Source organism: Mauremys mutica, chromosome 20 (assembly GCF_020497125.1).
Source record: "Mauremys mutica isolate MM-2020 ecotype Southern chromosome 20, ASM2049712v1, whole genome shotgun sequence".
Taxonomy (NCBI): domain Eukaryota; kingdom Metazoa; phylum Chordata; order Testudines; family Geoemydidae; genus Mauremys; species Mauremys mutica.
The window spans coordinates 18,029,584-18,101,672 of NC_059091.1; the positions used below are offsets into that span (position 1 = coordinate 18,029,584).

At 48.6% G+C, this 72,089-nt stretch overlaps 1 pseudogene; it reads right to left on the reverse strand.

Annotated features, from left to right (window-relative positions):
* Window positions 1-26,305: 26,305 nt before the first annotated feature.
* On the reverse strand, window positions 26,306-49,490 carry LOC123353723 (annotated as a pseudogene).
* Between the last annotated feature and the right edge of the window lie 22,599 nt (window positions 49,491-72,089).

Consider the following 72,089-nt stretch of genomic DNA (forward strand, 5'->3'; position numbering starts at 1 on the left):
ATAAAAGGCGGCTCAGAAAGCTCAGTAGTGAGGCAGCCACCGGAGAGACCAGATGCCTCCTGGGGCCTCCTGTGGCCTCAGCTGGGAAGCGGCGGAGGGTGCCGAGGAACCAGAGGACTGGCCTGGGACACCGGGGCCACTAGCTGATTCAGATCTGGAGGAAGCAGACGACTGGCCCGGATGACCCATACTGTTGTCAGACCTGACCCCGGAGGGAGAGGATGACTGGCCCGGACCACCGATGGACCAGATCCCCAAGGACTTGCTCGTTGACCTGGAAGCTGCCGTCATCCTCGACCATCCTCACTGCAACAGGTACACCAAGAAGGGGAGAGTTCAAGTGGCCCAGGGGTAGCAGACCCCTGTTTGGTCACAACTCTGACAGAGGGTGAGTCAGTGTGTTGCAGCGTGGATCCCCACTGACCCAGTGACAAAGCTCTGGACCGGGGTGCAGTGGTGTGGGTGGGCCGGCATCCCCCCTGCTGCCCCAACCCGGGGGTGGCAGTCTCCCCTTCCTCAGGCCGGAAGCCTTAGCCTCAGACTCTTTGCTGCCCTGCCTTGATCCAGGGCCTGGGCTAATTGACTGCGTATTTGCCGCTCAGCCTGCACACTGGCCCGAGCCTCAGCTGCGAGTGGAGACTGCTTTGTTCCCCATAGTGGTCGGCGTATCAGTGACGTAGTGAGGCAGGGTGGCCTCCTGAAGATCCAAAGTGGGAACCAGCCCCTCCCCCACTCCGCACTGAGCAACTACGCTTGGTGGAGAATGCAGGCACGACCCAACCCCTGTGATAAGGGGTCTCATGGCCGCCCGTGACGAGTTCTTTGGGGGAAAAAAGAGAGAGAGTGAAAGATGGAGCTGGACAAGCTCCTCAAGTAGCTGGCTGAAAGCCAACAGCAGCAACTGATGCAGCAGCTGGGGGCCCAACAACAGCAAGTCCTCCGGGAGTTGGGGGCGCAGCTTCGGGAGCTGCAGCAGGAGTGCCTCCAACAGCTACCCCAACCCAGTGTGCCCCATCAGCCCCCACCACGGCTCTGGTGCCAATCAGGGTCTCCAAGGTGGAACCCGAGGATGATCTGGAAGCATCCTTGGAGGCCTTTGAGCGGGTCACTGTGGTAGCAGGGTGGCCCCAGGAGTAGTGAGTAACCCTCTTCACCCCATAATTGAGTGGAATTGAGTGGGGGCTGCCAGTTGAGAATGCGCTAGAGTATAGGTGGGTGAAGATGACCATCCTGGATGCCCTGGATATTACACCCAAGACCTTTCATCGGCAGCTCCGAAAGGCAACCTACCTTCCAGGGGCCTGACCTCGCACCATCGCTCATGAGATAAAGGACCTCAGATGGCAATGGTTGCTCCTGGAGTGGCATTCGGTGGGAGAAGTCACCGATCAAGTGGCCCTGGAGCAATTCACCCAGATTCTCCCGCTCCACGGTAGGGCATGGGTACTCCGACATCACCCAAAAACTTTAAGCACGGCTGTTACCTTGATGGAGGACTTCTTGGCTCCTGAAGATCCCATCGGGCAGAGGGCCCAGACTCTGGGCACCACAACTAGGGTGATGACCCCAGCATTGACCCAGAGACCCAAACCCAGACCTGAGCAGCACCCAGGTGCCCGCAACTCAGAGAACCGCGCCTGTAAACCCTCCTCCCCACCCCCATCCACAGGGCATGCTTCTAGAGGAGCCTTGAGCCTGGCGGGCCTGGACTATCATCAGAGCCAACCTCTAGAAGTGGTGCCCCAGCCAGCGCATTTGGACGTGGGGCCCTGCTTCATGGGTGGCCATTTTGGACACTTACAGCATGAATGTCCTGAGATGGATTGTAGCTTTGGCCAGGTCTGCACCAGGGAATCCCAGGCCTGCAAGCCATCCTCCCCGAAGCTGACAACGCTGGTTGAAGTAGGCCCCAAGCCAGTCATGGCCCTCCTGGATTCAGGATGTGGGCAGAGCCTCATACGGCAGGGAGTCATCCTGAACCCAAAAAGGACCAAGGGAGAGATTCGACTCCAGTGTGTTCACGGAGACATAAAAATGTACCCCCAGGTCTGGGTACTTTTAACAATAAATGGGGTGACCGAGGAGATAATGGTAGAGTTGGTCCCCCACCCTTGCCTATCCCATCATTCTAGGCCGGGACTGGCCGGGCTTTAATGACCTTCTCCGGGAGGCCAGCCTTTGGGGGACTCTTCCCCTGACAGCTCTAGGGAAAGACAGGGTGGCAGACCAGGGCCCTGAGGCCAACAAAGAGGGACACCGTGAACCAGAGGAAGAGGAACAGGGAGAAGAAAACCCGATGAGTCCCGGACACAAACCAGGGGATCCTGCCATCAGTTCTCTCAGGGAGTCAAAGTCTGTGACCTAAGGCAAAGTGACCTAAGCATTATATTTGTACTATTTTAGGATGAATAGTTACCAGATTAATTGAAGACACCAAGACACTGAAATCGCAGTCCATTCTGATAGTAAGCAATGCTCAGTATGGGCATTACATACTTTCCATTGGGGCCAGGACTGAATTGGTGCTGGGCCCTCTGCATTGTGGTAAATTTCACCCATGAGGAATACGTTACTTGGGGAAGCAAATGATTATGAGGCACCAAGGCTAGAAGGTGTGGTGGGGCAGCAGCAAGTGTCAGCAAGGCATGGTGGGAAGATAGCTCTTTCCTGTCTGCAAAACTTTTGGCTGATATGATGTTATGTAACAAGATATGCATCAGGTTGGCTTCCTGTGTTATTTTTCTGAGATAAGGGATCTGCAAAGCTCAGAATCCTCAGAGCTCGTCTTTTCCTGACAGCCTCTGAGTCCCCATGGGAAGCCGAGGTGATGGGAATCTGTCCAGTGAGTGGAATGAAGTCAGTGGGATGAATTCAGGGGTGGATTAGAAAAGTCCAGAAGGGTCTAAGTTGATGTAACTTGCAATTACTTCTGGTTCCACCAACTGAGTTGCTGTCCTGACAGTGAAACACCCGTAGATTCATAGAATCATAGAATCTCAGGGTTGGAAGGGACCTCAGGAAATCATCTAGTCCAACCCCCTGCTCAAAGCAGGACCAAACCCAACTAAATCATCCCAGCCAGGGCTTTGTCAAGCCTGACCTTAAAAACCTCTAAGGAAGGAGATTCCACCACCTCCCTAGGGAACCCATTCCAGTTCTTCACCACCCTACTAGTGAAAAAGTTTTTCCTAATGTCCAACCCAAACCTCCCCCTCTGCAACTTGAGACCATTACGCCTTGTTCTGTCATCTTCTACCACTGAGAACAGTCTAGATCCATCCTCTTTGGAACCCCCTTTCAGGTAGTTGAAAGCAGCTATCAAATCCCCCCTCATTCTTCTCTTCTGCAGACTAAACAATCCCAGTTCCCTCAGCCTCTCCTCATAAGTCATGTGCTCCAGCCCCCTAATCATTTTTGTTGCCCTCCGCTGGACTCTCTCCAATTTATCCACATCCTTCTTGTAGTGTGGGGCCCAAAACTGGACACAGTACTCCAAATGAGGCCTCACCAGTGCTGAATAGAGGGGAATGATCACATCCCTCGATCTGCTGGAAGTGCCCCTACTTATACAACCCAAAATGCCATTAGCCTTCTTGGCAACAAGGGCACACTGTTGACTCATATTCAGATTTTCGTTCACCGTAACCCCTAGGTCCTTTTCTGCAGAACTGCTGCCCAGCCATTCGGTCCCTAGTCTGTAGCAGTGCATGGGATTCTTCCGTCCTAAGTGCAGGACTCTGCACTTGTCCTTGTTGAACCTCATCATATTTCTTTTGGCCCAATCCTCTAATTTGTCTAGGTCCCTCTGTATCCTATCCCTACCCTCCAGCGTATCAACCACTCCTCCCAGTTTAGTGTCATCTGCAAACTTTCTAAGGGTGCAGTCCACACCATCCTCCAGATCGTTAATGAAGATATTGAACAAAACCGGCCCCAGCACCGACCCTTGGGGCACTCCACTTGATACCGGCTGCCATCTAGACATGGAACCATTGATCACTACCCGTTGAGCCTGACCATCTAGCCAGTTTTCTATCCACCTTACTGTCCATTCATCCAGCCCATACTTCTTTAACTTGCTGGCAAGAATACTGTGGGAGACTGTATCAAAAGCTTTGCTAAAGTCCAGAAATAGCATATCCACTGCTTTCCCCTCATCCACAGAGCCGGTTATCTCATCATAGAAGGCAATTAGGTTAGTCAGGCATGACTTGCCCTTGGTGAATCCATGCTGACTGTTCCTGATCACTTTCCCCACCTTTAAGTGGTTCAGAATTGATTCCTTGAGGACCTGTTCCATGATTTTTCCAGGGACTGAGGTGAGACTGACTGGCCTGTAGTTCCCTGGATCTTCCTTCTTCCCTTTTTTAAAGATGGGCACTGCATTAGCTTTTTTCCAGTCATCCGGGACCTCCCCCGATCGCCATGATTTTTCAAAGATAATGGCCAATGGCTCTGCAATCTCATCAGCCAACTCCTTTAGCACCCTCGGATGAAGCGCATCCAGCCCCATGGACTTGTGCTCGTCCAGCTTTTCTAAATAGTCCCGAACTACTTCTTTCTCCACAGAGAGCTGGTCACCTCCTCCCCATACCGTGCTGCACAGTGCAGCTGTCTGGGAGCTGACCTTGTCTGTGAAGACAGAGGCAAAAAAAGCATTGAATACACTAGCTTTCTCCACATCCTCTGTCACTAGGTTCCCTCCCTCATTCAGCAAGGGGCCCACACTTTCCTTGACTTTCTTCTTGTTGCTAACATACCTGAAGAAACCCTTCTTGTTACTCCTAATATCTCCGGCTAGCTGCAACTCCAAGCGTGATTTGGCCTTCCTAATTTCACTCCTGCATGCCTGAGCAATACTTTTATACTCCTCCCTGGTTATTTGTCCAATCTTCCACTTCTTGTAAGCTGTTTTTTTTTGTGTTTAAGACGAGCAAGGATTTCACTGTTAAGCCAAGCTGGTCGCCTGCCATATTTACTTTTCTTCCTACACATCGGGATGGTTTGTTCCTGCAACCTCAATAAGGATTCTTTAAAATACAGCCAGCTTTCCTTGACTCCTTTCCCCGTCATGTTATTCTCCCAGGGAACCTTGCCCATCAGTTCCCTGAGGGAGTCGAAGTCTGCTTTTCTGAGATAAGCAGATAAGATTCCCCAGGTTAGATCCTCTGGTGTGTCTGTGCCAAGAGGAATTGTTCATAGAGTCACAGATTTTAAGCCAAAAAGGATCCTTAGATCATCAAGTCTCCTCTCCTGTGTAACACAGACCACAGAATTTCATCCAGTTACCCTGTATTGAGCCCAGTAAGGGGTGCTTGACTAAAGCATCTTCCAGAAAGGCAGCCAGCCTGGATTTGAAGACTCAGGAGCTGGCAAATTCCCCTATTGATCTTCATTTTGATATGCTAAACAGATGGAGCTCTTCAAGTCTTTCACTGTCAGGCATTTCTTCAGCTCTTGAATCATTTTTGTAGCTCTTTTCTGCACCCTTTCCAATTGCTCAACATCCTTTTCCAAATGGGGACCCCAGAACTGGAGGCAGTATTCCAGTTTGGGTCTCATCAATGCCATATGCAAAGGTGAAATCACCTCCCTGCTCCTACTCACTACTGGGATCACTGCTCAGTCCCTCACCTGTTGGTTGGGAGTGAACTCCTGTGGTACTTACTCCTTGTGACGTGGCCAGCCCTGGAGCAGGAATTGTTTTACTGGCTGTTTGCTCCGGTTCTAGGTGCTGCTTTGTTTTTTCTGTTAAACACACTCCCGTCCGAGCGGCGGGTCTCACTAGGCAGACCACAGCCACCCGTTGTCATGTACTGCATGTTGGGTAATAACAGGAGAGGACTCTATGCTTGTAAAACTAAACTGCTTTTTCATCAAGACAACTATTTCAGATGTGTGAGCACCGTAGCTAGAATCCAGGCCATGTGCACACAGACCGACTTCCAGGGGCCTCCTCCAAACTCCTTCCCTCTGCAACCCATGTTCCTCCCTCCAAGTGCCATGTGTTTGCTAGAGAGTTTACGAGTTCCCTTCACTCAGAAGGAATTGAGGTTGCTCACCAGTGTCTCCTGGAGGTGATCAGCCCCTCTCAGGAGTAGGGCTAGCCCTGGGCAAGTAGAGCAAAAAACAGATGTGACTCTTCTTGCATCACTTCACAACCCTTTCGATTCGGGAGCTTTCGGGAGAGTGAGGCCATGATCTCAGCAAAGTCAATGAAAAGCAGAAGTGTCAACAGTGACAGGAGAATGGGGCCCAGTGTGATGCTGTGTCCATTAGTACCTGATGATAGCAGACACCATCCCAGGTGATGGGGCAAAGGAAGCACCCCTCAGGTTCCCATCCCTGTTCTCCAGCCCGACAGAGACTCCTGACCTGTAGGGTTAGTTCATGATAGACTGGAGGGATCTCTGCTCCAACCGGGGTCACTCATCAACATGGATTTCATCCCATCACACCCTGCAATCCTCCTCCCTCCAACTGCAGCAGCAGAAAGAGGCTGACAACTGTCCAGGAGCCAAGGATTCTGAATCCCAAAGCCGTGTCCCCCCAGACATCCTGCCTCCTGTGCAAACCCTCTGCACTGGCTCCACCTCCCCTGGGTTCCCAGCTGGTTTCACTGTCTCCAGCTCAGAGGAAAGCCCCTCTGGATCCCTTCTAACAGACTTCTCAGGGCCCCGGACACCTGGGTTCCATGTCCCAAGTCAGTGCAGCTGGGTTATAAAGAGGAATGTCTTTGTGCTTGGAAATGACCGGAGTCCCCGCATGTGTGCAGACCCTTTGCAAAGTGCCATAATGTCACTGGAAGTTTCCACTGTGCCTGTGTAGATGGATAAAAGCCTGATCTCGCAAAAGAGAATTTCACGGATGCGAATGAGAACACCTGCCAGGGTGAGAACCTCCCATCCCTCCCTGCTGCCTGGCTGCCCTTGGTTAACTCTTTTGTTTGTTTGATTGTGTTGAAAAATTCTGTGGGAATAATCCCATTTTTGGACCAGCTCTGCTCTGCTCCTGCCTTTCCCTTGTCACTGAATCGGGCCCAAGGTCTCACTGACAGTTTTATCCCTTTTCTCATTGCAGATATTGTCAACAAAATACCACCCTCTGTGAAACACATGAGAGATGCATCAACACTCCTGGGAATGACACTTGTAAATGTCACTCGTGATTTGGGAGGAATCACAAGGATATTTTCAAACTATGCATAGGTAGGACGGGTAAGACCATTTAACAATGATCCCACCACTCGTGTCCTCAAGGTGAGAAGAGATACCATAGAATCATAGACTATCAGGGTCGGAAGAGATCTCAGGAGGTCATCTAGTCCAACCCCCTGCTCAAAGCAGGACCAAGTCCCAACTAAATCATCCCAGACAGGGCTTTGTCAAGACTGACCTTAAAAACCTCTAAGGAAGGAGATTCCACCACCTCCCTAGGGAACCCATTCCAGTGCTTCACCACTCTCTGAGTGAAATTTTTTTTCCTAATATCCAAGCTAAACTTCCTCCACTGCAACTTGAGACCATTACTCCTTGTTCTGTCATCAGGTACCACTGAGAACAGGGTCCACTAGGCAGTTTCTAGGCAGCCTGATAGCAAAATCCTGGGATGGAGAATAACCAGGCAGAGAGCTCATCTTGGGTAATTGGCTGATGTGTCCCTCTTGTGTCTGTCCACCAGGAGGATAACAACCTACTGCTGCTGCCAGCTAATGAAACTACTCCTTTAACTTACATGGTCGAGGCCTGTGCTGTGGTGCTGAAAGTCTGGGATCAAAACACTGCTGATGACAACTCCATGGTCAGTGATTCAAAACAGCTTCTCAATGAGGTGTCTCTCATTTCCCTTCCCAGATTTTAATGAATGCAGCAGATCCCCAGCCATCTGTGGGCCGGGAGCCCGATGCATCAGCACCATTGCGGGGGCCACTAGTGTGAGTGCCCAACTGGTCACATCCCCTCCACTAGGGTCAGGACCTGGGTACAGAAGAAACCCACATGTAAAGGTGAGTTCTCCCCCAGCGGGCAGAGGTGTCTGTATCCAGCAGGTCTGTCTGTGGGGTAGATGGAAGCACATCAAGAGGTCTATGAAGCTGGATTGCAGGTGAGGATGGGGTAAGAATTAGTTTCTTCCACTCTCCCAGACAGGGGGCTCAGGCTCAAGGCCTGCAGCTCCCCTGTGTTTTTAGGGGCTATGCCTTAAATTCCTTCAGTCACCTTGTGAAACACTCTGAGCAGCTGAAAGGAGGCAGAAGCCCAGGGTCATGTGAGGGACCAAAGGAACAGGAGCAGGGAAAGGGAGCCAGGGGAGTGTCAATGGAGGGAGAGAAAGGCAGGGTGAGAGGGGGAGGAAGGGAGAGGAGTTTTGCAGCAGGCACTTACTAGGCTATTGGCAGCACAGGACTGGCATGCAGACAGGGGGCAGCCTTCACGGTTGGGAAGATGAGGGGATTTCCCCCCCAGTGTGATCTGATGTAAAAGCTCTAATGTCTGTGCCGCTCTTTCCATTGCTCCAAGTGCCCATCTTTAACTGCAGCCCTGAGTTTGCGGGACTCAGAGAGAGGTGCAGGAACTTCTCTCTGCAGGCACCTGTGAACTGATCATTCATTTGTTGGGTGTTTTGCTCCATGTTTCTACCAACACTATGGAAACATCTAGACTAAAAGCTTTGGTATTTGTATTACAGCAGTGCCTAGAAACACCAGCCAAGATCAGCTCCCCATTGTGTCAGGCCCTCCCAAAGACTGAGTCACAGACACTTCTTCTCTTTGAGCATTTGCAAACCAAATAGAGGAAGGATGATTACCCATGTTTTGCTTAAGCGGAAACTAAGGTGCAGAGAATTACGAGATCTGCCTAAGGCACCCAGAGTCAACAGCAGAGCCAGGAGCTGAACCCAGGTCTCCTGAATCCCAGTCCTGTGCCTTACCCAGGAATGAGAGGAAGGGTTGGATGACGCAGCAGGGGGCAGGGAAGGGGGGTGGATGGGGCAAGGGTCCCGGGAGGGGTGTCAAGGAATGTGGGGGGTTGGATGGAGCAGGAGTCCCGAGGGGAGCATGACCCCTTCGTGGGATGAGGAGGAGGGAACCTGTTGTTAATATTTAGGCAGCTCATCACTGGCTGGGCTCACTAGTGATTCTCCCTTTGCTGTGTTACAGAGGAGTGACCCACTGACCATCGTCACCTACATGGGACTGACCCTCTTGCTGCTGTGCCTCCTCCTCGCCATCCTCACCTTCCTCCTGTGCCGCTCCATCCACAACAGCAGCACCTCCCTCCACCTGCAGCTCTGCCTCTTCCTGGCCGACCTGCTCTTCCTCACCACGGTAACCTGTACACGCAGTCGAGTACAGCCTGATTCTCCTCTGCTTTGTTCCTCAACTCGCAGCAGGGCTGGGGTGTGTGGCTTTGAACCCCTTGTGCTCCCTGGATTCTGGGCTGTGCAGGACACAGGGGAGGTTCCCAGGGGGATGTTTTCACCCCCTGTTAGGCCCCTTCACACTGGGCACAGTGGCCTCAGTCTCCCCATCCCCAGGAGTTTGGCCAGTTCTATCCCTGTGTCACAGGAGAGGAATTGAGGCATAGGGAGACTAAGTGACTTGCCCACTATCACCCAGGGACTCTGTGGCAGGGCTGGGAACAGAACCTGGATCCCCTGAGCCCTGCTCCCCTGCTCTAACCACTAATCTCTGCTCCCTTCCTGCATCAGCAATGTGCACCTGCAGGACCCTCCATAGACCGAGGAACCTGCCGTCTCTGGGTCACGGAGCGCTATACCTGGAGAGCTGTGCTAGCAGGAATCCCGGTGTGACCCCCCTGGCAGGTCTCCCCCATAGTCAGCATTTCTCTTCCCCACTGCAGTGCCCCTGGGCTCTCTGTCTCCCCCAGGTGGCGTGTGCTGTCATTGCTGGTCTCCTACACTACCTCTTCCCGGCCTGCTTCAGCTGGATGTTCCTGGAGGGGCTGCACCTCTTCCTCACCGTCAGGACCCCGAATGTTGGCTACGGATTCCCAGGTCTAGTGGTGGCTATTTCTGCAGCATTCAACCCAGGTGGCTACAGAACTCTCTGACAGTAAGTGCAGACCCATCACCCTCCCTAGTGATACTAAGCTGCCCTGAGCACTGTAGTTGAGTTGCCCACCTGCCATATATCTACAGACCTCACCCCACTAATGATCCCAGCTTGACTCCCAGGTCCCAGGCCAGGTTTGTGGTGCTGGTGGAAAGGAAACAACCAACCTTTTTCCTGTGTACAAAGCCCTGAGGATTCCCTCTCCCTTCTCCCTCCTCTAAAATGAGGAATTTCCACTAAGAAGGGTGTGGCTTCTTCTAGACACTCCAGGCAAGATCCTCGGATGGTGTAAATCAGTGTAGTTCCACTGTTTTCAATGCAGCTAAGCCAATTTACATCAGCTGAGTCTGTGGCTCTCCATCAATACTGCACGAATCTGCCAGAGAGAGAGTAATCTGCACACTCTGTTGGCACCAGCAGGCCAGACTTGTTCACATCTCTCTCTCTAATCTCTCTCTATTCCCCCCAGGTTCTTATTCCACACCCATCACCATGGTATCTGAGCTCTGAGTGTTTACACCTGTGTAAATCAGGATTAACTCCATGGATTCTTATGGAGTGTTTCTGGATTCACATTGGTATAACTGGGGTCCACACCTGGCTCTGGGACTGTGTTCAAGGTTTTCAGTCTAATCCATTTTTTGTTTCAGGACAAAATCCCCATCTCTGCTCCAGTGGCTGAAAAGAGGTAATACATTCATATTAATAAAAAGAACAGGAGTACTTGTGGCACCTTAAAGACTAACAAATTTATTTTAGCATGAGCTTTTGTGGGCTAAAATTCACTTCTTCGGATGCATAGAATGGAACACACAGACAGGAGATATTTATACATACAGAGAACATGAAAAGGTGGAAGTATGCATAACAACAGGAAAAGTCTAATCAATTGAGATGAGCTATCATCAGCAGGATGAAAAAAAACTTTTTGAAGTGATAATTAAAATGGCCCATAGAAGGTGTGAGGAGAACTTAACATAGGGAAATAGATTCAATTAGTGTAATGACCCAACCATTCCCAGTCTCTGTTTAGGCCAGAGTTAATTGTATCTAATTTGCATATTAATTCGATTTCAGCAGTTTCTCTTTTTGGAGTTTTGAACCTTTTCATGTTCTCTGCATGAACCTTTTCATGTTCTATGCATCCGAAGAAGTGAGCTGTAGCTCACAAAAGCTCATGCTAAAATAAATTTGTTAGTCTTTAAGGTGCCACAAGTAGTCCTGTTCTTTTTGCGGATACAGACTAACACGGCTGCTACTCTGATTCATATTAATGTCACTGCACTGAGATAATGTGCTTTTTCTTCCTCCCTGCCTGTAGCTGCTGGCTCAGCCTGGAGAGAGGCTTTCGTTGGAGCTTCCTGGGTCCAGTCTCTGCCATAATCCTGGTGGGGGGACCCACAGAACCCCCTTATCCTCTCACTTCTGTGACCCCACTGATTTCAGAGCAGCCAGGAGGAGAACATGGCCCATAAAACACAGTAAAAGACTGTTAGGTCCCACATGGCTCATTTGCTTTGGCTAGTCCTGGGATTAGTCCCTGTGCTGTATCCCCAGGCCAACAGCCTTTACTCGGGCACAGCTGCCACAGAAACCAGTGGGAGCTCACCTTGGGAACAGCAAGAGTTTGGTCTAGTCCAGTTGTTAACCCAAGGAATGAGGAAGGGAAGGGATGCACCATGCTGTGTTTGGTGGGGGGAAGCCCCTACATTGGGCGGAGCAAAGATGAAAAAGTCCATGCAGTTTCTTCCCCAAGTCCTGGGGATGGAGAGATTAGTTACAGCCTGAAAGTGGCAGGGAAGAGCCTAGAGACAGGGTGCTGGAAACTCTGGGCTGGTCTACACTGGGGGTGGGTGGGGGGGATCGAGCTAAGATACGCAACTTCAACTATGCTATTCATGTAGCTGAAGTCGAAGTATCTTAGTTCGACTTACCTGGCTGTCCTCATGGCGGTGAGTCAACTGCCACGGCTCCCCCATCGACGCTGCTTACCACACTCTGCCCAGATCCTCCTGACCCAATCGCTCTCCATAGGGTTATTGTAACAGGATCTCTCCATCTGCCTTTATCCAGGTTACTGACCTTTAAAGCCACCGCCCAGCTCTTCATTCTGGGCTGCACATGGAGCCTTGGTCTCCTCCAAGTCGGCCCAGCAGTCACAGTCATGGAGTATTTATTCACCATCGTCAACAGCCCTCAGGGAGTTTTCATATTCCTGATGCACTGTCTCCTCAATCATCAGGTAACACCCATGCCTTTCAGCGCCCACCCTGCACCTTCACCAGCCTCGCAGTGGCCACGTCTGATTTTCTCAGAGTTAGTAACATAGTGCAGTGACTGTGTCCCTCACTCTCCAGGTGAGAGAGGAGTACAGGAGATGGATCAAGGGATTCCGAACATCCAGCATGAAATCTCAGACATCCAATCTATCCATGTCTCCTGTCCCCACCACTAGCACCTAGACGGCTAGAGGTCCTCTGCTCTGTTCCAGTACCAGCCTGTGAAACAGTCATCTCTAGCTGGGTCTCATCACTGCTCTAACGGTGCTTTGTCCCCTGAGCGAGCCAAGATTTGTTATAAGCCAGCTGGGAATGTCATTAGTCAATCGCACCCCAATTGAGGGGTATCCTACATGTCTTAGGCACCAGCACCAAATGCTCCTTTCCTAGCAGCTCCACATTCCCTCCCATTGGCTCCACTGAGAACTCCGGTGGTCACTGGTTGTCGACTGTGTTGGTGTTGTTGGCACTTGCAATGTAATGATCTGGACGTATTGGATCAGGATTGTTTCCTGGGACTGAAACCTTGTCGGTCCAGATGTGTATGGGGAGATTTTGGCAAACCAGTAAAGTGCCTGAAACTACTATGGCTTATTGCTAAAAGCAACCTAGTCAGCAGGCTGTAAAGTGGCCATGCAGCTTGACCAAGGCGGGGGGGTGGGTTGGGGTGCTACAGAAAGGGCAGCTTGACCCCACATTCTTCCTGACGAGAATTGTGTTGAAGTTGCTGATACATGCATTTTAGAAGAGCAGGATGTGCCCCAGGAATGTCTATTGGGGCCTCAAGGCTTCAAACTCTGGGAAAACCCACACCTGGTTAAAGAGCTGGTTAATCAATAATCAGAAGGAACCTCTTGCCTGACCATTGAAACTGCTTACTTAACAACTTTTCTTTAAAAGACATGTCATTGTATTACTAATGTACAAATAAGGGGGGGAAAGTTTGAGGTAGTTGGACGCTTTTGGGACTCTCTTTCTGGATACATCTTGCGGTCCCCACCAGCAGATGGAAGATTTGGCCACCGGAAGCCTGCCGCTGTGTCACTCAAGAGTCACACTCAGCATTGGTAATTATCAAGGGTTTGGAGTGTTTTACTAACCTGTTGCAGATGTATGTAAGTGCTTGAGACTAAAGTTTAGCTTTAAGTGAAAGCACTCTTGTGTTGTCCTGTTGGTGCCAGCCATCTATCGGTCGAACGGCCGTGTCTCCCCTGATTTATTTCCTGACACCACCTCGCACAGTGTAAAAGTTACCAATAACTTTGGGTTGAAAGAACCCCGGGTAACAGATGGACCAGGCCCTGTGAGCAGTCAGCACTTTGAGGAATATCCTTTAGGTCCTTTATCCTTATTGAGTAAGGATCCAGGAGCTTCGGTTTTTGCCACCAATTTGTACATGACACTCTCAGGGGCTTCAGAACCCATCATCGTGTTGCTGCTTTTCTTTCCAGGAATAAAGAACATGGAGGAAAAGAGCAGATTCTTGTGTCTGACAAACCTCCCTGCTCCAGCCCAGCACCAGACACTGAAGCCTTTGCATGGAAGATGAAACTGCTGCTTTATTAACCCTTCTGCCCCTCTGAGTTGGCAGCAACAAGGGCCGGGTTCAGTATCCAGGGGTTCCGTTTCAATAACACAATGCAAAACCAGCTCGAGCCCCCACCCAGTGACCTGGGACAATTACATACCTGCCCCCCGGTGCCTGTAGGAGGCAATACTTCCCCTCTCGCAAGCACAGAGTCTGAGTGTAGCAAAATCCTTTTAATAAAGGATGAAAACAATGTGGCATTATGTTGTGGAAACACCACAAACAGGATTCATAACATAAACCATGAGCAAAAGACCCACCGCCAAGTAAGTTTGGTAGTGTCCTTTTCCCCTCAGGGTCTTAAGTCCAACCACCCAAAAGATCACCCCAAAGTCCCAAAAGTCTCTTGAGTCCAGCAACCCAAAAATCATCCAAAAGTCCAACAACCCAAAAGTCTCTGTCCCTGGTCAGTGCAGCCCCAAAGTTCAAAAGTTTATCTGCAGAGGTTTACCCCCTCCCCCTAGCCTGGGTGGAGATTGGGGGGGAAGGGGTGTTAAGGGGCACCTTACGTGGTCCAAGGCCAACTGCCCCACCTCTCCGTGGGGTTCTGCTGCAGCCTTCACCATGAACTGCTCTGCTTTACCAGCTGCTCCGCTCCTCCAGCGGTCCCGTGAGCTGCTCCAGCCGCCCCCACAAACTGCTCAGCTCAGCTCCGCTCCGCTCGCTGTTCAGTGGGCCGCTCCAACCGTCCCACAAAACTGCTCCGCTCTGCCAGCTGCTCCGCTCCACCAGCCATCCCAGGAGCCACTCCAGCTGTCCCCACAAACTGCTCCGTTCTGCCAGCCACTTAGCAACATATCTTCAGGCTCCCCCACTAGTTAACACAGCACTCAGTGATCTCAGCTCAGTAATTTTAGCTCTTTAGTGATTTCTGCTTGTAGTAGGGGAGCCCCCGTGCTGGTGCACCATTGGCTCAAAGTGAATTCAGCACAGCAGCCTGTAACTAGACTCTTAAGAGAATCAAAATTAGCTCTGCTATTCAACAGTGGAGAGAGGAGGAGGAGGAGGAGCAGCAATTGGTGTTCCAGGCCCTCAAAACCCATCCCATCCCATCCCATCCCATCAGGTACACATACCTGTCCCCAACCTCTCTCAATTCACTGGGTTTTGGGACCCATGTCCCTTGTCTAGCGAGTGCTACTTAGTTGATGGTGAGTCCCTCTGTCATAAAACAGTTCCACTGGCCTTGATTCACATAATCAGGGTAAGAGAAAGTTACTCACCTTGCAGTAACTGAGGTTCTTCGAGATGTGTGTCCCTGTGGGTGCTCCACTCTAGGTGACGGTGCATCCCGGCGCCGTTGATCGGAGATTTTCGGTAGCAGTGCCTGGTTGGGGCGCACGCACCCAGATGGTATCTTCCATCTAGTTGGAATCTTCCTGAGTGCGTGCACCCCACACCCTCCTCAGTTCCTTCTCTACCATGGAGAGTCATCACAGTGCTCCAAAGTAGAGGGGAGGAGAGTGGGGAGTGGAGCACCCACAGGGACACACATCTCGAAGAACCTCAGTTACTGCAAGGTGAGTAACTTTCTCTTCTTCTTCGAGTGCTGTCCCTGTGGGTGCTCCACTATAGGTGAATGTGTAGCAGTACCCACTATGGCCGGTGGGACTCTGGAGATACGTCAGGGAGTACTGAAGATAGTACTGTATGACCTACTATTGTGTCTGCCATGGCGTCTTGCGTTAGAGCATAGTGTTTTGCAAACGTGTGTTCAGATGACCGTGTAGCCGCTTTGCAGATATCAGGAATGGGAATGTTGTGTAAGAAGGCAATGGATGCCGACATGGCTCTAGTGGAATGAGTTCTAATGTCGTCGGGCGGTTGAAGGTTCTTTGCACGGTAATAGGATCTGATGCAGTCAGAGATCCACTTGGATAGACATTGTTTATAGATAGCCGTCCATTTCAATCTTTCGGTAATGGAAACAAAGAGTCATGGCGACTTATGAAATGGTTTAGTCCTGTCTAAATAAAAGGCGATTGCTCGCCTGAGGTTGAGAGTATGCAGGGTTGCCTCTTGCGGAGTCTTGTGAGGTTTGGGATAGAAAGTAGGTAAGTATGTAGGTTGGTTGAGGTGGAAGGTCGATACCACGTTAGGAAGAAATTTAGGATGTGGTCTCAAAGTGACTTTGTCTTTGGAGAAGATTGTGTAGGGAAGGTGGGCCATCAGGGCGCTCATTTAACCAACTCTCCCTGCTGATGTTATGGCAACTAAGAAATGCACCTTCATGGATGTATGGAGATGAGAGGTAGCCAAGGCCTCAAATAGAGGTTTCATGACAGCATGAAGAACGAGGTTAAGATTCCATGCAGCCGCTGTTGGGTAAATTTCAGGGTAGAGATTTTTCAGGCCCGTTAGAAAGCGTTTTATGGTGGTGTGGGTAAAGAATGAATAACTGTCTAATAGGTCATGGAAGGTGGTAAGCGCCGTCAGGTGCACTTTGATGGAGCTGAGCAAAAGTCTGTCCTGTTTTAGATTCAGGAGGTAGTCTAGAATGTTAGGGAGGGTCACGTTATTGGGTGCTAAGTGATTACGTGAGCACCAGAAGGCGAAACGCTTCTCCTTCTGCAGGTAGGTTTTACGAGTGGAGTCTCTCCTACTGTGTAGGAGGACATATTGGACTTGCTCGGAACAGGCTAGTTCATGGGTTTGGAACCATGAAGGAACCAGGCTGTGAGGTGGAGCTTTTGGAGCTGGGGGCAAAGGACCCGTCCATTGTCCTGGGAAATGTGTTCTGGCCTGTTGGGGAGAGCCCGTGGGTGACGGGAGGACATGCAGAGTAGGTAGGGATACCACATCTGTCTTGGTCAAGCTGGGGCAATAAGGATGACCTGGGTCTTGTTGTCCGCAATATTCCGAAGAACCCTGTGTAACAGAGGGATTGGTGGAAGGTGTACAGGAGGGAGCTGTTCCATGGTATGATTATTGCATCTCCTAGGGATGCAGTCCCGAGTCTCACTCTGGAGCAAAAGGGAACATTTTCAATTCTGGGTTGTGGCAAAGAGATCTATTGACGGGGTGCCCCAGAGGGAGAAGAGTTGTTGGAGTACTGCGGGGTACAGTTCCCATTCGCGTTGTGTCAAGAAGTGCCTGCTGAGTGCGTCAGCAGTAGTGTTGTGGCAGTCTGGTAGGTAGGAAGGGATGATCTGTATTCGATGTCGTATGCACCAGTTCCATAGTTTAATGGCTCCCCTGCAAAGGGAATGTGATCAGGCTCCCCCTTGTCTATTTATGTAGTACATGCATGTTGTGTTGTCTCTTAATGCCTGAAGAGATTTGTTCTTTATGAGAGGAAGAAAAATGCTCGCCTCACTGCTCTGAGCTCTAAGAGATTTATGTGTAGGTGCATCTCTGATGCGGACTACCGGGCTTGTGCCCTGTGTTCCCCTAGATGCGCTCCCCAATCAATCAGGGAAGCGTCCGTGGTGAGCATGAGCGTTGGGGAACATTGCCGGAGGAAACCCCTGTGCAGAGGTTTTCTGGAGTTGTTTATCAATATTGGGAAGCTATAACATTGGGAGGAGAAGTTAGCAGCATTCGTAAGGTGTGTCTTGGGTTTGGAATTGGAATTGAGCCAGCCCTGGAGACATCTCATGTGTAGCCTGGCGTGGTGAACCACGAAGGTGGTGGCTGTCTTGTGACTAAGAAGCTGTAGGCAGAGTTTTGCCTGTGCCCTGGGACGAATAAAAAGCGTACGTTTGAGCTGCGTGATAGCGAGGAATCTGTAATATGGGAGCGAGGCCCTGCTCTGGATTGAGTCGAGATGAGCTCCGATGAACTCGGTCTGTTGTTTAGGTGTCAGGGTGGATTTTTGCATGTTTATTTGGAGGCCTAGGCTGCGAAAGAGGGAGATGGCAAAACGGGTAGCTTGAAGTGTCTCGCCATAGGAGTTGCCCTTGATGAGGCAATGGTCCAGATAGGGGAACAGCGTGACCCCGTGTTTGCGGAGATGAGCCACGTCTACGGCTAGAGTCTTGGAAAAACTCTCGGTGCTGTGGCGGGTCCAAAAGGAAGAACTCTGTATTGAAAATGGTCATGACCGATTGTGAATCGTAGAAAGCGTCTGTGAACTGGATGGACTGATATATGAGAGTAAGCATCCTGTAGGTCGAGAGCTGTGAACCAGTCCCCTTGATCCAGTGTAGGTATTATTGTGCCCAGTGTGACCATCTTGAATCTTTGTATCCTCATGAATTTGTTCAGTCGGTGTAGATCTAGTATAGGCCTCCATCCTCCAGTCTTTTTCTGAGTTAGAAAGTAACAGGAGTAGAAACCTGTCCCTTGATTTTGCAGTGGCACAGGTTCCTCTGCACCTAGTTGTACATAAGAACATAAGAACATAAGAAAGGCCGTACCGGGTCAGACCAAAGGTCCATCTAGCCCAGTATCAGTCTACCGACAGTGGCCAATGCCAGGTGCCCCAGAGGGAGTGAACCTAACAGGCAATGATCAAGTGATCTCTCTCCTGCCATCCATCTCCATCCTCTGACGAACAGAGGCTAGGGACACCATTCTTACCCATCCTGGCTAATAGCCATTTATGGACTTAGCCTCCATGAATTTATCCAGTCCCCTTTTAAACATTGTTATAGTCCTAGCCTTCACAACCTCCTCAGGTAAGGAGTTCCACAAGTTGACTGTGCGCTGCGTGAAGAAGAACTTCCTTTTATTTGTTTTAAACCTGCTGCCTATTAATTTCATTTGGTGACCCCTAGTTCTTGTATTATGGGAATAAGTAAATAACTTTTCCTTATCCACTTTCTCAACATCACTCATGATTTTATATACCTCTATCATGTCCCCTCTTAGTCTTCTCTTTTCCAAGCTGAAGAGTCCTAGCCTCTTTAATCTTCCCTCGTATGGGACCCTCTCTAAACCCCTAATCATTTTAGTTGCCCTTTTCTGAACCTTTTCTAGTGCTAGAATATCTTTTTTGAGGTGAGGAGACCACATCTGTACACAGTATTCGAGATGTGGGCGTACCATGGATTTATATAAGGGCAATAATATATTCTCAGTCTTATTCTCTATCCCCTTTTTAATGATTCCTAACATCCTGTTTGCTTTTTTGACCGCCTCTGCACACTGCGTGGACATCTTTAGAGAACTATCCACGATGACGCCAAGATCTTTTTCCTGACTCGTTGTAGCTAAATTAGCCCCCATCATGTTGTATGTATAGTTGGGGTTATTTTTTCCAATGTGCATTACTTTACATTTATCCACATTAAATTTCATTTGCCATTTTGTTGCCCAATCACTTAGTTTTGTGAGATCTTTTTGAAGTTCTTCACAATCTGCTTTGGTCTTAACTATCTTGAGTAGTTTAGTATCATCTGCAAACTTTGCCACCTCACTGTTTACCCCTTTCTCCAGATCATTTATGAATAAATTGAATAGGATTGGTCCTAGGACTGACCCTTGGGGAACACCACTAGTTACCCCTCTCCATTCTGAGAATTTACCATTAATTCCTACCCTTTGTTCCCTGTCCTTTAACCAGTTCTCGATCCATGAAAGGACTTTCCCTTTTATCCCATGACAGCTTAATTTACGTAAGAGCCTTTGGTGAGGGACCTTGTCAAAGGCTTTCTGGAAATCTAAGTACACTATGTCCACCGGATCCCCCTTGTCTACATGTTTGTTGACCCCTTCAAAGAACTCTAATAGATTAGTAAGACACGATTTCCCTTTACAGAAACCATGTTGACTATTGCTCAAGAGTTTATGTTTTTCTATGTGTCTGACAATTTTATTTTTTACTATTGTTTCAACTAATTTGCCCGGTACCAACGTTAGACTTACTGGTCTGTAATTGCCAGGATCACCCCTAGAGCCCTTTTTAAATATTGGCGTTACATTAGCTAACTTCCAGTCATTGGGTACCGAAGCCGATTTAAAGGACAGGTTACAAACCTTAGTTAATAGTTCCGCAACTTCACATTTGAGTTCTTTCAGAACTCTTGGGTGAATGCCATCTGGTCCCGGTGACTTGTTAATGTTGAGTTTATCAATTAATTCTAAAATCTCCTCTAGTGACACTTCAATCTGTGACAGTTCCTCAGATTTGTCACCTACAAAAGCCAGCTCAGGTTTGGGAATCTCCCTAACATCCTCAGCCGTGAAGACTGAAGCAAAGAATCCATTTAGTTTCTCCGCAATGACTTTATCAACTTTAAGCGCTCTTTTTGTATTTTGATCATCAAGGGGCCCCACTGGTTGTTTAGCAGGCTTCCTGCTTCTGATGTACTTAAAAAACATTTTGTTATTACCTTTGGAGTTTTTGGCTAGCCGTTCTTCAAACTCCTCTTTGGCTTTTCTTATTACACTCTTGCACTTAAGTTGGCAGTGTTTGTGCTCCTTTCTATTTGCCTCACTAGGATTTGACTTCCACTTTTTAAAGGAAGTCTTTTTATCTCTCACTGCTTCTTTTACATGGTTGTTAAGCCACGGTGGCTCTTTTTTAGTTCTTTTACTGTTTTTCTTAATTTGGGGTATACATTGAAGTTGGGCCTCTATTATGGTGTCTTTAAAAAGGGCCCATGCAACTTGCAGGGATTTCACTTTAGTCACTGTACCTTTTAACTTTTGTCTAACTAACCCCCTCATTTTTGTATAGTTCCCCCTTTTGAAATTAAACGCCACAGTGTTGGGCAGTTGAGGTGTTTTTCCCACCACAGGGATGTTGAATGCTATTGTATTATGGTCACTATTTCCAAGTGGTCCTGCTATAGTTACCTCTTGGACCAGCTCCTGCGCTCCACTCAGGATTAAATCTAGAGTTGCCTCTCCCCTTGTGGGTTCCCGTACCAGCTGCTCCATGAAGCAGTTATTTAAAGTATCGAGAAATTTTATCTCTGCATTTCGTCCTGAAGTGAAATGTTCCCAGTCAATATGGGGATAATTGAAATCCCCCACTATTATTGGGTTCTTAATTTTGATAGCCTCTCTAATTTCCCTTAGCATTTCATCATCACTATTACTGTCCTGGTCAGGTGGTCGATAATAGATCCCTAATGTTATATTTTTACTAGAGCATGAAATTTCTATCCATAGAGACTCTATGGAATATGTGGATTCGCTTAAGATTTTTACTTCATTTGAATCTACACTTTCTTTCACATATAGTGCCACCCCTCCCCCTGCACGGCCTGTTCTGTCCTTCCGATATATTTTGTACCCCGGAATGATTGTGTCCCATTGATTGCTCTCAGTCCACCAGGTTTCTGTGATGCCTATTATATCTATATCCTCCTTTATCACAAGGCACTCTAGTTCACCCATCTTATTATTTAGACTTCTAGCATTTGTGTGCAAGCACTTTAAAAACTTGTCCCTGTTTATTAGCCTGCCTTTTTCTGATGTGCCAGATTCTTTTATATGTGACTGTTTATCATCTGATCCGGCCCTTACATTATACTTTTCAGTCCTCTGCTCCTGACTATAACCTGGAGATTCTCTATCATCAGACTGTCCCCTAAGAGAAGTCTGTGTCCGATCCACACGCTCCTCTGCAGAAGATGCGCCACTTCTGTGCGAAATAAGTGGTTGTGAGGAGGGTCCCTGAGGAGGGACGGGGAAGGGTAGGAGGGTAGGAGAAAGTTTGTCCTTATCAAAAGGGAGATCCTCCACTTTGGTTTGCAGTTCTTTGGGGATGCCAGATGCAGAGAGCCATGAGGATCTGCGCATAACCACAGCAGTTGCAGTTGTACGGACTGCTGTGTCTGCCATGTCTAGAGATGCCTGTAGGGCCGTTCTAGAAATCAGTTGGTTCTCAGTCAGGATTGATTTGAAATCTTCTCTCCTATCCTCTGGAATGTAGGAGGCAAATTCAAAAGTTTAATGTAAATATCAAAGTCGTAACTGAAGAGGGGTGCAGAATAGTTTGCAATTCTGAATTGTAGTGTGGAGGATGTATAAACCTTGCAGCCCAAGACATCAAGGCATCTAAGGTCCTTGTCTTGCGGGGTGGGTTGATATTATGACTGTTTCGTCCTCTGTGCAACTGCATCCATGACCAGGGAGTTGGGTGGTGGATGAGGAATAGGAAGTCAGCGTCTTTAGCAGGGACATAGTATTTACGTTCGACCTTTTTGCAAGTTGGTACTAAAGACGGTGGGGTTTGCCAGCAGTGTCAGCCGGCTCCAGGAGTGCTTCGTTTATAGGGAGCGCAATTTTTGAGGGTGCAGACTGTTGAAGGATTCTGAGGAGTCTGTGTTGCATCTCCTGAACCTCTTGAAAGGGGATATCTTGATTGATTGCCACCCTCCTGAAAAGTTCTTGAAATTGTTTACAGTTGTCCACGGCCCGTGGAGACGGAGGGAGGAGGGCTCTGTCCAGGGCTAATGGATAGTTAGGAGTCACGTAACTTGCATACTCAGGAGGGGGCTCAGGCACCTTAGAAGTGGATGGAGCAGGAGATTGAGGCACAGAAGGAGGATGATTGGTAGGAGGATGTTGCCAAGGGTACCACTGAGGCCAAGGCATAACGTAGGAGAACCCAAGTGTCGCCCTGGGGGCACGAAATGGGGAAACTGAGGCTGGTGACCTTGAACCGTGACCTGAGGTGGCAGAGGTGCCTGTGGAGGAGAAGCAGGAGTGGAGAACTCCACTTGCTGTTGTAAATCAAGTTCATGGTCAGTGAAAACCAGTTCAGTTGGAGAGAACGGCAGTTCAAAAAAAATATTAGCCCTATGTATCTAGGAGTGGAGAGTGAGGCTCAGGTGGCACCGAAAGCTCACATTAAGTGAGAAACTGTTGCTCCTGCTCCCTGGGCTGAGTTGAGCCTGCTCTCTGCTCCAGCTCCTTAGCAGGAGAGTGAAAGTGACAATAGTGCTGCAGACTGCTTGGAGGTGTCCTGCAGGGGGTCTGCTACTGGAGTCTGGGTGGAAGATAGGCTCCATGCCAACAGTTTTCTCCCTGCAGGGGAGGATTGCGCTGCTGGCACCGCGGCTGTGCGTGGTGCCCAGGAGACACATGCAGCCGGCGCCGCGGCTGCGCGTGGTGCCCAGGAGAGGAGAGGTGCGCAACCGGTGCCGCAGCCATTTGCGGCGCCGAGGAGCGGCGCGCTGCTGGTGCCATGGCCGTTTGTAGTGCCCGGGAGCAGTGCGCTGCTGGCACCATGGCCATTTGCGGTGCCCGGGAGCAGCGCGCCGCTGGTGCCGCGACCGTTTGCGGTGCCTGGGAGCAGCGTGCTGCCGGCACCGCGGCCGTTTGCGGTGCCCAGGAGGCGGGCGCTGCTGGCACCGCAGCCGTTTGCGGTGCCGAGGGGACCGGAGCCACAAGGACCTTCCTGACACAGGAGGTCAGGTCCCTGCCTCTGCGCTCTGTCCGAGCCGCAGCTGAGGCATTAGAAAAGCTGAGGCACCTGCCTTTGGTGCTGTCAGCACAGAGGGTAGGGATCTCGTGGGAGACCCCCTACCCTTGTTAAAGTCTCTCCTGTGAGACTGTTCTGCTTCTTGCCTCCGCTCCAGGGAGGGTGAAGCAACGCTGCCCACAGGTTCCGATCTGGCTGGGGAGCGTGTCGGAGCGGGTTTAAGCTTTCCCGTCTCCGAAAGCGGCTGTAAGGATTTTTCCATCATCAGTATTTTGAGCCGCAATTCCCTGTCGCGACGAGCTCTTAACGAGGCTTGCGCAATGGAGGCACTTAACAGGGACGTGGGTGTCCCCGAGGCACCTCACACAGTATGAGTGCCCGTCTGTCCATGGCATGGAGTCCTGGCAGGAGATGCATCTTTTGAATCCTGAAGCTCCTGGCATTATGAATTAGAGATGGCTGAGAAGAATGTCTCAACGGGAGACAAGCCTGAAGGATTTTTTTTTAAACTAAGTAACTAACTATGTAACTACACTAAAGGAAGGGAAACAACTGGGATGTAACTAATAATTATTTCTATGTTCTTTGTTACTGTTTCCTATAGATACCAGGGAAGCGAAGGCAGCACTGCCCCGGGATCCGTCTTCGGCCGAGGACGGTTGAGAAGGAACTGAGGAGGGTGTGGGGCACACGCACTCAGGAAGATTCCAACTAGACGGGAGATACCATCTGGGTGCGTGCGCCCCAACCAGGCACTGCTACCGAAAATCTCCGATCAACGGCGCCGGGACGCACCATCACCTAGAGTGGAGCACCCACAGGGACAGCACTCGAAGAAGAACAACACTTTATTCTTCCTGCCCCAATAACAGAGAAACTGGGGATCCCACAGCAGCCAAAGTGACCACTTGGGCAGCTGTGGGCTCATGCTAGGCGGGGTGGGTGTGCCTGTGCAAACGAGATCAACCCCTGATGTTCTTTTCCACACTTGCCACAATTCACCACCAGATGTCAGGGTAGAGCTCATCCTGACTCTGCTTACATTGAAAACAGCTGATAGCTGCTACTTGTTGGCTTATCTGTGTGTGAGGTGGGAGCCGGGGAAGATCGAGGACTCTGTCTCTGCTGAGCATGATGAGCCCTCTTAGAACCCCACCAGGAGCTGGACCAGTCCACATTTCTAACAGGAGGTACATGTGAGGGAACAGACAATTCCCTGGAGTGTTAGTAGCAGGCACAGATGGAGCATGTTCACCACCATCTCTGGCTAATATGTCAGACGTGTTAGTCATGTAAAAGGGGAGATGTTTTGTTGGAGGCAGGAGAACACTTTTATCCAGAGGTCGGTTAAAGCAGGATGCACAGCTCCTGAGCCTGGAGGAAATCCATGAACCCATTAAGTTTGAATCTGATGAGGACGTCTGTTGAGGAGGCAGAACCTGGATCCACCATGGGGATGAGGCATGGCGCCAGGAGCATGTTTGCAATTGGGAAACCTTTTGCCCTTCACACGGATTGGCTTGGAGTCTTGGTTAGTCTTAACGCACATGCTCCACACCCAGAATTCATGGGGTGTCTGTGTATATTTTAATGTCATGCACTGCATACCTCTTCCACATATGGGGCAGCTGTGGCAGAGCCAAGAACAGATGCACATCTGCCATCGCGCCGCACGGTCATAGCCATGTGACTATCCTGCAGCTCAAGCAGAGAGCTGAGACCTACATTAACCAACTGTTCATTGTGCAGCTACATCTCAACCCAGGCCCTATTCTGCCAAGGGCCAATGTGCAGTGAAAGAGGTGAAACTTAAATCTATTTTTAGAAAAACTTGTACTGAATTAGGCCCTGAGCACACCTCCTTTTTGGAAGTTCACAACCACTTTTTCTGCAGCTCTTCCAAAGTGAGCAAGATGGCTGCGTTGCCTGACACCCTTCCACATACCTGAATCTACAGGGACCATTAGGCAACATCTCCTTAGAACGACAAAGCTGATTTTCACCAGCTGAATATCTGAATGGTGCTGAGGAGATAGGAGAGAGATGGTGAAAGTCCAACATCTTAACCAAAAAACTATCCTAAGGCAGAAGAGCTGAATTTAGTTCCTGTTCTGCTACAGGTTCCCTATGTGACTTTAGCCAGGTTACCTCATCCTCTGTTCCCCCTCTGTCTAACAGGGGTAATAATCCTTCTGTTCTCCCATCTTGTGTCCATCTTGTCTACTTATCTTGTAAGTTCTTTGGGACAGGGATTGTCTGACTATGTATGTACAGCACCAAGCATTGTGGAACTGTACATGCCAAGATAATATAAATAAATACTGGTGAACAGAAATGGGATGACACAGTCACTGCTCTCAGGTTGGAGAAGTTTCTTATGGAAAGATGACATCAGCGAATTTCATAGTGTTGTGGGGACAGCATGTTTTGAAAACAAATTTTCTTTAAAAAAAAGTAGAAGAGCATTTAGTGGTGCAATGACAGTGCTGGAGCTGAAAATCTATTACAGGCCAGGTCCTCAGCTGGTGTAAACTAGTGCATTTTCAAGGATCCTTTTGGGCCTTGGGCAGCAGACAATAGCCATGAAGCAGTGTGCTTCAGCCATGCCCTCAGCAGCACCTCCACCCCACCATTCACAACCCCCCTGCCAGGGCTGGAAGCAGGGCTAATGTAGAGATTTGATGCCAGTTCTACAGCAGCCAGGAAGGACTCCTGCACTGGAGGGCTAATCAAAGGGCCATTTCTGCCCACTTTAAGACCCCTTTACATTGCCAGATTGGCATAAAGAGGCTTTAGAATTGGCCCTAGGTTTCCAGGACAGGCAGAATGTGATAGCAAACCCTCAAACCAAAGAAGCAACCAAGGTCCATAAGCAGGTTATTTTATTCTTTGCACATTACAGTGAAACAGAGAAGCTAGCTCATACACATAGCAAGCGAGCCCTTCCCCCCCACCCCGCAATGTGTGCTTTCCCTAAGAAATAACTGCTCTCTGACCTGGGATCTGGCCCTTTAAATCTGGGAGAGACTCCCAGATACAACCCTAGGGTGGCCTTTGAATTGAGGAGTTGTGGATTTGGATCAGAGAGAGGATTTGGTCCAATCCCGCTTCCCCTTCCAGGTTTTGTATGTAGTTGCGATGAAGAATGGCAGCTGAAGCACCTGCAACACTGGCACAGCAAAGCCGGCTGTATGATAAACATCATTGGTTGGAGAGGTGATTTGTTTCACGGAGATGAAGTGGAGGGCTCTCCCCAACTCACCTGCCAGCAAAAAAATATATACATAAAGTGCCAACCCCATGGGAAAACTCCAGTCAACTTCAATGGGATCAGGACTATTAAGGACTAGTGCCGAGTCTGAAAAATTCAGCCAGCCTCCACTGAAGTGACATCAGGTGCAGGAAAATAACTTTTAAAATGTAGACAAAGCCCGCTCCCTTCCCCCACCCATGCACAGGTAAGCCATAAAGTAGCAGTTTATAGAATCATAGACTATTTGGGTTGGAAGAGACCTCAGGAGGTCATCTAGTCCAACCACCTGCTCAAAGCAGGACCAACACCAATTAAATCATCCCAGCCAGGGCTTTGTTAAGCCGGGCCTTAAAAACCTCTAAGGGTGGAGGTTCCACCACCTCCCTAGGTAACCCATTCCAATGCTTCACCACCCACCTAGTGAAATAGTGTTTCCTAATATCCAACCTAGACCTCCCCCACTGCAACTTGAGACCATTACTCCTTGTTCTGCCATCTGCCACCACTGAGAACAGTCAAGTTCCATCCTCTTTGGAACCCCCCTTCAGGTAGTGGAAGGCTGCTATCAAATCCCCCCTCACTCCTCTCTTCTGCAGACTAAATAACCCCAGTTCCCTCAGCCTCTCCTCTTAAGTCATGTGCCTCAGCCCCCTAATCATTTTCGTCACCCTCCACTGGACTCTCTCCAATTTGTCCACAACCCTTCTCTGGGGGGGGACCTAAAATGGACACAATACTCCAAGTGTGGCCTCACCAGTGCCGAAGAGAGGGGAATAATCACTTCCCTCTATCTGCTGGCAATACTCCTACTAAAACAGCCCAATGTGCCGTTGGCCTTCTTGACAACAAGGGAACACTGCTGACTCATATCCAACTTCTCGTCTACTGTAATCGCCAGGTCCTTTTCTGCAGAACTGCTACTTAGCCAGTCGGTCCCCAGCCTGTAGCAGTGAATGGGATTCTTCCATCCTAAGTGCAGAACTCTGCACTTGTCCTTGCTGAACCTCAGATTTTTTTTGGCCCAATCCTCCAATTTGTCTAGGTCACTCTCGACCTTATCCCTACCCTCCAGCATATCTACCTCTCTCCCCAGCTTAGTGTCATTTGCTGACTTGCTGAGGGTGCAATTCATCCCATCATCCAGATCATTAATAAAGATGTTGAACAAAACCGGAGCTAGGACCAACCCCTGGGGCACTCTGCTTGATACCGGCTGGCAACTAGACATGGAGCCACTGATCACTACCCATCTAACCAGCTTTCTATCCACCTTATTGTCCATTCATCCAATCCATATTTCTTTAACTTGCTGGCAAGAATACTGTGGGAGACTGTATCAAAAGCTTTGCTAAAGTCAAGATATATCACAGCCACCACTTTCCCCATATCCACAGAGCCAGTTAACTCATCATAGAAGGCAATCAGGTTGGTCAGGCATAACTTGACCTTGGTGAATCCATGTTGACTGCTCCTGATCACCTTCCTCTCCATCCAAGTTCTTCAAAATGGATTCCTTGAGGACCTGCTCCATGATTTTGCTGGGGACTGAAGTGAGGCTGACAGGTCTGTAGTTTCCTGGGTTCTCTTTCTTCCCTTTTTAAAATATGGGCACCATATTTGCCTTTTTCCAATTGTCCAGGACCTCCCCCAATTGCCACGAAGTTTCAAAGATAATGGCTAATGGCTCTGCAATTGCATCAGCCAACTCCCTCAGCACCCTTGGATGCACTAGATCTGGACCCATGGACTTGTGCATGTCCAGCTTTTCTCAATAGTCCTTAACCTGTTCTTTCACCACTGAAGGCTGTTCATCTCCTCCCCATACTGTGTTGCCCAGTGCAGCAGTCTGGGAGCTGACCTTGTCTGTGAAGACCGAGGCAAAAAAAGCATTGAGTACTTCAGCTTTTTCCACATCTTCTGTCACTAGGTTGCCTCCCCCATTCAGTAAGGGGCCCACACTTTCCCTGACCTTCTTGTTGTTGCTAACATACCTGTAGAAACCCTTCTTGCTGCCCTTCACATCCCTTGCTAGCTGCAACTCCGATTGTGCCTTGGCCTTCCTGATTACACCCCTGCATGCTCGAGCAATATTTTTATACTCCTCCCTAGTCATCTGTCCAAATTTCCACTTCTTGTAAGCTTCCTTTTTGAGTTTAAGCTCACCAAAGATTTCACTGTTAAGCCAAGCTAGTCTCCTGCCATATTTGCTATTCTTTTTGCACATTGGGATGGTTTGTTCCTGCACCCTCAATAGGCTTCTTTAAAATACAGCCAGCAATCCTGGACTCCTTTCCCCCTCATATTAGCCTCCCAGGGGATCCTGCCCATCAGTTTCCTAGGGGAGTCTAAGTCTGCTTTTCTGAAGTGCAGAGTCTGTATTTTGCTACTCTGCTTTCTTCCTTTTGTCAGGATCCTGAACTCAACCATCCCATGGTCACTGCTGCCTAGGTTGCCACCCACTTCTACTTCCCCTACCAATTCTTCCCTGTTTGTAAGCAGCAGGTCAAGAGGAGCACGGCCCCTGTTAATAGAGGCTGCTCTAAATAAACCAGAAATGTCCACTTCCAGTCAAAGGTTGTGGTGTCTCGTGCTGGGACTGGAGCAGGGTTTTTTTTTACCAGATATAAGGCTCCACTTTTCCTTCCAGACAAAGCTTCTGGATCCTTTCCCAGTAGAGGTAACGGAGCCAGAGGAAATTCCATACAGTTCTAACTCTCCGGTGGGGATGGCCCATCTGCACTGACAAGATTTCCACACAGGTTTTGGTTTGCAAGCTTCCCCAATTGGATAATTACCCAGCACATTCCACAGTGAGTGATGCATGGAGCTTGCAAAGAAGCAAAGGAAAGGGAACGTGAAGGTGCGCAAGTTCTAGGAGACCTGAGATTCTCCCTTGATTTGGATGCAATTGAATCTCACTAAGACTCCCAATGCCGTTCTCAGATGAATTAAAACAAGCATGTGTCACTGAGGGGACAAAGCACCTCAGGAGCTACAACAGACCCAGGTGGATGCAACTTTTGGATGCTGGTATTGGAACAGAATAGAGGATCTCTTACCATCTTGGTTCTAGTAGTGACAGTGGACCTGGACAGACTAAAATTTTGAGTTGTGGGGCTGGGTTTTCTTGTGCCTTTAATCCATCTCCTGTACTCCTGTCTCACCTGGAGAATAAGGGACATGGTCACTACATTATGTAACTAACACCCTCAGGACAGGCCACTGCTAGGCCCGTGAAGTCACTGGGTGGCTGATGAGGGGCCGTGGGCATTACCTGGCGATTGAGGAGACAGTGCACCAGGAAGATGAAGGCTCCCTGCAGGCTGTTGACAATGGTGAATAAATACGCCATGACCATTTTTGCTGAGCCAATTTGAAAGAGACCAAGACTCCATGTGCAGCCCAGAATGAATAGTTGGGTGATAGCTTTAAAAGTCAGTAGCCTGGATAAAGGCAGATGGAGAGATCCCGTTATAACGACCCTATGGTGAGTGACTGAGTCAGGGGGCTCAGAGCAGTGGGGGGGGGGAAACAGCTGGCACCCACTTTACTGTGTCCTAGGGTTACTGTCAAGACAAACACAATGGCAACTTACGCCAATGAATCCGAAATAAAATTTTGTGCCCAACCATCTCCCCCGCAACATACCTTCCCCTCCCACAGGTGGCTCTTCCAAAGCAAATGGTTCATCCTCTCATTACGTGCATGCCACACTCTGAATGTGCCCTAGAACTTACTGCAAAAGCCTCACTGATCTAGCAGTATCTTCCATACGATTACTTCCACTGACTTCAGCGGGCTTTGGAACAGACTGCAACTGTCATCTCAATATCCATCCAGGGACCAACATGATGCACATGGCAGAAAAGTATGTCCCTCAATGATCTTTTACTGCTATAGACCTCTCCTCTCTCCTAACCTGACCTTTCAATTGCCATCCTGGTTGTGCTGTGTCTAATATAAGGTCCGATACAGCATACCCTTATTCATGAAAATTGTCCTTATTTTGGTAGATGGTCCCATGATGTGACTTGGGGTTTATCAGCTCCTTGGGCCATGAGACTGTTACTCAAACAGAAGGTTGCCAAGATAACCTGGAAACCCTACAGTGGCATGTGCTCAGCTGTATGGTAACTGCAATCTGTTCTGAATCCCACAGGAATTCCCATACAGGAGGCTCACTGGACCCTTCTTGTAGATGTAGTGCTGTCCTACCTGGTGTCTTTGAGAGTGGACACATCTTCATTAAGGGAGGAGAGTTTGTCTTTCAGGATCCAGAGGGTTACAAGAAAAAATGATAAATTTATCTGTGGAAATAGCATGAAAGATTCCTTGTAAAACATGCCAGCCAAGGCCAGTCTCTCTGGGAAGAGATGGCTGCAGAGCAGTGACTGCTCATCAAGTGGGTCATAGACCATTCCCTGCCAGATCCTGGTCCCAGGCCCTGCAGGGATCTGTTGGCATAGGCAGGGCTGCAATGCATCACATGTGATCATACAGCCAGAGGGCCACATTCTGCTCTTATCTGAATCTGGAGGGACTCCACTGATTCCAGTGGGGTCTGCAGTTATTCCTGATTTCGAGCCGTGTGATTTGGCCAAAAGCTTCTAGATCCTGTCTCTAGAGTGTTCCCTTCAATTCTGAGGCTGAAATTAATTCTTAACCTGCTGCCTGAGATGGGCAGGAATCTGCAAGGATATTTGCTACTTTTATCTCTTGAAACACATGTACCCTTCCATCCTCAAACTCCCCACACTGCAGCCACCTTCCCTTCCCCCATCGCTTGGGTTCCGTACCAGCCAGGGCAGACAAGGCAAGGGACAAAACTATCCTCATTCTGGCAGAGGTCCCATTTGCTTCCATGGCAGCATTGCATGAGTAATGACATATTACAATTATTATTAATCATATTACGGAGAGAAAGATTAAATGGGATCTTATAGGACTCTCAACTTAAATTCTCTGGGAGATATTCTTCTCTTGGCTCCACTGGAGTCCACAGGGTTGCAGAGGTGAGAGGAGAATGGGGCCCTGTGGTTCTGTGAGGTACCCACCAGGATTATGGCACAGACTGGTCCCAGGAAGCTCCAAATAAAGCCTCTCTTCAGGTTGAGCCAGCAGCTACAGGGAGGATAGATGTAGAGGTACAGTGACATTAACACAAATTCTTACTAATTTTGGCTGCTGGGGTAGAGAAGCAGATTGTTCCAGGGTAAATATAGATTCAAAGGGAATCGCTCAAAAGTTCTGGAGTGTCTCAAAACCACATTCTGATTTTAGAGGGCCTGAAACCAGCGGAGTTACTCCAGATTTACACTAGTGTAAGTGCTCTAGTGCTCAGATACTACAGTGACTGGCACTGAACAGATGTCTTCATGGAGAGAGAGAAACAGGAGCAGAGTCTGGACAGCTATGTCCCATGGTGCTCTGAGATGATGCATCCCATTGTAGAGAAGTTCAGGACCCCTGGATGATGCAGGACACACAGAGGTTTGGTGGATTTGAGGGGAATCGTCAGGACTTTGTACAAAGCACTGAGGACATTTTCCTGCCCACCCAGTAGCACAAAAAACAGCCAGGGATCTAGAGTCAAGCTGGCTTATGCCTCCATCTTCATCATCACTAGTGACTCTGAGCCATGGGAGGCATATTATTGGGGTGCACTTTAACTACACTCCTTGGGGGCTCAGTGTTATTGGTGAGGGGGGAAAGGTCCCAACTTTGGCAGTCACATTGCAGGTGGATTTACTAGAGAAAGACCTCAGCCAAAGTCAGATTTGGTGTACCCCGGTGCAACCACATGGAAGTCACATCCTGACTCCCCTTTGGGATGGACTTGGCACTTACTATTGGGGAGTTCCATAGCCATCTGAGTTGAGTGCTGCAGAAATAGCCACCACCAGGGCTGGGAATCCATAGCCGAACAGGTATATGAATCTCTTCCTGAACCGGCTGGCGCTGGTGTAATTCACGACCTTCAGGTTCCTGACAGTGAGGAAGAGGTGCAGCCCCTCCAGGAACATCCAGCTGAAGCAGGCCAGGAAGAGGTAGTGTAGGAAGCCAGCAATGACAGCACAGACCACCTGAGGACAGGACGAGAGAGAGCTCTGGGACACTGCTTCCGGGAAGGGAAATACTGAATTTGGAGGTGGGAGGACTTTTGAGAGGGTCACATAGGGCTTTTTATTAACACATCTCTCCAGTTACAGAGCTCTCCCAGAGACAATATGTTCTTCAGTCTATGGGGGGCTTGTCTAAGGGCAAGCTGGCTGGCCCTTTCAATCATTCAGAATCCAGCCCGGTCCTGATCTCCACTCAGAAAAGATGGTTTCTGGGGGCTGTAATTCCCAAATGAATCATGGAAATTGTTGGATACTGTGAGGAATCCTAGGAAAGGGAGCAGGGACATAAACACGTTCCCGGTCCTCATAACAGGGAGAGACCTGGAGGGTGTAGGTTCTCTTCTCTATATCTGCTTCAGGGTATGGGTGTCTTGCATCTGCCCATCAGTCTGGGGACAGAGAGGACAGGCAGGGGACTGTGACTCTGCAACTTGGGGTTCCTTTGTCTGAATGATGGAGCCAACAAAGAAAAGGGAAGGACTAGTTTCACCCATAGAGATTTCTTTTGGAGGGGAGTAGATAATTATTTCTGTGGGACTAAAGAGCATGGAATAAATGTTACCGTCCAGCTGAGGGTATAAAAAGGTGCTGGGGTGAGGGGAGCTTTAGAAATGCTGACAGAGGATCTGGACACGGCTCAATTTTCAACCAAGAATAAAAGTGGATAACAGACCCGAATGCCGGTGCGGGTCACTGAGGTGAGGAAGAGCAGGTGGGCCAGGAAGAGGCAGAGGCAGAGCTGCAGGTGGAGGGAGGTGCTGACGTTGCGGATGGAGCGACACAGGAGGAAGGTGAGGATGGCGAGGAAGAGGCACAGCAGAGAGATGGTTAGTCCCACGTAGGTGATGATGGTCAGTGGGTCACTCTCCTGTAACACAGCAAAGGGAGAATCACCAGTGAGCCCTGTGATGCTATATGGAATATGGGTGACCATTTATATTATGGATACTAATATTACAAAATTGCAATGACTCTTACAAGATATGGCATGTAAGGTATCAGTAGAAAAGTTATGATTTGCTAAGTATGATAATCTTGTTTATATGTATGTATCATCTTTGCATCGTGAGTTATAAATGTGAGAGATATACCTGTGCTGTGTTTCTGGGTGACACCCCTAGACGGATTGGCATCAGCACTATCCAGTCTGTTTGATGGCTCATCAAGAGTAATCAGCTATACCACCATTTCTCAAACTGGGGTCCATGGGCCCCTGTGGGTCCACGAGCCCTGCTGACCAAGTCCTCCACCTCCCTCCCAGTGCCTTCTGCACACCAGGGAACAGCTGTTCAGCCACATGCAAGAGGCGCTGGGAAGGAGGGGGAAGGGCGGGGATAGGGATGCTTGGGGGAGGCAGAGGAAAGAAGCAGGGAAGAGGAGGAGCAGGGGTGGAGCTGGGGCTGGAAGAGGTGGGATGGGGTCTTGGGGGAATGGATGGAAAGGGGGTGGGGCCTTGAGCTGAGCAGTGGTTTGTGGGTCTGCAAAAAATTTTAAATCAAAATGGGGATCCTCGGGTTGCTAAAGTTTGAGAACTGCTGAGCTCTACAACGAAGCCATTGAGAGAAGCCAGGGGCTATGCCCATGAGTCAGCAGGACATGTAGGGACTCCAAGTACCTTTCCATGCCCATGTGCTGTGAGCTTGTGTTTGGGACAGAGGAAGTACAAGTCACATGGAAAAGGATAGAAAAAGGCAGCTGCATCACCTCCATTTTGTCTTCAGTCCTGCTTCTCACCTCTGCAGTAACTTTTCTTCAAACGGAAGCTTTGAACAAAGGTCTGATAGACCCATCTAAGCTTTGGGTGTGTTCCAGAGGGACTTTACAAGCCAGCAAACTCACCAACGCTGCTAAGAACCTGATATATGGACCTTGAAGCCATATGTATCGGATTGCTTTGATCATTTAACAGCTCTCTTCTCTTTTTTTTTCTTTTCATTTATAATAAAACCTAAGTTTTAGATACTAAAGGATTGGCTGGTCATGTGGTATTTTGGGTTAGATCCAAATGAATATAGACCTGGCAATGTGACTGCCCCTTTGGGGATCAGAAGAACATTTTGTTAAGTGAATAGAGTTTTAAGTAACTTCTCACTTTACTGGACCTCTCTGCTGATTGGGAGCCAGAGACTGGAATGCAATCAAGGGGGCTGTGTGAGTTCTCTTTTACAGCTTCTTGATAACCAGTGTGGGGGATCCAGAGCACAGACTGACTGGTTGGTGATTCTAACTACAGTGTCAACTACCAGTTCAGGGGGAATCTGCTCTCCTTTTGCAGCCTGCCATGACCTTGGCATTGTCAGTGTGGGCTACTCTAGGGACCTCGGATCACAACCCCAGCCCAGCCCCCTTGACCCTGACCCATCCTGTATGGCCACAGATTATACCCTGACGTTCCGACTCAGTGTTCATTCAGCAAAATTCCCACTGATTTTGCTCAGATCAGGAGCTCAGAGTCCAGCCCTTTGATCTGAGTCTGACAGTGAGATACCTCAACTCCGGTGTGACCCATAAGGAGTGCGAAGCTGGAGAGATGGTCACAGCTGCAGATGGTGTGAGTGCTGTTCGTGTGGAGAACAGTGCAGCCATCCTCAGCCCAGGTGCCTTTCCCAGCGATGAATTTCCAGTGAACGCAGCGAGTCTCTTCCTCCTCTTTTATTGTCTGGAAAGAAAAACACCCCATCATCATCCTCACTGGATCCTGGGGATAACACTGTTTCTTTTATCACACATCTCTAGTAGACCATCATAAACCTGAAATCACCAACGGCTTCATGGCTCTCATTGTGCTGCACGTAACAGCCATTTGGGACTTCCCATTGGCAGTGGAAATACAAGCGAGATCTTCCAGCTCCAATAGCACAAGCCCCCAATCCCAGAGCTAAAGTGGTAATTTCCTTAACTGTGAGCACTGTGGGGTCTATGACACACAATTGTGCAGTTCCAATTTGAGCCATTAAAAGGCATTCACACACCCGCCCACAAATACCCACATGCACTCTAGCGAGTTCATCACTTTATCAAAGAAGGCATCATCTCATGCTGTTTCCCTGAACTATAGGGCAGAGTCTCCCAAACTGTGGGGTGCACCCACCTAGGGGGACAAAGAGGAACCTTCAGAGGGACATGACAGGTCCTGGGTCAGCCCCCATGGGGGGCAGAGAAGGAGCACCAGCCAGCCGCTCCCCACCCTGAGCTCTGCTCTGGTCCCACCAGTAGCCACATCCCTGACTTCCAACCCCATGTCTGGCACCATCCCCAGCTTCAGCATGGCTCCACTCCCAGCCCCAGCCCCTTGCAGCTCCATTCCTGGCATGGCCAGGGGCGGGGCTGGGAGTGGAGCTGCACCTGGCCATGGGCTTGGCTGTTGGCCCACACCACAGCCTGACTGATGCTCTACTCCCAACCCCAGCCTCGTTCCCCGGCCATGGCTCTGGCCCTGCTCCTGGCCCCAGACCCACCCACAGCTGCATCCCCAGCCTCAGCCTCCTTCCACCTGTCTGTGTCCTGCCCCACCTCCCTCAAGCCGCGGCCCCGCTCCTGGCCCTGGCTCAGGGGAGGGGCGCGAAAGGGTGGGGGGGAGACCCTCAAAAGTTTGGGGACCATTGCTATAGGGAGTTGCTTTCCAATTATTCCTGCTCTAAGGGGTGAGCCAGGCACAGTTGTTACTCCAGAGCGTTTTACATGGTGAATCATAACCCAATCAGGCTGGTGAGAACCCTATGTAACATCCTCCACCAAAACAGCCCCCGTGTCAGGGCTGAAGAAGCTCCCTCTCTTTCTCAGATAACTGTTTCTCAGTCCAGAAAGGCAACAGAACTCAAATGCCCTGCAGGAGACGCACCTTTTAAGTGACCAGCTGGAGCCCCGGGCACAGAGCAAAGTAAAAGGCTCGACACTCACCTGTCTATGGCGCAGGGTGAAGTTCACAGGTTTGAGGAGGTCCATGGGCCTCCCATTGCCAACAGCCCCACTCACCACCCTGGAATTCAGGTGAAAATTTCTCAATTTCTCATCAGTCGTTAGATCTCCCTCGTTGAGAAATCTCTTGTCAATGATGGAGCCCAGGGTGGAGTAAGAAATAAAAGCAACAGCCCAGGAATCTGAAAACATGTGTCATAAGTAGTTAGTTAAGGGTTAAGGTCTACCTGTAAAGGGTTAACACAGACCTGGTGAAACACCTGACCAAAGGACCAATCAGGGAAGAGAATTTGAAAATCCCAGAGAGCGGGAACTTGGGTCTCTGTGTTCTTTGTTCTGAGTTCTTAGCCGTCTGGACCTACACCAGACCAGACGCTTAACCAAGTCTGCTCATCTCTCTGAACTAATTTCTGCTATTCAAGCTAGTGAGTATTAGAAGTACTGGGTAATTGCATATAAGAATCCTGTGTCTGCAATTCTGTGTGTTTGCATTGATTATTCGTAATTTTGCCTGTATTGTTTGTACTGAGGAAAAGGGAGAAATTTCTCCAGGGATTAATAAGATTAGACCCTATGAATGTCTATCTTGGATTCATAGAGATTGTGTATTTTTTCTCTTCTTTCTTTTATTCTTTTAATAAACTCTTTTAAGTTCAGGACTTGGTTAAGTTCCTTACCTGTGGATTCAGGGGAAGGAAGCTAGGCACCACTCGGTGGAGACAAGGGTTGTCTCCAAGCAGAGAGAGAGCAGGAGAGGGAGGGGGGAAGTGGGCTGCTTCCCTGTGTGTAGAGATTCAAGGGGTTTGAATCTGGGTTCCCCAGGGGAAGCTTGGGGGACAGGCAGTGCGTCAGACACGTTAACCTGACTGGTGGCAGCGAGAAGGAATCCTACCCTAAGGGTTAGGGTGGGGGGAGAATACCTGCGGGTCCCCATCTTTGAACCCACAAGCTCAAAGTGGGGGTGAGATCCCAGGACATGGTGGCAGCGGAGTTTCGAACCCATTGTTAGAAGGAGTTTTTTCAGCTGGGCTACGCTGAAGGAAGCTATTCTCTTCTTCTAGAGCAGGAAAGCAACCTGAGAGAAGAGGTAGTTTACTAGTCTTCTGTTTCTAAGTGGTATTGTTAGAAGCAGTTCCAGCAGTTTGGCTGGAGGGAATTAAGTTTCCAGCAGGCTTTGTTGAAAGCAGTTTCTTTCGGGTGGCATAGAAAAGCACCTTGGAGGAAAAGAAAGTGTGTGCATTCCTTAGGTGGGGGGAAGTGCCCTCACAGGTTGCAAGGAGGTGTGTCCCTCCTTTGTGTGATCAGGATTCCTTGGGTGGGGGGAGTGCTCCTCCGAGCTCATCCCGTCCAACAGGGAAAACAGGTTTGGTGAGGAGAGAGAGCTCCTGAAGCCAGTTTTTTTGTCCTGTGACTTTTGAAATGCAGAAGCCAGGAAGCCGAGATTTTCACTAGTCTTTTCTCACAGAGAGACAGAGAGTTTTTTAGATTTTCCCTGTTGCTCAGTACAGAACAATAGAGAGTTGCAACACACAATTTGCTATACACAGGATTAATTACCCTTTCTCTACTCAAGTTATCATAAACAGGGAGGGGGTGTCCAGCACCCCAAGGCACAGATATGACGGAAACAAGTGACCAACTAGAGCTTGCTCGATTGCAAATAAAAATCCTGGAAGCCAAAGAGAGAGAACACCAGATGGCCATGGCGGCCATGGAGGCAGACCAGAAAGCCAGAGAGGCAGACCACATCAGACAAATGGAATTAAGAGAGAAAGATCTGGAAATCCAGAGGCAGGCTCTGGAAGTAGAACAGGCTAAGCAGCATAATCCACCACTCCATCCACCTACTTATCACACTTTTCGGAAAAAATTTCCCGCCTACAAGGCAGGGGATGATGTTGAGGCCTTTTTAGAAAACTTTGAGAGGGCCTGTATTGGATACCATCTTCCTAAAGACCAATACATGATGGAGCTGAGGTCACAGCTCAGCGGACAATTATCCCTTGTGGCAGCTGAAATGCCTAAAGACCAGATGGACGACTTTCCACTGTTCCTAACCAAGGCCAGACTCAGAATGGGCATCACCCCTGATCACGCCCGTCAGCGTTTCAGAGCCCAGAAATGGAAACCAGAGATGTCATTTCCAGAGCACGCTGCTTACCTGGAAAGACACTATTTCTCCTGGATATCAGGATCCAAGGTTGAGGAGCTAGATGACCTACACCTCCTGATATTGATGGAGCAGTTCCTAGATGGTGTTCCTGAGAACATTAGACGCTACATCCAAGATGGTAAACCTAAAACTCTCACTGAGGCAGGAGAGATTGGAGCCAGATGGATGGCATCGGTAGACAACACGAAAGCTACTGCCAAAGGGAGCGATTCACACAAGGTACCCACCGAGACTAAACCTTACCATCGAGGGCCAATCAAGCCCACACCTACAACCCAAGCACAGTCACACCCTACCTCTTCTTCTACCTCACCAGTTTCCAGTAAACCAACACAACCCCGTGACCCATCAAGTGGGCGATGTTTTGGATGCAATGAACTGGGGCATATCAGAGCCAAATGCCCAAAGAACCTGAACCGGGTCCAACTCCTTGCACCTGCACACCAAGGAAACCCGGAAGTAGATATCTCTCAAATACCCATATGCTTTAGGGAAACTTTGAGAGTGGACGGAAAGGAAGTTATCGCATGGAGAGACACTGCAGCACATGTGTCAGCTATCCACCGAACCTTCGTGGACCCCAAATTCATCAACCCGAAAACCAAAGTGACAGTTCGCCCCTTCATGTCAAAACCTGTAACATTACCTACAGTGCGTTTACCTGTCCAGTACAAGGGCTGGTCAGGGACGTGGACTTTTGCTGTCTATGACAATTATTCTGTCCCCATGATACTGGGCAACCACTTGGCCCATCACGTTGAGCCGCCAGAAACAATGGGAGTGGTTACACGCAGCCAAGCCAGACGAGCTGCTGCACCCATACCTGTTCCTGAGCCATCCACCAAGACCCCGTCTGTGTTACCAGAGACCCAGACAAAGGTGGTGGAACCGGATCCCATGCCAACACCTACAGCAGCCATACTACATCCAGTCCCAGAACCGGAACTGGAAGAGCAACCAGCGCCAGCACCGGCGCCAGCGATTACAACTCCACCGCCAGAGGGCGACAACGGGCCTGAACTGGAAAAACCAGCACACAAGCCTACCCTAGAGGCTCAGCCGGAGCCTGAAATAACATCTCGTGGACCAGCGGAGAGCGGTTCACAGTCAACAGAAACAATCTCATCACCTACATCACTTCCAGAGGAACTGGTGTCTCCCGCCTCAAGGGAACAGTTCCAGACAGAGCAGGAAGCTGATGACAGCCTCAAGAAAGCATGGGCGGCGGCACGCAGCAACCCACCGCCTCTCAGCTCCACTAACCGATCCCGGTTCGTTGTGGACCAAGGACTTTTATACAAGGAAAGTCTTTCTGGTGGACACCAGGAGGGCTGGCATCCTCAAAAACGGTTGCTAGTTCCGACGAAGTACCGGGAAAAGCTCTTAAGCTTAGCCCATGATCATCCCAGTGGCCATGCTGGGGTGAACCGAAGCAAAGACAGGTTGGGAAGGTCCTTCGACTGGGAGGGGATGGGCAAGGACGTTGCCAAGTATGTCCGGTCTTGTGAGGTATGCCAAAAGGTAGGAAAACCTCAAGACCAGGTCAAGGCTCCTCTCCAGCCACTTCCCATAATTGAGGTCCCATTTCAGCGAGTAGCTGTGGATATTATGGGTCCTTTCCCAAAAAAGACCCCCAGAGGAAAGCAGTACATACTGACTTTTGTGGACTTTGCTACCAGATGGCCGGAAGCAGTAGCTCTAGGCAACACCAGGGCTCAAACTGTGTGCCAGGCCTTAACTGACATTTTTACCAGGGTGGGTTGGCCCTTCGAGATTCTAACAGATTCGGGAACAAATTTCCTATCAGGGACCATGAAAGACCTGTGGGAAACTCATGGGGTGCATCATTTGGTTGCCACCCCGTACCACCACCAAACTAATGGCCTAGTGGAAAGGTTTAATGGAACATTGGGGGCCATGATCCGCAAATTCGTCAATGAACACTCCAATAATTGGGATCTAGTGTTACAACAGTTGCTGTTTGCCTACAGGGCTGTTCCACATCCCAGTTTAGGATTCTCACCATTCGAGCTGGTATATGGCCATGAGGTTAAGGGGCCATTACAGCTGGTAAAGCAGCAATGGGAGGGGTTTACACCTCCTCCAGGGACTAACATTCTGGACTTTGTAAGCAACCTTCAAAACACCCTCCGAGACTCTTGGGCCCTTGCTCGAGAGAACTTAAGAGATGCTCAAGCGGAGCAAAAGGTCTGGTATGATCGACATGCCAAGGAGCGGTCCTTCAAGGTAGGAGACCAGGTCATGGTCTTGAAGGCGCAACAGGCCCATAAGATGGAAGCGTCCTGGGAAGGACCATACATGGTCCAGGAGCGCCTGGGAGCTGTTAGCTACCTCATAACATTCCCTGATTCCTCTTTAAAGCCTAAAGTGTTTCATGTTAACTCTCTAAAGCCCTTTTATCCCAGAGAATTACAGGTCTGTCACTTTACAGTTCAGGAAGGAGATGACACCGAGTGGCCTGAAGGTGTCTACTACGAAGGTAAAAGAAATGGTGGTGTGGAAGAGGTGACCCTCACCACAACCCTGCAACGTCTGCAGCGTCAACAGATCAAGGAGCTGTGCACTCACTTCGCGCCCTTGTTCTCAGCCAACCCAGGACGGACTGAGCAAACCTGCCACTCCATTGACACAGGTAATGCTCACCCGATTAGGACCCCACCCTACAGGGTGTCACCTCATGCCAAAGTTGCTATTAAACAGGAGATTGACAACATGTTGGAGATGGGTATCATCCGCCCTTCTACCAGTGCATGGGCATCTCCAGTGGTTCTGGTTCCCAAACCAGATGGGGAAATACGCTTTTGTGTGGACTACCGTAAGCTCAATGCTGTAACTCGTCCAGACAACTATCCAATGCCACGCACTGATGAGCTATTGGAAAAGTTGGGACGTGCCCAGTTCATCTCTACCATTGATTTAACCAAGGGATACTGGCAGGTACCACTAGATGAACCCGCCAGGGAAAAATCTGCCTTCATCACCCATGCAGGGGTGTATGAGTTTACTGTGCTTCCATTCGGACTGCGGAATGCACCTGCCACCTTCCAAAGGCTGGTGGATGGTCTACTAGCAGGATTGGAAGACTGTGCAGTTGCATACCTCGATGATGTGGCCATTTTCTCTGATTCATGGCCTGAACACCTAGAACATTTAAAAATGGTTTTTGAGCGCATCAGGCAGGCAGGACTAACTGTTAAGGCCAAAAAGTGTCAAATAGGCCAAAACAGAGTGACTTACCTAGGACACCAGGTGGGTCAAGGAACCATCAACCCCCTACAGGCCAAGGTGGAGGCTATCCAACAGTGGCCTGTCCCAAGGTCAAAGAAACAGGTCCAATCCTTCTTAGGTTTGGCCGGATATTACAGGCGATTTGTACCACACTACAGCCAAATCGCTGCTCCACTAACTGATCTGACCAGAAAAACCCAGCCAAATGCAGTTAAGTGGACTGATGAGTGTCAGGAAGCCTTTATCCAGCTTAAGGCGATGCTCATGTCTGACCCTGTATTAAGGGCCCCGGACTTTGACAAACCCTTCCTAGTTACCACCGATGCATCTGAACGTGGGGTAGGAGCGGTACTAATGCAGGAAGGACCGGATCACAACTTCCATCCTGTCGTGTTTCTCAGCAAGAAGCTGTCTGAGAGGGAAAGCCACTGGTCCGTCAGTGAAAAAGAGTGTTACGCCATTGTGTATGCCTTGGAAAAGCTACGCCCATACCTTTGGGGACGGCAGTTCCAGCTACAAACCGATCATGCTGCACTAAAGTGGCTTCATACTAACAAGGGAAACAACAAAAAACTTATCAGATGGAGTTTAGCACCCACCTAGGGGGACAAAGAGGAACCTTCAGAGGGACATGACAGGTCCCAGATCAGCCCCCATGGGGGGCAGAGAAGGAGCACCAGCCAGCCGCTCCCCACCCTGAGCTCTGCTCTGGTCCCACCAGTAGCCACATCCCTGACTTCCAACCCCATGTCTGGCACCATCCCCAGCTTCAGCATGGCTCCACTCCCAGCCCCAGCCCCTTGCAGCTCCATTCCTGGCATGGCCAGGGGCGGGGCTGGGAGTGGAGCTGCACCTGGCCATGGGCTTGGCTGTTGGCCCACACCACAGCCTGACTGATGCTCTACTCCCAACCCCAGCCTCGTTCCCCGGCCATGGCTCTGGCCCTGCTCCTGGCCCCAGACCCACCCACAGCTGCATCCCCAGCCTCAGCCTCCTTCCACCTGTCTGTGTCCTGCCCCACCTCCCTCAAGCCGCGGCCCCGCTCCTGGCCCTGGCTCAGGGGAGGGGCGTGAAAGGGTGGGGGGGAGACCCTCAAAAGTTTGGGGACCATTGCTATAGGGAGTTGCGTTCCAATTATTCCTGCTCTAAGGGGTGAGCCAGGCACAGTTGTTACTCCTGAGCATTTTACAGGATGAATCGTAACCCAGTTAGGCGTGGTGAGAACCCTATGTAACGTCCTCCACCAAAACAGCCCCCGTGTCAGGGCTGAAGAAGCTCCCTCTCTTTCTCAGATAACTGTTTCTCAGTCCAGAAAGGCAACAGAACTCAAATGCCCTGCAGGAGACGCACCTTTTAAGTGACCAGCTGGAGCCCCGGGCACAGAGCAAAGTAAAAGGCTCGACACTCACCTGTCTATGGCGCAGGGTGAAGTTCACAGGTTTGAGGAGGTCCATGGGCCTCCCATTGCCAACAGCCCCACTCACCACCCTGGAATTCAGGTGAAAATTTCTCAATTTCTCATCAGTCGTTAGATCTCCCTCGTTGAGAAATCTCTTGTCAATGATGGAGCCCAGGGTGGAGTAAGAAATAAAAGCAACAGCCCAGGAATCTGAAAACATGTGTCATAAGTAGTTAGTTAAGGGTTAAGGTCTACCTGTAAAGGGTTAACACAGACCTGGTGAAACACCTGACCAAAGGACCAATCAGGGAAGAGAATTTGAAAATCCCAGAGAGCGGGAACTTGGGTCTCTGTGTTCTTTGTTCTGAGTTCTTAGCCGTCTGGACCTACACCAGACCAGACGCTTAACCAAGTCTGCTCATCTCTCTGAACTAATTTCTGCTATTCAAGCTAGTGAGTATTAGAAGTACTGGGTAATTTCATATAAGAATCCTGTGTCTGCAATTCTGTGTGTTTGCATTGATTATTCGTAATTTTGCCTGTATTGTTTGTACTGAGGAAAAGGGAGAAATTTCTCCAGGGATTAATAAGATTAGACCCTATGAATGTCTATCTTGGATTCATAGAGATTGTGTATTTTTTCTCTTCTTTCTTTTATTCTTTTAATAAACTCTTTTAAGTTCAGGACTTGGTTAAGTTCCTTACCTGTGGATTCAGGGGAAGGAAGCTAGGCACCACTCGGTGGAGACAAGGGTTGTCTCCAAGCAGAGAGAGAGCAGGAGAGGGAGGGGGGAAGTGGGCTGCTTCCCTGTGTGTAGAGATTCAAGGGGTTTGAATCTGGGTTCCCCAGGGGAAGCTTGGGGGACAGGCAGTGCGTCAGACACGTTAACCTGACTGGTGGCAGCGAGAAGGAATCCTACCCTAAGGGTTAGGGTGGGGGGAGAATACCTGCGGGTCCCCATCTTTGAACCCACAAGCTCAAAGTGGGGGTGAGATCCCAGGACAACATGAAATGAGGCCTCATCATAGAGACAGGGACACTGAGACAAAGAAAGAGCAAGCCAGGTGCCAAAGGTCACAGCGAGTCTGGGGCAGAGCTGGGAACAGAACCCAGGAGTCCTGGCTAGCAGTTTGAGCTTTAACCACTAGAATATGTTGCCTCCTCCCTCTTCTTCCACAGAAGTGCTTCTGTGCTGGAAACATCCAGAGTGCTCTATGTGAGTGTGATTCCTGAAGTGCACTAACGTACATTAAAGCACACTAGGGAACCTTTAGTGCACACTAGTAGGGTCTATGCAGACCAATTAATGAACAGTATGTTAGTGCCCCCACACTGCACATTATCCAGCTAGGCAGACAGCCCTAGGTGAAAGGCACTGAGGTGAAGCCATAGTTTTTCTTGGTTAGGAGAGGCAGAGGGTTTGGTTAGTGAGGAGCTTTCCCTGGTGCTAAAGAATTAAGAACCAGTCCCAGTCAGGTCACACTGCCCTGCAAATTGCAGTAAAACTGGTAAATATCATCCTGGTTCCATTCCAGGAAGTCAAACACGTCAACCTGGGGCCCAGCTGGGCTCATCATCAGGACGTCCTGTGTTGGGCCAATGGCTCTCTGATCTTTCCATTCTCTGGACCAATTCACATGCCCATCAAAGCTTCTCTCTCCTCCCTGCCCCTCCCATTGCTTGGTTTTCATGCTGAGGGACAACCAGGAATGAAGGGCTCTGAGAGCTCAACGGCCTGAGAAACACTGGCTCAGCCAACAAGGTCCACACTAGTGTCAGGATAACAGAGGTGAGCGAACCAGCCTGGGGCACGGGGAAGGGGAGAACTAGGGATGGGGTTTGGTGTCTAGCTACAGGGGCGAGTGCCTGCAGGGCCGGCTCTAGGTATTTTGGTGCCCCAAGCACGGCAGGCAGGCTGCCTTCATTGACTTGACTGCGGGAGGTGCCCGGTCCCGTGGATTCAGCGACATGCCTGTGGGAGGTCTGCCAAAGCCACGGGACCAGCGGACCCTCCACAGGCAAGCCGCCGAAGGCAACCTGCCTGCTGCCCTCGCGGCGACCAGCAGAGCGCCCCCCGTGGCTTGCCGCCCCAGGCACGCACTTGGCATGCTGGTGCCTGGAGCCGCCCCTGAGTGCCTGGGAAGCATCGGGATGGTACCTTCTGTGGGTGCTTGGGTGACCGTATCGCAATGAATGTCCATTTTCTCCTCTTGAGCTCTCAGCCTGAAGACCTCATCACAGGGACCTACAGTCGGGACAACGAGGCGTGTCTCGATAGCTGGGGAGGGAAATGGCAAAGCCTCTTGCTGCAAGCGCAAGGCAGGTTTGGAGCTCCACTCTCTCTGAATCCCACCACCCCTCCCCCTTTCTCCTCACCTCCATTTCTCTGTGTTTCCCTGAGCCCCTCTGGCTGACCTCCTATGATCCATCGTCCCTGTGTCCCCATGAAGATGTCACTGTGCCAAGAGGCAGAAGGCAACTTCTCCCTGCTGCCTCACCTCTGCGCTTTAGCAGGGGAAGCAGCAAGAAGGGGTATTGCTGGGGCAGGGAGTGAAAGGAGGACGCAATGGCAGCTGCCTGTGGTGACAGGAGATTGGCATCGCTTTTAACACCCTCTCAGGCAGCTGCCATTGCTGCAAAGCCCCAGGGCTGGGCTTATGGGTGGCGGGGAGCATAGGCTGGGGAAGGCTGTGCCTCCCCAAACAGCCTGGCGTGGACCTGCCCATGCTCTGCCTCCAGGTCCCCTCCTACCTGCTTCCAGTTCCCTTCCCGCTCTTCTGTGGCTGAGGGGCTGGGGCAGGCAGGCTGGGGCCGGTGCTCACAAGGCCCAGGGCTCGGAACCCTGGGGCCAAGGCCATGCCCTGTCACGCCGCCCATCTGCCCGACGCTGCAGTTGGGGGCGCTCCGGCTGGAGCAGCGCGGGTGGGGAGGGGCTTGCTCTGGGCTGCAGAGGAAGAGAGGGAGTGGAAGGGGAGGGGTTGGGCCCTGGGCAGAAAGGGAGGTGCCGGGGGCTATCCTCTCTCAATGGCTCATTCACCTGCCACCCATGGCTGTGTTATAAACCCTGAAAGAGCGGCAGCGAGGCTCCAGTGGTGTTCTGCATTGGAAAGAGTATAACACCCTATCTCACAGCCACCACCAGGCGATGCGGGAGCCTCCCGTATTCCTCACCCATAGACTCTGTTGTCACAGTCTGAGTCCTATTCTCCGGCGACTTCAAAGCAGCCATCAGTGCAGCTAGTTCCACACTCTGCAGGAGGAACGTCACGGCAGAGACCACTTCCCCCTTGCTCTCGTTGCCACCAGCACTGAGGGTGGAGCTATTCAGGAAGGAACCAAAGGGGCGAGCAACTTCCTGGGATTGGGAAAGGAAACACCCTGAGAAGGAGGGAGGATTTCAGTGGTTCATGAGCCACATTCTTCAGACTCCCAGGGGAACAATGACCCTCTTAGGGACATACGGGTTCATAGTGACCTTCCCCACTCGGAGGGACTGCAGCATTCTCAAGGAGGGAGCCCTTTACTGAGCGAGTGAGGCTACTGAGGTTTGCTCATGACTCCATTGTAAGCTGAAACCAGGATCGGGCTAACACCCTGTGTCATTCACTCCTCATCCCTGGTCCCTTCAGTGTACATGCCATAGAACTTTGCAGCAAATCAGCAGGCATCTAGGTTCTCCCTGTGTTGCCCCCGGAAGGAATTTCGATCTTCCTAGGACCAGCTGGGACAGAACACAGATCACCTGCTAGAGAGCATGCACATGTGCATACACACCCCTGAAGAGCAGCCACAATTCCCCCCAAAGTTAGAGTGCTACTCCTGTGCTCAGGGCATTTGCCCATAGAGCGCCCACACGTGAGTGGGCAGAACCTCTGACCTTCAGTGATACTGCTCTGTCCTCTGCATACATGGTCTCCAAATTCACTAAGGTTGAATTCATGAAGGAGCAAAATTCACTGTTGCTGCCCTGCAGAGCAATCAGAGGAAATGGGTTATTTCTGCAAGCATGGAAACGCTACCCAAAATTAAGGTCAATGGTTCCACAGAGTGATCTTGCTTTGACCTATGGCTGGCTGGCCGTCCCACTGGAATGCCCACAGATTAAGACATGTGAAGGCTCAGTGTGGTGAAGCCCACAGACACGCTGACATTTCACATAGTATTGAAGCTTTGATGCATATTAATGAATTTCTCCTTCCCTTCCTCACGGGGGTTTGTAAGGATTATTTTGCTCCTTCTATAAGTGGGGAACCGATGCACAGAGTGACTGAGCAAATTGCCCAAAGTCACACAGTGAGTCTGGGGCAGGGATGGGAACCAAACTCTGACTTCCTGTATCCCTGGCTGGTGCCTTAACTGCAGAACTCTGATGTACAGTGAGGGTGTCACACACCTAAGCATGATACGGTCGCGTTTTCAAAAGCACTTTCTGTTGCACTGATTCTGCTCCCACTGAAGTCAGTGGTAAACCCTGCATAAGCTGAGAATCCTCAGGCTCAAAGTTTTCTGTGTGCTGCGTGAAAACCCTCAAAGCCCAAATAAACCCCTTCGACATACCTGCAGAAATACATCTTTGCACATCTCCAATGGCTCTTTCATCTGTAGAGTCTCAGTCTGGGATTTAAAGGTAACATCTAGCAACAGAAAGGGAGGCAGGACAATTACATCAGGTCAACATCTGCGGGGCTCAGGTTTTCCAAACTGTCTTGTGACTTGAGACATCTTAAAAGGGCCCTGACTTTCAGAAGTGCTGAGCAGTCACCCTCTGACAATCAGGCCCCTTCAAGGTCTCAGGTTAGGCAACCAAAATCACAAGGGAATTTTGAAAATCTTGGCCTAAGTGACACACCTAAGGCCACACACACGGACTCTAGGACAGAGCTGGGAATGGAAGCTTGATCACTTGAGTCCTAGCCTAGCATTTTAGCCACAAGGGGCGTCCTTTCTTCCTACAACAATACAAAGCTGATGATCTACTGAAACCCAGCAGGTGTTTTCTCCCTTTAACTCCATTGATCCCTTAAGCCCTGTCTATCTGACAACTTTCAGCTGAGTCTGTAATCAGTTAGCAATACATTCGGCCCTGAAAGCCTGGTGTGTGTCCACACATCACCTGGTTAATACTCGCTTAAGCTTTGCCTGTGTATCTCGTTGATCAGTGTGTGTTATGTGTCCTCTAGGGGCTGGTCCACCTAGGGTCTGGTTCTGCTACAGCTCCTAGCTATGGGAGCTTGTTCCATAGTGGGTCATGCAGTTACAAGGTCAGATACCATCTCTTGGTGGGGTGGATCAGGGCCAGCTCTACAGTTTTCGCTGCCCCAAGGAACGCGCTGAATTGCCGCCCTGGGCGGAGGGGGGGGGAGGGGCAGTCCGTGTGCCCTTAGGGCGGCAGGCGCGTTTCCGCGGCGGCGCAATTCAGCGGCAGCTTCTATGTTTAGCTGAAGCCGCCCCGGACAGCTGAACATAGAAGCTGCCGCCGAATTGCCGCTGCCGCGGAAACGCGCCTGCCGCCCTAAGGGCACAGAGACTGTGTCTCCCCCTCCCCCGCCGCCCGCGGTGGCAATTCGGCGGGCTGCTTGGGGGCAAAATAAGGGGGACTGACGCCCCTTGCAGAATGCCGCCCCAAGCACCAGCTTGGAATGCTGGTGCCCGGAGTCGGCCCTGGGGTGGATTAACTATAGTGACAGAAAAAGCCCTTCCATCACTGTACCAAGTGTCTACACTACAGTGCTACAGAGACACAGCTGTAGCGCCGTAGCTGTGCTGCTGTAGCTTCTGTAGTATGGACATAGCCTGACTAACTGTGGCTAGGGGTGGCCTAGGATGGCATGTTGGGCCAAATTCTCAGCTGGTGTAACTCAATGGAGCCCTGTCAGAATCAAACAGTCTTTACACCAGGCCCATGGTTGCCTTCCTAGTTGTGACACTGTTTTCTTTGCAGCGTGGACACAAACTGTGGCCAAAATCAATTTAAAACCCATGCTACTCACTCTTCCTGCAGGAACCCGGAATCCCATAGCTGTCCATGGTGGCAGTGCCAACACTCAGGAGCGCAAATGGAGAGCTGGGATGTTCCACAGCATGGGAGCTCGTGCCAGGTCCAAGCGGATGCATGCCCCAAACGAACTCAGTGCCAGGGACTTGGTTCCATGCCACATCACTTAGAGGCTGATTGTCTAGGATGATGGCACCAATCTCTGATGTATTGGCCACCATCAAGGCAAAGTTCTCGAAGCCCTTCTGGGAATTTATAGAATACATCCGGCAGTAACTGGCAACATCTGGAACATTCATCAGGAAGGCGTGGGAGGAATTAGGGACAGCTGCGCCCACGCTGTAGAACACCACCTGGATGCCCACATTAGCAGAGATGGAGACTGGGATCGAGGGCTTGACAGGACGCTGGAGTACACTGCCTCCGGCTAGAGTAACAGTCTCTGGCTTTTCCCCTCGTTGATACAACACAGTTGTGCTCTGGGAAGCAGTGATGTAGACCATTTCATCTACTTTCTGCCAGGGTAAGGGAGGAATGATGTATGTTGTACCCCAGCTGCAAACTGGTAGGAGCTGCTCAAAGACATGGTTGCATTTTGTGTTATTACAAAAACACACCTGGCCAACCAAAACAGCCACTGGCTTTTCTGAGACAATCCTGGTGCCAGACAGATCTGCTATGCCTTGAAACTGGATGCCTTGAAAAGCGCGGAGCTTAATTTCCAGTTTGGTGCCAGTGGAGTAGAACTGTGTTAGGTAATGTAACTTGCCTTTCACATGGACCTCCACAGAGTTGGGCTCTTGGTACGTCATAACAGAGAACTCTGGATAACTATCTAAGGATTGTGCAGAGGGAGTCACTATGTAGTGTTCATTTCCCAAGCTGGAGACAGGATACAGCACAGTGGTCTCAGGGCTCACATGTTTGTTGCTGACAGACACTACTGAGATATCTTTGTCAGCCTTGACTAGGACCACCTTGGAAAACTTGGTAGAGCCCTTAATTCCCACTGACTCTGGTAGCCTGACCGGCACCATCTCTCCCTGATTTACCATAATCTTCTCCTCAAACCTTCCCCTGTCACCCGTGTAATTGGAGATGGAAACAGACACTGAAGTGAAGGCAAAGTAGCCAGTGATTTGCACTTCAAATTGACTAGAGTTCCCAAAGTCTGCCATGTAGGAGGTGATGAATTCTCTTCCCAGAGTCTCCGTCTGACATGTGCCTGCAAGGAAAAATAGCAATAAAACATTGAAGGTGAAGAGAGGTACTGGCAAAAGGTGGATAGAGTAAAAGGGACTGGATCAGCTTTGTTTAGGCCAAAAAATAAGGCCCGGTAAAAAAGAAAAGGAGCTTGAAAATCTCAATGCAGCTAGAAATTTTCCACATTATATTTTTTAATCTAAATGAAAATAATTTTTATTAATAGAAAACATTATTTTAAATAATGACAAAGCACAACTTAGACAGCTTAGAACCCAGAGACCTTGGAACCAAACACCACTTCGGGGAATGTTCCAATCTGGATCAGAACTTCATGATTGTCCCTGATCTCTATAATGGTTCAGAACCAGAATCCTGGATCCAAACACTCATGGAAACACAGAAAAACTTCAGATCCAGATGCTCACTTAATGATTTGGGCTCAGCTGTAAGAATAATTGTTTGCCCATCCCTAGCACCTCCTGTTTAAGCTCAAAACACTTTACAGACAGACATTAAATAATTCTCAGTCCCACCAGGAGATGGGTCAATATTACTGTCCCCATTGCACTGAGGGGGAAACTAAGGCACAGAGAGGGTTAGGAGCTTGCTCAAAGTAACCCCACAAATCAGCAGTAGAACTAAGAATAGAACCCTGGTTTCCTGACTCTCAGTCTCTTGTGCTCTAACCATTAAAACCTACAACCCTTCCCAGCTCTGGGAATAGAACTTTAGTCTGGTGTGTTGATAAGAGTAGGCACCTTGGGCCTATTGGTCTGCAGTGATAATAAAACCCTTTTGTATTATTACAACATTAAACACATAAGTGTTGTTTGGGGTTTTGTGTCAAGTTATCACTGGCACCTTCTCCTGTTGCAACCACCCCTGTTAAATATATATATACAGAGAAAGAGAGAGAGAGAACCTTTTCTTAAACACACATAAGAAACAGATCAATAAAATTACAATTTATAAAGTTAAATAAAACTTTTATTTAATAAGTTTCCTTTATTTCCCTTTTAGTTATATAGGGCCAGATCCTCAGCTAGTGTAAATCAGGGTAGCACCACTGACTACAACAGACCTTTGCTGATTTACAACAGATGAGGATTCTGCCCATTACCCCCAGCTGACATCCCACTTGGCTCTTTATAGAGAGATCCAGAAACATCGTATCTCCCAATAAACATTTTATCTTCACTCCCAGAGCTCTCTCTCTGCCCTGAGTGGAAAGAAAATTAAGGCCAAATGTAATACAGCTTCTCAAATTTCCACTAGCTGAGAATCTGGCTGTCCAGCTTCAGGCCCTTTAATACGATTAGTGAGGGGAGATATTGTGAGATGCTGGGCCTCCTTCTCCTGTCCCTTACACCATATGGCCACCATTGATTTCACTGCATTTCTCCTGATTTACACTGATGTATGTGAGAAGAGAATCAGGCCCATCATTCTTAGCCTCAATGGGAGCTGGCGGCAGGGCTGGATTTAGGGGCAAGTGACCCTGGTAACCACCTGGGGTGCCAGGCTTGTGGGCAGCAGGCTTGGGGTGCTGTATTTGTTGTTAGCAACAAAAGGGAAACCCAAATGTCTGAAGTAAAATGTTTCAGGTATTCCGCATGTGGATTAATTTTTCCTCAGCCTCCTAGAATGTTCTGAACGTTTATAGGAACTCATGGAACCTTCCAGATTTTCTGGGAACTACATTTTTCTCCAGCCTCTAAGAATGTTGTCAGCCACTCCCCCGCGACTATACAAGGAGCAAGGAATCATCTAGGGATGGCATCTTTCTAATTGCACAAAACCGAACACCCTGACCCCGCCCCTTTCCCAAGGCCTCATTGCTTCCCCAAGGCCCTGACCCCACTCATTCCAGCCCTCCTCCCTCTGTTGCTCTCCCCCACCCTCACTCACTTTCACTGGGCTCGGGCAGCGGGGTTGGGTGCGGGAGGGGGTGAAGGCTCCAGCTGGGGAGTGGGGCTCCAGGGTGGGGCCAGAAACCATAGGTTCAGGGTGCAGGAGGGGGCTCCGGACTGGTGAAGGGGGTTCAAGGTGGGGGCTCTCGCAGGGCGGCACTTACCTCAGGCTGTTCCCAGTCGGTGGTGCAGCGGGGCTAAGGCAGGCTCCCTGTCTGCCCTGGCTCCATGCTGCTCCCAGAAGTGGACGGCTTGTTCGGCCCCTAGGCAGAGGCACAGCCAGGTGACTCTGCGCATTGTATGCTGCCCATGCCCACAACCACCACCCCCAAAGCTCACATCGGCCACAGTGCCAAGCCAACGGGAGCTGCGGAGCTGGCACTGGGAGCAGCAGCAGAACGTGGAGCTTCACTGATTGCTGCTGCACCTATGGGCCGGACGTGCTGGCTGCTTCCGGGGAGCTGAGCAGAGCCAGGGCAGGCAGGGAGCCTGCCTTAGCCCCACTGCACCACCGACTGGACTTTTAATGGCTATGCGGAGCCACCAGAGTCTCTTTTCAACTGGGTGTTCTGGTCAAAAACCTGATGCCTGGCAACCTTAGTATCACCAGTTAGTCTTATGAGACAAGGATAAATCATGCATCAAAATCATGAAACGGGATGCAAACGCAATAAAAAATAAGGTATTTAAATGTTTAACAAATGGAGGAGGGGAGGGTGCACCATTTGGTCTAGGGCCGGCCCAGGCTGCCGGTCCTCAATGCCTCTCAGGATTTAGCTCCATTTGTAGGATTTCCCAGTGCTTCTAGTTTCTACATGAAATTGATCGTGATCTCCATTCTCATTTCTTAAAGCTTCTTAAAGGGGAAGCTGCCAAAAGGACAGACCCAGAGTTTACTGCTACTTCATTCTCCCTCGCTCCTTTCTGACAGACTTCCAGGTACTGCAGTCCAGTATGTGAAGTCTCTAGCTACTGTTTTCTGGGCCCACCTCTGGCTTTTCAGTATCGCCTAGTGACACTATTAAAAGTCCTCTCAGTGGGACATGGCAGCAGAAAGAGATTCTTCTCCACCATGGGACAGAGTTTGAGCAGACGAAAACTAGAACACCCTGAGGAGTGGCAGAGGGAGAAAGAGGGAGTGAATGACTAAACAAACACAGAGAAGGAGGAATTATCCCTGACACCCAAACTTTCTTCTTCTTAAAATTCTGGGTTTTCCCTTCAGGGCCTGTTTAGAACCTGAGCTGCACCCACCTCTTTGGGCATTCCACTACTCCTAGTGACCAGATGCAGTGAACCCCAACATTAGAGTCCAGATAATGCTGCTGAGAGCTGCCAAGCCAATACCAGCTTCATTGCAGACACTCTATATGTAACTCACTTATTACAGACACAAAAATTTACACAAGGCATTATGCTTCAGTAACCTGAGAACTTACCAATTCTGTTTGTCCTCTGGGCACTCGCTGGTGGTAGAAACCAGAACAGTCCAAGGAGGAAAAACACTTGAGAGAAGATGAACAAAACTTGTTTAAAATCTAAGATATGGCAACAAACAACACAGGGAGATATTACTAAATAAAGGAGTCTAAGTACCTTTGTATGAGTCTGACCCTAATCTCAGTTACACTGGTGTAAATTTGCAATGACTCCATTGGTTTACTTTGATTGGAGTTACCCTGGATTCATCCTGGGATTTAGGAGATCAGAATTAGGATCAGGGTACTGGACCTCACTGATGTGGGGAGAATGGAAGCTAGGAACTGGATTTTTCCATTCTAGTCTCATCCTCTGATGCTCTGTAGGAGGCAGCTGGGAGTCTGGCGTCTGAGTGGCTTCTCAATGGCCTGGGGCAGGGTGTCATGGATTCACAGGGTCTGGTCTATGCGGCAGCCTGTAACCAGTCCCTTTGGAGAGATCCCTGTAGGGTGCTGGGCCCCAAGGAGCTACACAGTTCCACAGGGGCAGACCCGTGGCTCCAAAACTAGACCTTTGGGTGCCAGCAACCCCCGTCATTTTCCATGGCTCCCTGTAGTAAGTCCAGCAGAACCAGACTCCAGTGGGAGGTTTGTTCTTTACTCCTTCAGGGAACAACGCTCTCAGTGAGTATTTGCAGTAATGCCAGGCAGCCTTTTCAAAACAAGGTAAGAATGTATTAGCCACCTGGCCTCCAGAATCTGACAGACCTTACTTTAGCATAGAGAGGCACAGGTTAGGACATGGTCTATGCTGACCAATGCCAAGGCTCGCATGAGCCAGGCTGCTGTAGGATCAAACAATCTTGGCTCTCTCTCGCTGTCTCTGTTCCTTTAGTTCCAGGTGTGTTTCCTGTGCCTCTGAAAGCTCAGCTCTAAATCCAGCCACCTGTCACCTTTCCCCTTTGTTCTCTTGCTCAAGGTGTTTGGTTTGCTGCCCTGCAAGGGGCCGGGAAATCTCCTTCCTCTCAGCTGTTGGTCACTAGGAGTGAATGTCCCGGGCACTGGGGTTTCCATTGTCTTTTCCAGACCCTCCATTCACATGTGTAGATTTTCTTTACTTAGTTTGTTCATGACTCTGGTGCCCAACCACACTGCTGAGTCAAATACCACATCACTTCCCTTTACGCTCAATGCACAGAAATGCAAAGGCCAGAGGGAAACTGAAGCATGCACAGGAATCATAAATCATTACCAAAATTCACACAATCATCACACATGGCCCTTGTCATTTTGAGTTCTATCAGATAGAACCTTCTCCCATTTGTTCCTCGTGGGTCAGCAAGCCCAATGCTAAGCAAGGAAGCAAACACATGCCCTAGAGAGGAGCAAGATGCACAGTAAGTTTGCAGGAGAGCATGTATCTTGCTAATCTCTTTAGCCAACCGTGGGCACTGCATCTGCTCTCTGTCCACATGTGAAGCCGAACAGGTAACAGAATGTCCATCTACACTGCGCAGCAGACTGCAGCAGCAAGGCTCAGAACCCAGCTTGACAGACCTGGGCTCGTGCGACTGTGCTAAAAGTAGCTGCGTACACAGAGCTTCTAAGTTGTGGCTTGTTGTCAGACTCGGAATCTAGGGTTAGGGATGGGGCTCAGCTGGTCCAAACCACAACTTAAAAGTGCTGTCTACACACCTATTTTTATCACGGTAGCACAAACCCAAGTCTGTCAAGGTGGGCTCGGAGGTCCCTGCCACATGTTATAGTTACTAGTTTAGAGTTTGAATTAGTTCAATGGGTAGCTAGGTTGATTATGGATAGGGAGGAGATTGTGATATTATTGGTTGCAATATGATGCTTTGGGGAAGTTTTGGCAGGATGAACTTAAAGTTTTATGGTAAGGCATTTTGTTTATTTTGTTTTTTTTAGCACTAATGAATTTTACATTGTTATGCTGTAATTAATTGTTTGATGAGTGCTTTTTAATTTTTTAGGGTTTATTTTATACTGGATTTGATTACAGCTATTTTGGTTTTATTCATAGGTGCTTGCTTTATTTTTAGAATTGTTAATTTGCCCTTTTTATATATTTTAATAGGGGCGTGTTGCAATTTTTTGGCACTTTTATGTTTGTTCGGGGCGGTTAGAATATTTGGTTGGTGGTGGCTTTTATATTTATTTTTTAATATTTCTTTTATTTATATATGAAATAGGATTGATTTACATAGAGCATTTGAACAGAAATATTAAATTGCAATGCAGAAGAAAACAATCATTGCATTTTTTTACTTATTTTAAAATACTAAATTTACAACAAGGTGGTGACCCGAAAGGTCTGTTAATGCTTTGAAATTAGCTTGAAACACAGATTTTGGCTGATGCATTTTTACTTATGGCTCAGTAGGCCATTTTTGCTTTTAGAAAGGGTGGCTGGCAGAATATGGTTAAATTATATATTATTATGTTTAATGCACAATTTTTATTTTAAATTATACAAAATATAAACATAAAATTTTATTAATACATAAAATTACATAACTACATAAAACGACTACTTTTTTTTAATTTAAGAAAAATTTTCAAGTGGATTATATTTTATATAACTGTTTTATAGCAATATACTGAGAGGCAATTTGAACTTGTGGTTGTAAGTTAACAAACTTTTTTGTTTAATAGCACTTACAACACATTTTTAGCCAGCAAACAGAGGACGATATTAACACAACTACCAATGGGTAGGGACTAGCCTATAACCTAACTTAGTTTGTTTGCTATTATTTTTATGTTAGTAGCATTTAGTATTTTAACTTCAATTTAGTTTTTATTTAAAACAGTTTAATACATTTTTGGGAGCGTTTTTTTTTTAGGCTACTTACTTTTTTTGGCTGCCAGGCAAATTTAATAACGTTTAGTAGTTTACATTGAGATAGTATTAGGGCAGTGGTTTTTATTGGGTTTTTATTGCACTGCTTTTTATAGTATTTAGGGAAGGTGTTGCAATGGCTTTTTTATAGATATATTTAATTTTATACAACACACAAGTGCATTTAGCTGGGCTTGCATGCTGGAAGTTGATTAAGACTTGCTAATCATTATTGAATTTTTAAAGCAATTAATGTGTTTTATATATATATATATATATATAGTAATTTTATTTTATGCTTTAAGAATTTTTTTTTTTTTTTTATTAACAGATAAACGTTTTTATGCAAAATTTACCTTTAAATGTGCTTGTATTATTTAAGGATTTATTTTTTTTGTTAATAGACTGGGGGGAGGTATTTTTGGTTTCTTGCAATATTCCATTTTGTAATAACAATTAAAATGCTTATTTTTTTTTGCTTGATGCAGTTTTTTTGTAATATAATATATAACAGTGCTAGCAACAAGACAAACACAAGACAAAACACAATTTTTGTTGTGACAGTAAATTTGTGGTATTTTGGGTTGCTTTTTAGCTGGTACCAGCTTTTTCTGATTTTTTGAACAAAAAGAACATTCTTACCCCTTCTGGCATGGTAGACTATTGCTTAAATATTTTTTTATAAATATTTTTGCTGATTGCAGCAAAACAGAGGAATTACCCTTATACTTTTTTGTGTTTTTGTTCTAAGGCAGGCCAGTTTTTAATGGCTTTTACTTTTTAAGGGCTTAGGGTGAATTATTTTACTGTTTAGCTATTAAATTTAAGAAGTGGTGTACTTCAGTTGTTTTTGTTTTTTTTAATACAGCAGACTAAATTGTAATTTAATTTTTTTATTTTTTATATTTTTTTTGCTGTGCTAAGCTTTAAGTTTATTTACAGGTAATAGCTGAGAAGCCTTACTATATGTCTTTAAAGGTTTTTTTAAAAAATCATACATACTATACATTGTTATGGGGTTCTTATTAACATTATGTTTATCCTAATGTTTAATATTAAGAATAAATGTATTAAAAGTATTTTGTTATACTATGCCTTTTATGTAGACTATTTGTTTTTGAGACCAGTAAATTTAATGTTTTTTTTAAATTTTGCAAAGGCTTTTTAATTGAATTATATTTGGGGGGGTTGGTTAACTAAAAGGTAGGGGTGTTATGCACATAAGCAGATGGTTTTGTACTTGTTTTTAGGTTTAAGCATTGCATACACAAAAAAAGGATTTTTATTATATTTAGGGTTAATTTGTTTTTATTTTTAGGTTTGATTTTTTATTTGAAGGGTTATAATTTGAGTTTTTTTGGGGGGGTTGCATTAACACAGATGCTGTTTGGCTTGCTTTTGGATTTAAGGTCACTAGCAGAGTTTAGAGACTTTGTTTTAAAAGAGACACGATCAACTTCCACTAGAGTTTTGATTACTTTTTATTTTTAACTTTTGCTTTCAAAACACACAGCGATTTGAAAAAGAAAACACAACCTTTGGGGCCTTAATAGGATTTTAATTAAGTAGTATGCTTTGTTTGCCTTTTTTTTGTTTGTTCTTTTTACTTTTTTTTACAATATACCGTGTACATGTTCTGGGCAAAATGCACATATTTTTATAGTTTAACTTTTATAACATTATATTAGCCATATTAATTTTTACTTAAGGTGTAACTGTTTTTTTTTGTTTGGTTGGTTTTTTTGCACTTACCAAGTTTTATGTACTTTTATTAAAGTGACAGTTTGATTATGCAGAGCCACCTTAAGGCTCAGTGGGTTTTAATGTTGCTCTTTTTGTTTTGTGCACCTTACCCTGCTGTTGCTCCAGAAGGGTATACTATTTTTTTTATTTTTTATAGTAGCTTTTATTTGCTATTTTGTTATCAAAAAACAAATTTAGATTTTTATTTTATTTTGGTGGGGGAGAGGGGAGGTTGACTGCCTTGCTGCAGCCACGACTTTGGTCTTTAAAAAGATATTGAACTTTATAAAGCATTGAGGTACTGTACCTTAAGGGTTAAATGCTAAATACCAAAGCCAAACAGCACTAGTTATTTGTGTTTGGCAAAAAGTATGGGTTAGTTTTGCAGTTCTGAATTAAAGATTCAAATGGATTTTAGTGGTATTATTTAAAAATAAAACAAAACCAATTTCTTTTAATTTTACAAAACAAGAGTTTTACAAAGTAGGAGAATTGATTTAGGTCTTTAAAACCTTACATACAGTAACTCCTCGCTTAACGTTATAGTTATGTTCCTGGAAAATGCTACTTTAAGCGAAACAATGTTAAGCGAATCCAATTTCCCCATAAGAATTAATGTAAATGGGGAGGTTAGGTTCCAGGGAAATTTTTTTCACCAGACAAAAGCCTATGTGTATATATATACATACACACACACACACACACTCTCACAGACTCACACACACACACACACACACAGAGTATAAGTTTTAAACAAACAATTTAATACTGCACACAGCAATGATGATTGTGAAGCTTGGTAGAGGTGAGGTCAGAGGGTGGGATATTTCCCGAGAATGCCTTACTGCTAAATGATGAACTAGCACTTGGCTGAGCCCTCAAGGGTTAACACATTGTTGTTAATGTAGCCCCACACTCTACAAGGCAGTATGAATGGAGGGAGGGGAGAGAGCATGGCAGAGAGAGACGGAGTAGGGTGACCAGAGGGCAAGTGTAAAAAATTGGGAATAGGTGCCTATATAAGAAAAAGCCCCCAAAATCGGGACTGTCCCTATAAAATTGGGAACTCTGGTCACCCTAAGACAGCAACACACACCAGGTGTGTGAAAGAGATGCGCATTGCCCTTTTAAGTACACTGACCCAACTCTAAGTACATTGCCTTTTTAAGTAGATCAGCAAGTTGAGACAGCAGCTGCTGCCAGCAAGCTCCCTCCATCCTGAGGCCTGTCATACTTCCCTCTCCGTTCTGTGGAGATAAGGTACAGAAGCGGGGGGAGGAGTGGGGAGAGGGGGACACACTGACATTAGCACCACTTTTCACCCCACCTCTGCACAGCAAGCAGGAGGCTCCTGGCAGCAGCACATGGCAATGGGAGAAGGGACAGATGAACTGCCCATCAATTCTGTGCTGTAAGAAAGGGAGGCGAGTGAGGCACTTGCCTCGAGTGCGCAAAGCTGAGGGGTGCAGAAAAAGACAAATTTAGTTTTTTAATTATTATTATTTTATGAAAAATTATAAATCACATAATATGCACATTGTGTCATGACAAATGTACAATGGAAATGGAAAATAAATAGAATACACCCTACAGTAATTATAAAGCCTTGGTTCTCAAACTGGGGGTCACAACTCCTCGGGAGGTCGTGATCCGGTTATGTGGGAAGTCGCAAGCCCCAACCCCAGCGCGTGCCTGCAAGTTGCGAGCCCCGACCCCTGCACCGGGCCGTGATCCCTGACCGCAATGCTTGGCTGTGAGCCCCGACCGCTGTGTGCATCTGCGGGGCTACGAGCCCCAACCCAGGCACGCGGCTGTGAGCTGCGATCCCCAACCTCGAACCCTGTGTGGAGCTGCGGGGCGATGAGCCCCGGCCGCTGGGCCGGGCTGTGAGCTCTGACCCCGACAGGGACACGTGGCTGCAAGCTCCGACCCCGACCTTAGTGCGCAGCTGAGAGCCCCGACCCCAGCTGTGAGCCCTGACCCCAACCCCTGCGCGCAGCTGCAAGCCCCAGCCCCGACCCCAGTGTGCGGCTGCAAGCCCCGACCCTGGGCTGTGAGCCCTGACCCCAACCCTAGTGTGCGGCTGTGAGCCCCGACCCCGAACCCAGTGTGCGGCTGTGAGCTCCGACCCCGAACCCAGTGTGCGGCTGTGAGCTCCGACCCCAGTGTGCAGCTGCAAGCCCTGACCCTGCGCTGTGAGCCCCGACCCCGAACCCAGTGTGCGGCTGCGAGCCCCGACCTCGGGCTGTGAGCCCCAACCCTGACCCCAGTGTGCGGCTGCGAGGCGAGCCCTGACCCCAATGCCGGGCTGCAAGCCCCGACCCCACAGTTCATGATACACTATGATGCACATCTTATATGTATTAGTTGATTTTGTACACTGATCTTATGATTAAAATAAATAAATGTTCTATCATTATTATTATTATTATTGTTATTTACATATTTCTTTTTTTTTTACATAGTAACTACTATGAAATTATATGGAGGGGGGAGGGCGCAATTTTATATTCTTGCCTTGGGCGCAAAAATAGCTAGTTACAGCTCTGCGGCAATTGATAGCCTGCTGGGCGGCTGCTGCACAGGGAACTTAGGGGAGCAGGGAGCTGATGTGGGGGCTGCCGGTCCACCCTGGTTCCAAGCCCCCACCAGCTAGCTCCAACAGGCTGCTCTTCCTGCAAGCAGTGGACAAAGCAGGCGACTGACAAACAACATTAGAAGGGAGCATTGCGCAAATTTAAACAAGCATGTTTTCTAATAGGTCAGCAATGAAACAACATTAACCGGGATGACTTTAAGTGAGGAGTTACTGTATTTACACAATATATTTACATGCACAAACATATATATATATATACACACACACACACTTTTTATAATTTTTTATATTGCTTTAATAATTTTTATGCAGCTGTACATAGATTATGGGGTTTTTTACATATTTGGGGGCAGTTAAGTTTTAATAGAAATCCCTTATGTTTTTTTAGCAATTTTGACTAAATTGTTCATAGTCAAATTATTTAGCTTAGATTGGTATTTTTGTGTGGATTATTTACAGAGACTTTTTTTGGAAAAGGGCCCATTTTTCCTTCAGAATGGCTGCAAAGAAACCAAGAAATTATTTTTTTTATCATCCTTTTTACAAAAATATTTTTACAACATTTAACTGCTTAATTGCCTCCAGCTTTTGCAAAGTTAACTTTTAATTTCTTGCTTATTTTTTTAAATGACACTTTTATTTGCCCAGATATTCCCATTTCAGGTATTGTCCCAGGGATCTGAACTCTCCATGCCTGTGCTTACTTACTGCTTTTTTTTTTTACTTTTGCCATTATGCCCCTTACGGCTCCCAATTTGTTTTTTTAATTTTTTTATTTGTTGCCTGTCTGCTTGTTTGGGCCTGATTTTGCCTTTTTTGCTGTTGCTTTACTGGCAGTATTTTAGAAAATAATTGTTGTTTTATTACTAATTTTTATAGGGAGGCACTGATGGGCTTTTTAAAATTTTGTATGTTAGTTGTAGTATGGACATTGGCTAATGCAGGGATCGGCAACCTTTGGCACATGGCACACCAGGGTAAGTCCCCTGGCGGGACGGGACGGTTTATTTACTGGCCGTGTCCACAGGTTCGGCCAATCACAGCTCCCATGGTTCGCCGCTCCAGGCCACTGGGGGCTGCAAGAAGCGGTGACCAGCACATCCCTCAGCCCGTGCCGCTTCCCACAGCCCCCATTGCCCTGGAGCGGCAAACCATGGCCAGTGGGAGCTGCAATCAGCCGAACCTGCAGACATGGCAGGTAAACAAACCGGCCCAGCCCACCAGAGAGCTTACTCTGGAGGGTGGCATGCCAAAGGTCGTTGATCCCTAGGCTAATGCTTTGTTTAGTTCAGGGGCTGTGCAGAAAGTTTTGCAAAAAAAAAATTTTAAAGGAGTAGTTTTTTGTATGAATGGTAATTTTTTGGGTTTTTTTAGCATTGTTTTTAGGAGACTCTTCACTCTAACTTTTTTTTATGAATTTTTTTTACCCTTATAACTTTTTCGTGCCCACGCTTGTGCTGGGACATACACGACACAAAAAGTCTATACTCACTCAAAACCCTGACTGACAGAGCAGGAGGGGGGAATGCTAAGCCCCCTACCTTTGGGGCTTGATCCTGCTACGACTGAGGGTATATTCGCCTATGTTATTTTTCCCTGACAGATGGGTAGGAGCAGCGAGGACTCTAATTCTCCCCCTATTGCCCGGTATCTCTACGACTGGGGGTGTGCACACCTGAATGATTGATCACTTTATACGTATGGTATACCTTTTAGCAATACTTCTAACAATTACGGTGAATGTCTTCTTCTTTTCACAATTCTCCACCAAAAATGTTATGCTTATAAGAAGCGCACGGGATGTTTTTCAGGGGAAAAGGCAATACGCCGCATTAATTGGAAATACAACAATTAGCATATGCATTTAATTACACACACACACACACACACACACACACACACACGCACACACACAGTTCTGCCAGTCAATGTTTTAAAAGTTTAGAGTCCGGATCAATCTAGTGCCCAGCCAGGTTGATCACAGGTAGAGAAGAGCCAGGTTCTGTTGGTCATGACACAATGCTCTGGGGAAGTCTTGGCAGGATGAATCCAATAAGTGATATTTCTTTCACTGGGACCAATGAATTTTGCACCCTTATACTATAATTCATTTTTCTTTGACAAGTGCTTGTTTTCTAAAATTGGTTTAGGTTTTGTTTTTTGTTTGTTTGTTTTTTGTATTTTTTTTAATTAATTTTTAGTGAGTTATTTTATGCTGGTTTTGATCACAGCTACATTGTCTTTATTGCTAGGTGCCTGTTTTATTTTTAGAGTCATTAATTTCCCCTCCGCTGACATTTTAATAGGGGCTTGTTGCAATCTCCTGGCGCTCTTACGTTTGTTCCTTGGTTCTTTCCTAGAACAATTGGTCCGCTGATGGCCTTTATACTTATTTTTAACACACACATTCCTTATTTACACACAAAACAGCATTGATTTAAATAGAGAATTGGAAAAGAACATCAGATTTCAATGCAGAAGAAAACAATGATTGCATCCTTTACTTATTTTAAAATGCTAAACCTACAACAAAGTGGTGACCCTAAAGGTCTGTCACAGCCTTGAAATCAGCTTCAGACACAGATTTTGGCTCATGCATCTTTACCGATGGCCCATTAGGCCATTCCTTTCTGCTTTCAGAAAAGGTGGCTGGCAGGATATTGTCAAATCACACACTAGTACATTTAATGCATGCTACATTATTATTCTCTATTTTTTATTTTAAATTATACAAAATACAAACATAATTTTTTACTACTGCAGCTGTGCAGATGTCCCCTGATTGGCCAGGGAACCTCCAAAGTACCTGAGGACAGAACCCTTCTAACTTCCCCTCCCTGGCATCTCCAAGAAGTTGGCAGCTGGCTACTCCCAGCTATTCAGAGGATAGCGGCTTGCCTGCCACACTCTCCCGTACATCATGGCTCTGTCATCACTAACTCGGTTCTACTTACTTGGAGGAAATGCGAAGCCTCGGCGTCCCATGGCTGCTCAGAAGACAAGCTCTGGGATTCTGACCCTTGCAGCTTCCTTATAAACCAGAAACAAGATCAAAGCAAAACCAACCCACATCCAGCCACAGCATCTTCCCCTTTAGTCTCTTTATCTCTGGTGTCTGGAAACAGAGTCTTTGGGCCAAGTTCCCCTCACTGAAGTCAGTAACTGATCCCACTAAGGAGATGGGCCCTTTATTATTTATCTTCCCAAACCCCTGCAGTGTGCTGGGTGCCCTCACAGGGCAACAGGGAATCAGACAGTCCTTACGCTGCAGTTTACACTCCCATGGGAGATCTGATGGGAGAGTTGTATACAATTGGCACTGGAGTTCGGGAAGGCATGCGGGGTGCAGGCTCTGGGGGGCGAGTTTGGGTATGGGAGGAGGTTCCGACCTGGGGCAAGGGATTGGGGTCTGGGAGGGAATTAGGGTGCAGAAGGGGGTTTTGACCTGGGGTAGGGGGTTGGGGTGCAGGTGGGAGTGCAGGGTCTGAGAGGGAGTTAGGGTGCAGGAAAGGGTTCCAACTTGAGGCAGGGGGTTCTGGGTGGGGGCTCTGGCCGGGCGGCGCTTACCACAGGTGGCTCCTGGTGAGTGGTGCAGTGGGGCTAAGGCAGGCTCCCTGCCTGCCCTGGCTCCGCGCTGCTCCCAGAAGTGGCCAGCATATTCAGCCCCTAGGCGGAGGCACAGCCAGGTGGCTCTGTGCGTTGTGCACTGTCTGCGCCCACAGACACCACCCCCACAGCTCCCATTGGCCACAGTTCCCAGCCTGTAGCGCAGCAACGACTCAACGCTGCGGCGTCTCCTGATGGTCATCCAGGGAATTAGCTCTTTCCACTCAAGAGCGCCCTCTGCTGGTCCAGGTGTTCCTCCCAGACCCCGGTGCCCCTTCTCTCAGGGTTCTGCCCCCTGCAGTACCCCACAATCTCGCTGGGTCTCCCCTCCCCGGAGAACCCCCAGCCCCCTATCCCCACCTTGCTTCAGTCTTGGGCTACTCCCAGTCACCATCTAGCCTCTGCTCACTGGGGCGGACTGCAGTATAACTACTACTCATTGGCAAGGAGGGTTTGCACCTGCTGCCCTCTGCAACCCCAGTACCTTTCTTTGGCCTTTGACAAGGCCTGCAGCCTGCGGGGTTTCTAGGCTGGAGCTCCCCAGCTCCTCTGGCCTTCCCCAAGCCCTGCTCTAGTCTTGGTACCCTGCTTAGCGCCTAGCAGCCAAGCCCATCCCTCTCCACATCTAGAGAGTGTGTGTCTGTGTGCTCCTGGCCCACTGCCCTCTTGTAAGGGCCAGCTGGGCCCTGACGGGCGTGGCCGCATCTGTGGCTGGTTCCCCAATTAGCCGAGGCTTGCTGCTTTTTCTAGCAGCAGCCCTCTCACAGCCTCAGTCCTCTCCCAGGGCTGCTTTAAGCCTTTTAAGGCAGGAGTGGGTGACCACCCCACTACATGGCCAATGGGAGCTGCGGAGCCGGTGCTGGGAGCAGCGGCAGCCGTCAAAGCTTCACTGATCACCACTACACGTACAGGCCGGATTGCTTCGGTGGAGCTGCGCAGATATAGGGCAGGCAGGGAGCCTGCCTTAGCCCCACTGCACCGCTGACCGGACTTTTAATGGCCCTGTCAGTGGTGCTCACCAGAGCCACCAGGGTCCCTTTTCGACCTGGCGTTCCAGTTGAAAACCGGATGCCTGGCAACCCTCCCATCGACTGCTGAACTATAGCTCGGCGAGAAGCCGAAGCAAATTTGACGGGGGAGCCATAGCGCACTGTGCCGCAAGGACAGAAAGTAAGTCATTTTAATTCGATCTAAGATATGTCGACTTCAGCTACGCTGTTCTCATAGCTGAAGTTGCGTAACTTAGATCAATTCCCCCCCCAGTGTAGACCAGGCCTAAGTCTTATGAGACAGGAATAAATCATGCATCAAAGTCATGAAATAGGCTACAAATGCAATACAAAATAAGATATTTAAAAGTTGAACAAATGGAGGGTGGGACGTGCGCCATTTGGCTTAGGGCAGCACTGGCTGCCAGTCCTCAGCGCCTCTCAGGATTTAGCTCCATTTGTAGATTTCCCAGTGTTTCTAGTTTCTACATGAAATTGATCATGATCTCAATTTTCATTTCCAATTCTGTAATGCTAACAGCTTCTTAAAGGGGAAGCTGCCAAAAGGACAGACCCAGAGTTACTGCTACTTCATTCTCCCTCGCTCCTCTCTGACAGATCTCCAGGTACTGCAGTCCAGTATAGTCTCCAGCTATTGCTTCCTGGGCCCACCTCTGGCTTTTCAGTATGGCCTAGTGACACTATTAAAAGACCTCTCAGTGGAACATGGCAGCAGAAAGAGGTTCTTCTCCACCATGGGACAGAGTGTGAGCAGACGAAAACTAGAACACCCTGAGGAGTGACAGAGGGAGAAAGAGGGAGTGAATGACTAAACAAACACAGAGGAGGAGGAATTATCCCTGATACCCAATCTTTTCTCTTCTCAAAGTTCTGGGTTTTCCCTTCAGGGCCTGTTTAGAACCTGAGCTGCACCCACCCCTTTGGGCATTCCACTACTCCTCATGACCGGATGCAGTGAACCCCAACATTAGAGTCCAGATAGTGCTGCTGAGAGCTGCCAAGCCAATACCAGCTTCATTGCAGAAACTCTCTATGGGACTCACTTATTATGGACACAGAAACATTACATAAGGCATTATGCTTCACTTACCAATTGTGCTTGTCCCCTGGGCACTTGCTGGTGGTAGAAACCAGAACAGTCCAAGGAGGAAAAACACTTGAGAGAAGATGAACAAAACTTGTTTAAAATCTAAGATATGGCAATAAACAACACAGGGAGAGATTACTAAATAAAGGCGTCTAAGCACCTGTGTATGAGTCTGACCCTAATATCAGTTACACTGGTGTAAATTTGGAATGACTCCATTGGTTTACTTTGATTGGAGTTACCCTGGATTTATTCTGGGATTTAGGACATCAGAATTAGGATCAGGGCACTGGACCTCACTGATGTGGGGAGAATGGAAGCTAGGCACTGGATTTTTTCATTCTGGTCTCATCCTCTGATGCTCTGTAGGGGGCAGCTGGGAGGCTGGAGTCTGAGTGGCTTCTCAATGGCCTGGGGCAGGGTGTCATGGATTCACAGGGTCTGGTCTATGCGGCAGCCTGTAACCAGTCCCTTTGGAGAGATCCCTGTAGTGTGCTGGGCCCCAAGGAGCTACACAGTTCCACAGGACAGACCTGTGGCTCCAAAACTAGGCCTTTGGGAGCCAGCAATCCCCGTTATTTTCCATGGCTCCCTGTAGTAAGTCCAGCAGAGCCAGACTCCAGTGGGAGGTTTGTTCTTTACTCCTTCAGGGAAAAACGCTCTCAGTGAGTATTGCAGTAATGCCAGGCAGCCTTTTCAAAACAAGATAAGAATGTATTAGTCACCTGGCCTCCAGAATCTGACAGTCCTTACTTTAGCATAGAGAGGCAGAGGTTAGGGCATGGTCCATGCTGACCAATGCCAGGGCTCCCATGGGCCAGGCTACTGTAGGAATAAACCATCTTGGCTCTCTCTCGCCGTCTCTGTTCCTTTAGTTCCAGGTGTGTTTCCTGTGTCTCTGAAAGCTCAGCTCTAAACCCAGCTCTAAAAAATGTACTTTGTTCATCACTCTGGTCTCCAACCACACTGCTGAGTCAGATACCACATCACGTCCCTTTACGCTCAATGCACAGAAATGCAAAGACCAGACGGAAACTGAAGCATGCACAGGAACCATAAAACTTTACCAAAATTCACACAACCACCATACAGGGTTTTCTCCCTTTTCCCTTGTTGTTTTGGGTTCTGTCAGATATAACCTTCTCGCATCTGTTCCTCGTGGGTCAGCAAGCCCAGTGCTAGCAAGGAAGCAAACACATACCCTAGAGAGGGGCAAGATGTACAGTAAGTTTGCAGGAGAGCCTGTATCTTGCTAATCTCTTTAGCCAACAGTTGGTGCTGCAGCTGCTCTCTGCTGGCCTGTGAAGCCCAACAGGTAACAGAATGTCCATCTACACCGCGCAGCAGACTGCAGCAGCAAGGCTCAGAACCCAGCTCGACACACTCGGGCTCATGCGACTGTGCTAAAAGTAGCTGCATACACAGAGCTTCTAAGTTGTGGCTTGGACGGGAGGTCAGGGTCTAGGGAGGGGGATGGGCCTCAGCTTGTCCAAACCACAACTTAAAAGTGCTGACTGTCTACACAGCTATTTTTATCACAGCAGCACAAGCCTGAGTCTATCAAGTTGGGCTTGTAGGGTCCCTGCCACAGGCTGTGCAGATGCACCCTAATAGGCCAGGGAACCTCCAAAGGGCCTGAGGACAGAACCCTTCTAGCTTCCCCTCCCTGGCATCTCCAGTAAGTTGTCAGCTGGCTACTCCCGGCTATTCAGAAGACAGCGGCTTGCCTGCCACACTCTCCCATACATCATGGCTCTGCCATCACTAACTCGCTTCTACTTACTTGCAGGAAATGCGAAGCCTCGGCGTCCCATGGCTGCTCAGAAGACAAGCTCTGGGATTCTGACCCTGGCAGCTTCCTTATAAACTGGAAACAAGACCAAAAGCAAAACCAACCCACATCCAGCCACAGCATCTTTCTCTTTATCTCTGGTGTCTTGAAACAGAGTCTTTGCACCATGTTCACCTCACTGGAGCCAGTAACTGATCCCAGTAAGGGGATGGGCCCTTTATTATTTATTATCTTCCATAACCCCTGCAGTGTGCTGGGTGCCCTCACAGGGCAACAGGGAATCAGACAGTCCCTACGCTGCCGTTTACACTCTCATGGGAGATCACACACCTCACAAGACCGGACATAGGTAGAAATGGCCGTGCCCATTCTCTCCCAGTGGAATAACTTTCCCAAATGGTCTTTGGTTCTATTCACCCCAGCATGGCCACTAGGGTGATCGTGGGCTCATCTCAAGAGCTTCTCCCTATACTTAGTGAGAACTACAAACTGTCTCTGAGGATGCCAGTCCTCCTTGTGCCCACCAGAAAGGGTTTCCTTGTATAAGGCCTGGTCTACACTATGAGTTTATACCGAATTTAGCAGCATTAAACCAAATTAACCCTGCACCCGTCCACACAACAAAGCCCTTTATATCGATATAAAGTGCTCTTAATACCGGTATCTGTAATCTTCCCCGACGAGGGGAGTAGCGCTCAAATCGGTATTGCCATGTCGGATTAGGGTTAGTGTGGCTGCAATTCAATGGTATTGGTCTCCGGGCGCTATCCCACAGTGCACCATTGTGACCTCTCTGGACAGCAATCTGAACTCAGCTGCACTGGCCAGGTAGACAGGAAAAGCCCCGCGAACTTTTGAATTTCATTTCCTGTTTGCCCACCGTGGAGAGGTGATCAGCACAGGTGACCACACAGAGCTCATCAGCACAGGTAACCATGCAGTCTGAGAATCGAAAAAGAGCTCCAGCATGGACTGTACGGGAGGTACTGGAGATAACTGCGTGCTAACAGAACTCCGTTCCAAAAGATGAAATGAAAAAACATTTGAAACAATCTCCAAGGCCATGATGGAGAGAGGCCATGCTAGGGACTCAGTACAGTGCCATGTGAAAGTTAAGGAGCTCAGACAAGCCTACCAGAAAACCAAAGAAGCAAACGGAAGGTCCGGGGCAGGGCTGCAAACATGCTGCCTTCTACGCTGAGCTGCATGCAATTCTAGGGGGGTCCGCCACCACTATCCCACCCCTGACCGTGGATTCCAAGGCGGGGGTAATCTCAGCCATGCCTGAGGATTCTGCGGACGGGGATGATGAGGAGGAGGAAGAGGAGGACGAGCTTGCAGAGAGCACACAGCTCTCCGTTCTCCCCAACAGCCAGGACCTTTTTCTCAGCCTGATGGAATTACCCTCCCAGCCCTCCCAAAGCAGTATCCCAGACAATGAAGCCAAGGAAGGGACCTCTGGTGAGTGTACCTTTGTAAATACAAAACATGGTTTAAAAGCAAGCATTTTTTTAATGATTAATTTGCCCTGAGGACTTGGGATGCATTCGCAGCCAGTACAGCTACTGGAAAAGTCGGTTAACATGTCTGGGGATGGAGCGGAAATCCTCCAGGGACATCTCCATGAAGCTCTCCTGGAGGTACTCCAAAAGCCTTTGCAGAAGGTTTCTGGGCAGCGCAGCCTTATTCCGTCCTCCATGGTAGGACACTTGACCATGCCATGCATGTAGCAAGTAATCTGGTATCATTGCATGACAAAGCCTGGCAGCATATGGTCCCGGTGTTTGCTGGCATTCAAGCAACATCCGTTCTTTATCTCGCTGTGTTATCCTCAGGAGAGTGATATCATTTATGGTAACCTGGTTGAAATACGGGAATTTAATTAAGGGGACAGAGGTGGCCATTCCTACTGGGCTGTTTGCCTGTGGCTGAAAAAAATCCTTCCCTGCAGTTAGCCAAGCGGGGGGGCGAGGGGTGATTGGCGCTGAGCTTTTTTGCGTTTGGCTAGCAGGGATCTTCCCTGATACCAGCCATGCGGTGGGGGGAGGGGTAAAGCGAACATCCCAGAGAATTGGATGGGGGGTGTGGTTTCTGCTGCTGCACGTTAACAGAAAAGATGCAGCACTCAATGGGCTTTGCTTGGTATTTGGGAAAGGAGGGCACTGGGTATATGAAGGCTGCAGAAGCCGAAAGACAGTGGCTTACCATAGCCACAGCAAGCCGAATTCTGTTGCCTGGACCTGCATCTGTGATCTCTAACGCCAAAGCCACAGGCACTCAATGTTAAGATGCAAAATGCGATCTTGTACTGAAATCACATGTGCTATGTAATGTGAATAGTGTTGTTCACCGTGAAAGATGATAACCATTGTTCTGTAAAATGTGTCTTTTTAAATACTCCTCTCCCTTTTTTCCCTCCCTCCTGCAGCTGCAAATTTTTCAAGCCTCCCTCCTCTGTCCCGAAGGCTATCTCAGATAAGGCGGCAAAAAAAAAAAAGATGCGAGACAAAATGTTCTCGGAAATCATGGAAGTGACCCGCAGTGAAAGAGCTCATCTGAATGAGTGGAAGGACGTGGTATCAAAGTACAGGAAAGATGCCAGTGACCGTGAGGACAGGAGGGACCAACGTGAGGACAGGAGGGACCAACAGGAGGAGAGGTGGTGGCAGGAAGATCAGAGGCATGAAGCAACACTGGGGCTGCTGCGTGATCAAACTGACATGCTCCGGCGTCTGGTGGAGCTTCAGGAATGGCAGCAGGATCACAGAGTGCCGCTGCAGCCCCTGTATAACTGCCCTCCCCTCCCCTCTCCCCAAGTTCCATAGCCTCCTCACCCAGACATGTAAGAACGCATGGGGGGAGGCTCCGTGCACCTGCCCACTCCACCCCCGTGGACAGCCCAACCAAAAGGCTGTCATTATTTTGAACTTTTTTAGTGGCCTTTTCCTTCCCTCCTATCCTCCTCCCAAACCCCACCCGGGCTACCTTGTCAGTTCTCTCCCTCTTTTTATAATCAATTAATAAAGCATACATGATTTTAAAATTTCTTTCCTTAGAAAGCAAGCTGTAATCGAAGGGAGAGGGTGGGTTGCTTACAGGGAATGAGTCAATCAAGGGGGCGGGTTTTCATCAAGGAGAAACAAACACAACAGTCACACCATACCCTGGCCAGTGATGAAACTGGTTTTCAAAGCTTCTCTGATGCACACCGCTTCCTGGTGTGCTCTTCTAATCGCCCTGGTGTCTGGCTGCGCGTAATCAGCAGCCAGGTGATTTACCTCAGCCTCCCACCCCGCCATAAAGGTCTCCCCCTTACTCTCACAGAGATTGTGGAGCACACAGCAAGCAGCAATAACAATGGGGATATTGGTTTGGCTGAGGTCTGAGCGAGTCAGTAATGTGCGCCAGCGTCCCTTTAAACATCCAAATGCACCTGCTACCACCATTCTGCACTTGCTCATCCTGTAGTTGAACAGCTCCTGACTAC